The sequence below is a fragment of the Panicum virgatum genome, chromosome 9N (genome assembly GCF_016808335.1).
Source record: "Panicum virgatum strain AP13 chromosome 9N, P.virgatum_v5, whole genome shotgun sequence".
In the NCBI taxonomy this organism is placed as follows: Eukaryota; Viridiplantae; Streptophyta; class Magnoliopsida; order Poales; family Poaceae; genus Panicum; species Panicum virgatum.
The window spans coordinates 15365530-15435002 of record NC_053153.1 but is presented as its reverse complement, the minus strand read 5'-3'; the positions used below and the strand labels follow the sequence as shown (position 1 = coordinate 15435002).

General features: G+C 45.8%; 6 protein-coding genes across 9 annotated transcripts; 1 reads left to right on the top strand and 5 right to left on the bottom strand.

The window, feature by feature from the left end:
- The first annotated feature begins 5559 nt into the window (after positions 1-5559).
- Positions 5560-8289, top strand: LOC120687282. The gene is made up of 3 exons (XM_039969266.1): positions 5560-6205; positions 7790-7846; positions 8232-8289. Exons 1-3 carry the CDS (start codon positions 5654-5656, stop codon positions 8253-8255), a joined length of 633 nt encoding a protein of 210 aa, XP_039825200.1. The 5' UTR covers positions 5560-5653; the 3' UTR covers positions 8256-8289.
- Positions 8290-17854: 9565 nt separating this feature from the next.
- Positions 17855-21480, bottom strand: LOC120692699. Of its 2 annotated transcripts, none has more exons than XM_039976073.1 (5): positions 20737-21480; positions 20460-20645; positions 20085-20344; positions 19838-19894; positions 17855-18420 (listed from the first exon to the last, which is right to left on the bottom strand). In XM_039976073.1, the coding sequence occupies exons 1-4, from the start codon at positions 21316-21318 to the stop codon at positions 19855-19857; spliced, it is 1068 nt and encodes a 355-aa protein (XP_039832007.1). In that variant the 5' UTR covers positions 21319-21480; the 3' UTR covers positions 17855-18420; positions 19838-19854. The 2 variants fall into 2 exon arrangements, with proteins under 2 accessions (XP_039832007.1, XP_039832008.1); XM_039976074.1 differs by having other exon boundaries at positions 20085-20341.
- Positions 21481-23617: 2137 nt separating this feature from the next.
- LOC120691511 (U3 snoRNP-associated protein-like YAOH) lies at positions 23618-31202 on the bottom strand. Its single transcript, XM_039974586.1, has 7 exons — positions 30651-31202; positions 26776-27112; positions 26409-26633; positions 25263-25464; positions 24893-25065; positions 24359-24424; positions 23618-24026 (listed from the first exon to the last, which is right to left on the bottom strand). The coding sequence occupies exons 1-7, from the start codon at positions 31067-31069 to the stop codon at positions 23931-23933; spliced, it is 1518 nt and encodes a 505-aa protein (XP_039830520.1). The 5' UTR covers positions 31070-31202; the 3' UTR covers positions 23618-23930.
- A 6092-nt stretch (positions 31203-37294) lies between these two features.
- On the bottom strand, positions 37295-41836 carry LOC120687972 (cationic amino acid transporter 1-like). Its single transcript, XM_039970087.1, has 2 exons — positions 41334-41836; positions 37295-38869 (listed from the first exon to the last, which is right to left on the bottom strand). Exons 1-2 carry the CDS (start codon positions 41743-41745, stop codon positions 37473-37475), a joined length of 1809 nt encoding a protein of 602 aa, XP_039826021.1. The 5' UTR covers positions 41746-41836; the 3' UTR covers positions 37295-37472.
- A 3908-nt stretch (positions 41837-45744) lies between these two features.
- On the bottom strand, positions 45745-53097 carry LOC120687971 (BTB/POZ domain-containing protein At1g30440-like). The gene is made up of 4 exons (XM_039970086.1): positions 52626-53097; positions 48444-48513; positions 46854-48041; positions 45745-46677 (listed from the first exon to the last, which is right to left on the bottom strand). Exons 1-4 carry the CDS (start codon positions 52682-52684, stop codon positions 46108-46110), a joined length of 1887 nt encoding a protein of 628 aa, XP_039826020.1. The 5' UTR covers positions 52685-53097; the 3' UTR covers positions 45745-46107.
- A 5353-nt stretch (positions 53098-58450) lies between these two features.
- Positions 58451-67039, bottom strand: LOC120690218 (single myb histone 6). 3 transcript variants are annotated; one of them, XM_039972799.1, is made up of 7 exons: positions 66865-67039; positions 64486-64689; positions 64107-64330; positions 63908-63992; positions 62954-63037; positions 62030-62377; positions 58451-58724 (listed from the first exon to the last, which is right to left on the bottom strand). In XM_039972799.1, exons 2-7 carry the CDS (start codon positions 64633-64635, stop codon positions 58710-58712), a joined length of 906 nt encoding a protein of 301 aa, XP_039828733.1. In that variant the 5' UTR covers positions 64636-64689; positions 66865-67039; the 3' UTR covers positions 58451-58709. The 3 variants fall into 3 exon arrangements, with proteins under 3 accessions (XP_039828733.1, XP_039828734.1, XP_039828732.1); XM_039972800.1 differs by lacking the exon at positions 66865-67039 and adding an exon at positions 66676-66695 and having other exon boundaries at positions 58466-58724; XM_039972798.1 differs by lacking the exon at positions 58451-58724 and adding an exon at positions 59029-59582 and having other exon boundaries at positions 66865-67034.
- Between the last annotated feature and the right edge of the window lie 2434 nt (positions 67040-69473).

Here is a 69473-nt window from a genome sequence, read left to right as displayed (position 1 = left end):
GCAATGCATCGATGAATGTGATGCTGCTGGTGGGATTGGAGACATATTAGACGACTATGAAGAGGCACATTTCGGTGAAGGACCATAGGAGGAGGAGCCAGAGGCAAGCACAAAGGCGTTTTACGAGATGATGGAGGCGGCACAGAAACCTCTTCACGGCCAAAAAAAGGTTTCTCAGCTGGGCGGCATTGGACACCTTATGGCCTTGAAGTTCCAGTTTGGCCTAAGCCGAGACGTCTTTGATAGTATGTTGACCGTTTTTGGGAGCATGCTTCCGGAAGATCACATTCTGCCCAAGACAATGTATCAGGCGACGAAAATTCTTAGTGCACTGAAGATGCCATATGAGCATATACACTCTTGTCCTAATGGGTGCATTTTATTTAGGAAAGAGCACGAGACTGAAACTTACTGTCCAAAATAAAAAGCATCAAGGTTCTTGGAGGTGGATGCTGGTGACGGTCAGCCTAAGAGGCAGCTCACGATTCCTGTGAAAATCGTACATTACCTTCCGTTCATTCAGAGGATCCAAAGACTCTATATGACTGAGGAAACCGCGAAACAGATGACATGGCACAAAAAAAGTGTTCGATACAACCCTGATAAGATGGTGCATCCCTCCGACGGTGAGTCATGGTCTCATTTCGATGAGATTCATCGTGAGAAAGCTGAAGAAGCTCGTAATGTACGTGTTGCGCTGGCAACCGATGGGTTCAATCCTTATGGTATGATGGCCGCATCGTACTCATGTTGGCCCGTGTTCGTTATCCCTTTGAATCTCTCCCCCCCCCCCCCGGCGTTCTCTTTCAACTACATACCATATTTGTGTCGTTAATTATTCCTGAGCACCCAGGGAATAAAATGAGTGTTTACATGGAACCTCTAATCGATGAGTTGATCAAAGCATGGGAAGAGGGGTTGTGGACGTACGACCGAGCGACAAAGACAAACTTCAGAATGTATGTGTGGTACCACTACTCCCTGCATGACCTCCCGGCGTATGGCATTTTCTGCGGATGGTGTACTCATGGAAATTTCTCATGCCCAACATGCAAGGCAACTCTGCAGTTTATTTGGTTGATAAAGGGGGGCATGTATTCGTCTTTTGACAAACATGGAAAATTTCTTCCTGCTGACCTTCCATTTAGAAGAGACATTAAGAACTTCACGAAAGGTGTCGTAGTTACAGAATCAATGGGCTGAAGAGTCATGACTACCACATATGGATTGAACGGCTTCTTCCGGTGATGGTTCGAGGCTATCTCCCTGATAAAATATGGCAAGTGTTGGTAGAGTTGAGCAATTTCTTCCATCAACTGTGTGCTAAGGAGTTGTCCCGGGCCGTCATTTCAGACATGGAAAAAGTGGCCCCTGTGTTGCTATGTAAGCTGGAGAAGATCTTTCCACCTGCCTTCTTCAATCTGATGCAGCTTAGGGCACGTACCACCGACTCGACCCCGCCCATACGCCCACGGGCTGAGACTTCTATGGCCAGCGTGCACCAGAGACATGTTAGTTTAGATGTAGTTGTCGTTCTATGATATTCACACAATTTTGCTTCGTATTGTAACATGGATGTTAAATTCTTGTAGTCCGAGATGGAGGAAAAGTGGGCTGAGGAAAGGAGGTGCCGATTGGAGATGGAGCGGAAGCTGGAGGAGGAGCGAAAGCTGAGGGAGGAGCAGTCAGCGATGATGCAGAGCATGGTCACCTGGATGCAAGGACTTGACGCATCGTTGAACTATGCGATGCCGCCTCCTCCCTTCGCCCTTCCAGCTCAGCCTTATCTTTCCTAGGGACCTTCTAGCACTCCCGTGAGTATGCAGAATCAGTTCGTGTGTTTCTATTTATATCTTTGTTATTCTTACTCAATTTATGTGTTTCTATTTGCAGAATCAGTTGTGGAACGCATCGAACGACCTTCCTCCGGACCAGAACTTGCCGGCGGCCCCGTGGCAAACTTGGCCCACCCCACCTAATTGTGAGTGACACCTGCTCGTAGCTTGTACACTAGTGGACTTGGAGCGTCGATGGACTCTTAGCTTGTGACATTATCTTGTGGACATATTTTATATATTGGACTCGTTCTATGTGATGTATTGTCTATCAGACTTGTGATATATGTGATGGACTCGTTATTTGTATCAATGCTATTCTCGTATTTGTCAATTATATATTTGTTGTTATAACTGCCTGTAATGACCCTGCATTTATATATATTCTTGTTTTATTTATATCGAAAAACAGAGAAAAAAACAAAAAAAGAAAGAAAAAAGGCCACTTTGCCGAGTGCATTGACCAACACACTCGGCAAAGTGGCCTGAACAGGTCACCTGATAAAGTACTTTGCCGAGTGCTAAAGTCCAGGCACTCGGCACAGCCTTGCCATTTTGCCGAGTGCCAGGTATCTAGCACTTGGCAAAGCGGCCACATGGTGGGACCCTGGGCGGGCACTTTGCCGAGTGCCAGAAGCCAACACTCGGCAAAGTTTCGTACTTTGCCGAGTGTCTGCTGTTAGTCACTCGGCAAAGTGTCCTCCCACGGTGCCGCCACGTGGCCGCCTATGCCGAGTGCTAGGGCTCTCGGCAAAACCTTTGCCGTGTGCCCGATATCCTTTGCCGAGTGGCGTTTGCCGAGTGTTACACTCGGCAAAGCCTTTGCCGAGTGCAAACAAGCCTTTGCCGACTGTTACCGGCACTCGGCAAAGCTAGTGAATCCGGTAGTGTGTATGTGTCTATATATATACATGGAGGTATGATGTAAAATAAAATCTGTTGCATCTAAGTAATGATAAATATGTATTTTAGAGTATGTCTTAGAATATTTAGAAGATGAAAGAGGACGTGAAATAGATAATTACAATTATTAGCTATAAGTCTTATTTTTATACTAATTCTAATTACTAGCCCGTGCGGGATCATGGGTTGGTAGGCTAGTATATATAAATGAGTTTCAACATGTATATGTGCTGAATTCAATACATGTCATTCGCGTGGTCTTTACTCTCTTTACAATTTTGATGCTACTCGCTGGATCTTTACTTGTATCAGCAATGATGTAAGAAATCAAATTAAACTATTGAAAGGCTAAAAAACTACCATCTTTTCAGTCAGATTTCTTCGCCAATAAAGAAAGACTTGCAACACATACATCATTCCTTCAACTTTCGACGACATTCTTCAAAAGTTGTTGGCGCTGATCAAGAGCTCCTCCAAATGTTGGTGGCGAACCAGCACGCAGCATTTTTCTACTAGCGATCGTCAGTTGCTGCATCGCTATCACCCAGACACAACACAAGGAGAAGATCTCCGTGAACAGAAACACAAACGGTACATCATATCAAAGCCGTAATAATTGAAGGGAAAGCGCATCGTTGCATTCATGCCCGTGTCCTGTGGCTCCAGAACGGCAGGGCAGGGCGATGAACACGCGAAAGCTGACTGCAGGGCTCGAGATCTTGCACTGGATTAGCAACTGGGGAATGAATGAATGCTTACAGAGTAGTGTATGGCGCAATCGAGTGCTCGTGCCGGGTCATGAAATGGCAATGCTCGTTTGATCAGCTAGCTGCTGCTAGTAGCTAGTAGTGGTGGCCGATCTGACAGGCCTCAGTTATTCCGAGCATGGATTCAGTTAGTTGGCCTGCAGCTGAGCTCTGGCTACTTTCGTTGGTTCTCATTGCTGAGGCATTGTTTAAACCATGGAGTACTACAATTAGCAGTTAATCAGGCCGATACACCGAAGCTAGCTAATTTGATGGTCCTGACCCCTCTGAGTATCCGAAAAGCTTGGACTTGAGTAATTCATGACCCTGCAGACATACATGTACATGTACATGCCCTTGCTGTCTGTAGAATTCAGTTCAGTTGCATGCTTACCCACTTATTGCTAGTCAAAAGGCGATCAATCAATCGTATAGCCTAATGGAGTAGTTAAGAATTTAGGTGTAGAACATTAGTGTATGAGGTAGCCAATCACTGACTGTCTACATGATCAAGGAAAAACATGTGGTGTTCTGGTGGTCAGCACTACTGCTATAATATGTACGCAGATGACTAAATGACAGTGATAGAGATCATGGTTGAAATTTGAGTATCATTTGTGAGAAAAGCACTACTTGAGGTTGAGAGATGTTTGTGGGAAAGGATATATATATATAGCTACATATTGATCAGAAACCCAAAAAACTGAAGTGTAGGACTGCATGCTCTTGATTATTTCTCAAAGTAAGAAAAAAAATGTAACACCTCCTCACAATTGCAAATGAATGATGTTTGCAAGCCGAAAACCTAATGTCATTCAGTCCAAAATCAAACATGCACATGGATCATGGAGTACTATGTGTTTTGTCAACTCCTGTCTCCTGTGGTATACATGCTACATAGGCCCCGGTTAGTTCCCACCCCGTAAACGCAAAAACGCAAAATTTTGCGAAGGAATCTTGCTAATTTGAAGTACTAAATGAAGTCTATTTACAAAACTTTTTGCATAGATGGGCTGTAAATCGCGAGACGAATCTAATGAGCCTAATTAATCCATAATTTGCAACAGTGATGCTACAGTAACCATCCGCTAATTATTAATAGCATCATTAGATTCGTCTCGCGATTTACAACACATCTGTGCAAAAAAAATTTATAAATAGACTTCATTTAGTACTTCAAATTAGCAAGATTCCGTCGAAAAAAATTTTGTGTTTACACGGCAGGGAACTAAACACGGCCATAATATGATGTCTATGATTGTTCATGGATACTTCGTAGTTATTACTCAATCGAGCTAAGATAACGACCCTAGGTGTGCGTAGGAGTCCACGGTTAGAACTATGCTCTCTCGTTATCGATCGGTTGCTTTTTGGTGGCCGGCTTTTGTTAGAGGCAGCAGAGGCTAGCTAACAAAAAGGGAAGAGGCAGAGGCCGGGCACACAACAAGCTGATCGAGTAGTGGCCTCAAAGTAAGAGAAGCAAAAGGCACTCCTGCCCCTTTGCATGCATCCTTACAAACATAGCCTTTCAAATCCACTGCAAAAGAGATTTGTCAAGATCGTGTAGCCAAATGGCCACACATTTCAGTGTGCTCATCAGGCTCAGTCAGTGCATGTTGTGCTAGCTCTTTCTTTGTTTCACCCACCCACACACAGCTTAACCCCTATAAACCCTAGCAAGCATGCTCGAGCTGGACCCTCTCTCAGGACCCTTTTGCCCTAGAAAACAGCTTTCTTGGCATGAGGAGGCACCAACCATCACTTCCCAATAAAACCCCTTTTGCTCCTCTCTTTTTCTCCCTTGCATGGGTGACAAGTGTGAGTGTTGGCCTGCTGGCCCCTACCTCACTCTGTCACTCATCTCCCTTGGCTCCCAAGCTTGTCGATCACTGGCTTTATGCACTCAAAAGGAGGGGAGAGGCGTGCTTTTTAGTATTTCTAAGGTTTGACAAGCAGACCACCACGCACCATGGCAGCATGCATCCATGGCTTTTTGTGCTTTTCATACATATATACCCCCCCCCCCCCCCCCCCCGCGGCCATCCCTACCCTAAACTCCCAACGCCTTCGTTTCGTTTCGTTCTTTTTTTTTATTTCAAAGTCGCATCGGGAAGAGCAATCATAGGTGCCGGCGGCCTTGGGTGTACGAGCGAGACATACTCGTATGTCATGTCACCTTTAGAGCAGCCGCAATGTATAATATCACAATTGGGAGTAGTGTGGGTCCAAGAGACAGATGATAGTAGTGATCCACCCGGTTCACAATGTCGACCCTGCATAAGGTGGGGCCCGCATAGAAAAAAATCTGATTCCCCAACCTCCTCGACCCTTCCCGCGAGGCCGCGGCTGCGAGACGGAATCCCCAATCTTGTTCCGCCACTGTCTTCAGAATCGACCGCCGGCGCCGCTGCCTCGTCGTCTCCTCCTACGGCGCCGCCGCCTCCTCATCTGCGTATCCTCGTACGGCGCCAGCACCGTACCCGTTCCCGGTCATCCTCGTCTTCCACGGCGGCAGCTTCCCCCACTCGTCGTCGATCTGGCACGGCCATCTACGACAGCCTGTGCCGCTGGTTCGTGAACCTAAGCCAGAGCGTCGTGGTTTCCGTCAACCACCAGCGACCGGCGCGCCTCGAGCACCAGTACACATGCGCTCCTCCTACCGGGCCAGATCTGCAGGCAGGTGAACTCTCCAACAAGCTGGAATGTTCATCGGCAACCATCGTAAGCACCGCTTGCCCATTTGCTATTCCTTGTGCTCGGTCATAGAGTACTAGTACGTGCATGACAATCTACAAGTATTGGTACTAATCTTGTTGGTGACAAATTAATACATTGAATTACAAATACAAGTACTCTGAAATAAGCACGTACATTCTTAGTTGGATCGGTGACAACAAATAATGGGGACTGGTCCAATACATTAATATCATTGTTTGAACCAGCAGCCCCAAAAAATGCATGCCAAAACCACAGGTCCAATGATGCAACTGCTTCAAGCATGATTGTGGGTACTCCATAATCACCGCGTGTAAATTGCCCCTTCCATGCAACCGGGCAATTTTGCCATTCCCAATGCATGCAATCAACACTACCCAACATTTCAGGAAATCCATGCACCTCACCGAAATGAAGTAAACGCTGAATATCTTCTTCAGTAGGCCTACGTAGATATTGATGACCAAATAAGTGCCTGACACCTTGAACAAAGTTGATCATGCACTCCATTGCTGTGCTTTCTGCTACCCCAAATGACTCATCCATAAGATCAGCCGGGGTACCGTATGCCAACATTCGGATGGCAGCGGTGCATTTCTGCAAGGGTGATAGACCCACCTTGCCAAATGCATCTTGCCTAAGACGAAAATATGGTGACCAAACCCCAAGAGCATCTACAATGCGCAAAAATAGATGCTTCCTCATGCGAAATCTTCTACGAAACTGGTCATCGTTGTATAAAGGATTGCTTGAGAAATACTTAGCAAACAATCTCTTGTAGTGGGATGCTTTGTTGTGTGCAAGCTGAAGCTAGTGTGCGTTGCTGCCTTCAACTACTGCTTGTATTTATAAGCTAGTGTATATTCTACTTTCATCTTCAGTGTCCTTTGGCTTGGCTTTGGCTTTCTTCTGCCCCTCAGGATGCTTCTACTTTCATTTTTTTGCTGCCTTTTAGCTTGGCTTTGGCTTTCTTCTGCCCCTCAGGACGCTTCTCATTGTGTCTACTTTCATCTTCAGTGTCTTGATTGGATGACGATGTGTATTCACCTGATTCTGAAATCTTAGTCCTCTTGTTGTTAGTGTTCTCCTCCTCAACTATCATTTGCCATTTTGGTAGACCCTTTAGGTCTTTCCACATATATTCTAATGTGAATGGTTTCTCGTTGTTTTGTGATTTAAACCAAGCATGAGCCCTCTGTAATATCATATCATCAGACTCTCCACTCCTCCAAGTGCTTTTAACTTGAGAATAGACTCCACACCATTTTGTAACCTCCTTTTTGACACCTTTCCAATGTGACTTGCATTGCATAAGTGTCCTTTTGCGGTCATTGTTTGGTGTCTTGCTGTTAAACTCTGCAGTTACAGCTCTCCAGTAGTGTTCTAATTTCTTGTCATTTCCATCTACGGGATCCACTGAGTTGTTTAGCCAAGCACTAATGAGCCTTATGTTCTCATCTTCTGTCCAGTTGAGCCGTACACCTCTCCTCCCTCCCTCTTCTCTCCCCTCGGCCTCTTCTATCCTCTTTTCCTCTTCGCCTCCGCTTGAATCTTCGACACTAACAAAGTTTTTCTCTTGATGTGTTGCAGCGCATGGAGAGGCTGATTCAGATCCATGAGAAGAAGCATATCCACCAGCTTGATTTGGTGAGTACCCCAAACTTTCTTGCTGCTGAAAACCTTGAGAACGAAAACCTTGGTAGCTCATTGGTGTAGATTGTGGCCAATTTCCTTGGTGCTGAAAACCAAGAAAGCCTGGAGGAGAATTGCCATATACTGGATAGTTGGCTGGATGCCCAAATGGGTGAAAATTGTGGAAATTAGGTGATAGGGATTGAGAGGAATGGGTAGGATGTGCTTGGGGAAATGTCGAGGGGATTTGAGGAGGGGAGTCTTGTCTACTACTCCCTGAATGCTGGCTAGAGGAGCCTGGGTTCAAAATGTTCATGTAACGCCTCTATAGGCAGGATCCATCTCGTGTAGAGAAGTTTGGTGGTGTGGTGATGTCCTGAGATTGCCTCTGTTTTTGTAGATGAAGCAGCACCAACAACGGTAGGAAACCGTACATGGAGCAGGAGGAGAAACGGCAGGAAAATGGATTCGAAGTGGCTGCTACAGGAGGACCAACGGCTAGAATAAACGGCCAGAATCAGCCAACCGCCCTTCATTTTTTTAATGTAAGCACTGTACACATAATATACTTTATTTTCTTGCTATCGGGAGTAGTACTACTCCCTGACATTTGTTACTCCCACTTCTCACAATGTATCCACCCAGTAACAAGAGTGCATTAAATGCTTCCTACCCCCTTCTACCCCCCATTGCGGGTGCCCTTACGCACGCAATGCAATGGTGTGCATGCAACAAGCAGGTAGGGAACAAAAGCCCAAGCCCACAACAACACCGGAGAAGAGAGGAGAATATTTGGCGTGTCTCATAATTAAAGGGTGATAAGACTTGGAGATCCACGTCGTCCTACGTTGACACCGGCACATAGCGCTACTACACTTTCTGCATGCTACTAATTGCCAGTACTAGATGCAGTGTGTTTTTCTTTTTAATAGAGGTACTTGAATCATGCATGCATGTTTGGAATTAAGAAATAAAAAGTAATGCAAATACATATATATATATATGTATAAAATAAGTAGTAGCAGCATGCAGTGTCAAAAACATCATCATGGTCATGTAGAGGAGCTGTTAAGTTTGGCAGGGCGTTTGTGATGTAGGCCAGCGCAAGAGGAGAGCTACTATATATACTGTGCAAGAACGTGGCGAGCACCAGAGGGAACGGAAGCATTATTTGTGTGCTGCTGCAGGGTAGGCCCTGGTCCTTTTAACTCGTGCAGGGACGGCACTGCTAGCTGCTGCGGCCGGCGAGAAAAGAACAAGGATGGCAACCACTGGGAGCACCAAGCACAAGCACCAACCGAGCAACACGCCGCGTAACAGCACAATTAGTGGCGCATGATGGGTGGATCTGCCGGAGAGGGACTGAGAGAAAGAGAGAGAGAGCTTGACAAGATGGCGAGAGGTCAATGCCGGATCGATCGCTAGCGGCTAGGGTTTGTGCATGCGCAAAGGGAGTTCATTTGTATGAGCCAATGCAGTGCATAGTCGTCGAAGAGAGAGCATGGTGTGTGTGGCCTACAACCGTACCCTTGGCCCTGGCATGGCATGATGAGGGATCGTGCCACTTTTCCCATGCCTTCTCGCCCTTTCCCTCAAAAGAAAGCCCAGGCGCCTGCACGCTGGGGCGCGGCCCCTTTGTGGCGCGTTCCCAGGCCGCCTCTAGTGGCACCGGCTGGCCCCTTTATGGCCTTGCCTAGTGAAAAAATGGCATGCAGGCCTGTATGCCGGTGTAGTGCAAGCAAAGCATGCTGGACAGTACTGTGGGCGTCCGGTCCATGCATACACGCATGCCACTACTGTGTCTACGATCCACACAATGTGTTAGGTTTCTTCTTCTCATCAGCATATATGATATATATGTAGAAAATGGGAGACGATTGGACGAAAGAATATATGCTTCTCTAGCTAGCTTAATTTATCTGAAACATGCTTGTATGCGTACGTGCACCAACGACGAAGGCACGCAATGTCTCTTACTCCTCCTCCTCCTCCTCCTCCTCCTCCGGCGGCGGCCGCGGCGGCGGCGAGCAAGCGAGGAGTGCGCCCAAAAGAGGAAAGGGGCCGGGAGGGGAGTAGTAGGGCCGGGCCGGACCAGACGGCGAGCGAAAGATGAAAGGCGCCGCTCTTTTGCGAGCATCGCGCGTGTCACGCCGAGCTAGTGCGCTCCCATGCGCGCGCGTGACGGCGCGGCACCGCCACTGTGGGTGGACGGGACTAACCAACCAACCGACCCAGTAGGTAGATGTTTAGATATGAGGCGAAGGCGACCATGCATAGCTCGCTCCAACTGTACTGTCGCACGTCGTCTTAGCTTGCATGGGCCAAACTCCAAAGACATCATCTCTCATGCATACATGGACCCTCTCCTCTCGAGTCTTGGCTCTCAAGCATCCAAGGAATTAATTTGGTGTCAATGGCGGTGTACAAAATCGGTAACGCGGCAGCCAACAAGATCGTTCACACATCACGCACTGAAGCTACTAGCTACCTGCTACTCAATTTTTCATTAGCATTTGGATCCAAACAGGGCTATATATGTGACTGTGATTAGAATTAGAGAGTTCAGGGATCATTGGCGGCATCAGTTTAATTTGTTCCCTACAAGTGATGTGCTGATTAGTGATGACGACGAATTGAAATGCATCATAAACATGGTTAAATGTCAACATCTTACTATTACTAATTGGAGGCTCGTTTGGAGCCTTCACATGAAGCCACCTATGATCCTAGGTGGACACTCTGAAAAATAGAGAAATCCTATAAAATCTCACAAAAATCAGAAACATCCAGCCATGAATCCAACAACTCTAATTATAATAACCATCGGATCTCTTATCTTTTCTAATAAATTACCCACCTCTGCCATTATGAAAATAGACAAAAGTAACCCTCTAAACATGTATCTAAATTACCCACCTATGCCATTATAAAAATAATATAAATACCCCCCTAAATTTGAATATAAATTATCCAATTATGTCAATATTATTATAAGTTAAATTACTCATAAATCTGAATCTAAATTATATAATTACAATAATATCTTAAAGTGCACCAATATAAAATTCTAAAATTACTATTCTACCATTATTAATATATTATTTATATAAAAATACTATCCACGATATGTCATCATATATTCATGTATGATGGAAGAGATAAGAACACCAATTCACAAACAAATAGTTAAACTAAACATATATTGAATACATATGGAGGTGCACAAAATGAAATCTATTGTAACTACATAATGAAAATATATATTTTAGAGTATGTGTTAGAATATTTAATAGATGAAAAGAGCATGAGATGGATAATTACAATTATTGATCTTATTTTTATATTAACAACAGACTAGTTGTACCACAATTAAGATCCAACCAGTCTATCAACTCGTGCTCCCGCACGGTTAATTAAAGTTATTTTAAAAATAAATCATACAACTCATAACTATAATTGTCTATCTCATGCACCCCCATCAATTAAATATTCTAACACATACTATAAAATATATTGATCATAATATAGTTGCAATAGATTTCATTTGCGCCACACCTTCATATGTGTTTGATATATATTTAATTGAAGTTCTTATCTTTTTCATCGTACATGAATACACAGTGACACTTATCACGAGTATTATTGTTATACAAATAATAATAGAAATAGTAATTTAGAATTTTATATTGATATACTTTAACATTTTTTGCAATTATATAATTTAGATTCAGATTCAGGGGTTATTTTAACTTTTAATAATGATACAATTGGATAATTTATATACAAATTTAGAGGCCATTTTGCATTATTATTTTAATGGCATAGGTGGGTAATTTACATAGAGATTAGGGGGTTACTTTATTTTTTATAATGGCAGAGGTGGATAATTTATTAGAAACGATAATAGATCCAGTGACTATTATGATTAGAGTAGTCAGATGGATGGCACACGAAGATTAGAGGGTTACTTTAGATTTTTTATATAATGTCAGAGGTGGGTAATTTATTAGAAAAGATAGTAGATTCAATAACTACTATGATTAGAGTAGTTAGATGGATGGCCAAATGTTTCTTATTTTTGTGAGAATTTCTAGAACTTCTCTATTATTTTAGAGTGTCCACTTAGTATCCTTAGGTGGCTTCACGTGGAGGCTTCAAAGGAGCCTCTAATTAGTAATAGTAAGATGAGCAAATCATCCATCAATGGATCATCTATCACTCAGATTATCTTCCTGCATGGAGAGTGGTCATTCCATGCATGCAAACATAATCGACACGAACCGCTAGCTCATCCCCTTAACAATTTGTTAATTCGAGCCATGCAAACATGCTCCATCGTACGAGTGCATGATTAGGCAGTGCCGGTACGCGAAGGGCGCCTCTCGCAATCGATGACGATGATCTGGCGATCAAGACACTTAATGGTTATAAGAGTGTCAGTAGAATAGGTCATGAGCTTGACTCCACATGGAAGCGAAAATTCTAGGATTTAATAGCATTGTGCTTTCAGTTGTAGGCACATTGGTAGTGAGATTCATGTAGTGATTTCGTCAATCTCAAGGATTTGACGTCTCAGTCTTCAAATATGCTCATAGAGTATAGTTTGCGTAAGTGAAATCATAGAGGTGAGCGCGCATGCATTGTGTGAGCGTCTGAGTTGTACTGTGTAATCTAAAAAATACATATAAGGAAGAAAAAATATCAAAACTCCATAGTTAGAAAGAAACAAGGTTTAATAAAGAGAGAGCTTATATATATAGCTTGCGTGCTACGTGGGGAGGCATGCTTCATTCATAATTCAGGGGAGGGCCCCAATTATACACGATATATATTTAGTCATAATTTCAGTAAGCTGCTGCACAAACATTAAACAAATAAACACATGAATAATTATTGCTCTGATAAAGCAAAGGCAATGCTTGGCACAAAAAAGTCTGTATGATATGTCGTCGATGAGGACATAGATGATGTGACTGACAAGCAGCTGCTAGCTGCTAAACCTAGCTATATATGCTTCCATGCATATGTGTTCAACGTTCTTACTAGTCCCTTCCTTTCCTTGCTCCTTTCTGCACGCCTATAACCCGGCTCGCGGTCCTATGTGAGTTGTTTAACTAATCGTACCATCTATGCTAAAAAATATATAATATATATTGGGCTATCATCATCTCATCTGCATGGGATTCTATAGTCGCTTATGACGGGAAAGAGTAGTATAATTGCTTGTTATGCATAATTCTGTGCGTAGCAAGTGGCCTTCCAATGGTATCGTTTCACCTTCTCTCTTTCTTTTTCAAAAAAAAAAATCAAACTCGTTGAGACTATCTAGTAAGGCAAAAAAAAAATACTGCAATTATCTTACTATTACTAATTGGCGGCTCCTTTTGAAGCCTCATGTGAAGCCATCTAGGATCCTAGGTGGACACTCCAAAAATAGAAAAATTCTAGAAATTTTTATAAAAATTATAAGCATCTGGCCCTCAATGCAACAATTCTAATCATAATAGTCATTAAATCTGTTATCTTTTCTAATAAATTACTCAGCTATGCTATTATCAAAATAAACTAAAGTAATCTCCTAAATATATATCTAAATTACCCACCTCTGCCATTATAAAAAAATCTAAAGTAACTCCCTAATCTTTGTGTAAATTACCCACGCATGCCATATAAAAACAAAAAAGTTATCAAAGTGCACCAATATAAAATTTTAAATTATTATTTCTATCATTATTATTATATTATTTATGTTATTGTTTGTATAAAACACTACCCACGATATGTTTCACTATGTACTCATGTATGATAGAAGGAACAAGAATAATGATTCACAAACAAGTAGTTCAATTAAATATATATCAAACACACATAGAGGTGTGATGCAAAATAAAACATATTGCAACTATGACTTTCAAAAAATAAATTGCAACTAGATAATGATTAATATGTATTTTAGATCATGTGTTAGAATATTTAGTAGATGAAAGAGAGTGTGAAATAGATAATTATAATTATTAGATGTCTTATTTTTATATTAATTCCAATTAGCCTGTGCAGGAGCATGGGTTTATAGGCTAGTTGGCATAATTAACTGTCAAATGAGTATGTAAACACTAGAATAAATTTCACCGCCGGTCCTTAAACTTGTCCCGAGTTCTCATCCTGGTCCTGATACTCCTAAAATGCACATGATAATCCTTAAACTTGTCCAACGCTCTTATCCCGGTTCTCATACTCTTAAAATGCACAAATGGTTTGTAAACTTATCCACACTCTGAACAAATCCATATACTTCTAAAATATATTAGAACAAAAAAATTTATACATTGTTTCAAACTTTTAGAATTTCAAATCAAGTTCTAATCTCACTCAAAATTGATAAAATTCATGAGGCAAACATCTTGGATACAATATTTTATAATTTCTAGAGTAGTTATTTTAATATATTTATTTAATAGTTGATTTCATTTTGAGATTAACATAATATCAAAATTATTTGTCCTTTGCTCTAAATAATCCTAAGAAGATCATAAGGTTATCTAGAGATTTTGATATTTCACGTTTAACTCATGGTAATTTATCCATAAATTTTGGATCCACTTTGAATGGAAATCAAACTTGATTTGAAATCCAAAAAAAAAGGAACAATTCGCATAATGGCTTTCCTAAATAAATAATACATTTAGAAGTATATGGATCTTAGGATCCAGATGAGAGTGTAGTACAAGTTTAAGAACTGGGATAAAAATGTGGGATAAGTTTGCGAACCATTATGTGCATTTGGGAGTACGAGGATTGGGATGAGAACTTGGAACAAGTTTAAGGACCACCGATGAAATTTACTCTAAACACACTAACATGGCTATTCAAAAATCGCTTTGTTCGGCTGGCTGTGGTTGCTAGCTCGTGCTGATTTGTTGTTTAAAAAAAAGTACTGCTGGCTGGTGGCTGATGCTGATTTGGTGTGAGAGAAAAATATTACTGGCTGGCTGGCTGATAAGCCAGCTGAATAGAGCGATTAATGAAGGGATTTGTTTGGTTCAGCCGGAGTCTCCCAAACTATGCTTTTAGACTTAATTGTATTACGTTTATCATTGTAATAATAAAATTATTATCTTGTTAAAGTACTACTTTCAAACATGAATCCAAGTAAACAAATTTTGTGTAACAAATTCATACACTATTAGACTAACTTTTTGAATGTGTGCCGATTTTTTTTAAAAAAAAAAGTGATAGAGGGAGTACCTGTTTGCAGGATTGGGCATGAAAGATTCTTTAACTCGAAGATGAGTACATTAAATTTCTTCCTCGAATAAACTGCTTTCCGAAATTCACTCTTGCGAAACTGTTGGAGAAGATCATGACCTCTGGACATTGCTATAGCTAGGGATTGAAAGGCTGGGCTTGAGTCACTTTCATTCCCAGGGGGAAAAGTTTAATCATTCGCCGATTGCCTATATGCGGACTGTCCAAATGGCAAATGCACTATGCCACCTAAAAGGTCCATTTCTATAATAGAAAAAAGGAAATCATAAGCTCATTTTGACTCCTGGGCTGACACTGAGAAGCCTAGCTAGCTGCAATCAACGATCCAGAGCTAATCGGCCGGGGAGGACTGTCCCTTTCGGATCACCCAACAGCTGAACTCGGCCACATTTGTCTCGAACGCCTGCATGGGCAAAGTTGGTCGTAGTCTGAAGACGCATGAGACCTGCAGTCCTGCTGGTTGCCGCGTTTGCAGTGCAGATCCAAAGGTCATAATCGTAATTCGTAAAACTACCAGTCCGGATAATTAATTACCGTGTTCAGTTTGCGGCGATTTGGCTATGAATGACTATATATGAGAGATGAGATTATTACGGTCGCATAGGCAGGTAGCTTGATGAGCCGGTAGATGTAGATAAGCACGCATGCTTTGGCTTCGCTTTTCAGTAGGAGTAAGCAACTTGCTTGTGAGCTAAGGGAGGAGGTTAAAGAAAGCCAAGGGAACGAAGCAGACAGGGCAGGGTACGTCACATGTGTCTCGCCTTTGGTAAACACGCGACATTATCATCGCCGGTCGCAGCAGCCTGAAGGTGGATTAACAAGATAACAGGCTAGCAGACTACTCGCCAGTAGTGTTGGTCATTATCGATCCCCGGCTTAAGTAACCTCGACCCGTCAGTGTTTTATTTTATTCTATTAATCGCTGCTGGTCATGCTTTCCTGGGGAATCCTAAGCTCTGACAGAGCCTCCTCCTCCTCCTCCTCCTTGTGGTTTGCGTGTGACGACAAAAACAATACAAAACGAACCCGGCTCTGAACAGCGACGCTTGCCGCCATGCATCCGCGGCAGGAGATTTCGATCGATTTGGCGTCACGGGAAGAATCGCGTTGCGGCAAGTGTAGCTGCAAGTGTTTGCTTCAGCCGTTCTGCGTCTTTTTTTTTCTCCTTGTTCATCAGCTGTCACTACCGGAATCGAGTAGTTTGCCGTGTGCCTGGGGCACACGGCAAAATCTTTGCCGTGTGCAACACTCGGCAACGTGCACACGACATACTTCGGCCGGTAAATTGGTCATGACACACAGCATAGTTTTCGACACACGGCAAAATAAATAAACAGTAAATAAAAAAATTGGCCCGGCCACTGCCCCACCGCCGGCCGCACCCCGCCACTGCTCCCTGCTGGCCGCCGCACGCCGCCGCCACCAACAAACCGCCACCACTGTAAGCCGCCGCTGCCGGAGCCATCTCCCCCTCCACCGTCGACGACGAGCACCGAAGGAGGAGGTGACCGGATCCGGCCTCGCCGCCACACCTAACGGTGATGGTGCGGCCACCCGCCGGGGAAGGAGGGTCTGGGGCCGTGCGCCGGATCCAAGGAAGGAGAGGGAGGAGCCGCGCGCTGGATCCAGGGAAGGAGAGGGAGGGGCCTCGCGCCGGATCCGGGGAAGGAGAGGGAGGGGGCCGCGCGCCGGATTTGGAGGAGGAGCAGGGGCCGCCACGCTGTGCCGGAGGAGGAGGAGCAGGGGCCGCCGCTGCCGGACCTCGCGCAGCGCCGTCCGCGGCCGTTGCCGGAGCTCGCGCCGCGCCGTCCACCACCGCTGCCTGAGCTCGAGCCGAAGTTCACGCGGCGCCCTGCGGGCGGTCCCGGTAAGCCGCCGCCACTCCTCGCCCCGCTGCTGCTCCTCACTACCGGTGAGGGCGAGCTGAGGGGGGAAGGGAGGGAAGGCATGGGAGGGAGACGGCGAACAGGCAGGAGAGTAGGGGGCAGCGGCGGATCTGAGGGAGGAGGTGGCTTATCGATCTGAGGGAGGAGGCGGTGTTGGTTAATAATTGTGGGTAAGTGGGGGTGGGGGGAGTTGTTTGCCGTGTGCCTCAAATCTAGGCACACAGCAAATATTTTACCGAGTGTTTTTGATTTGACACACGGGAAAGGTTAAGTTTGCCGTGTGCTTGAAAATTTACACACGGCAAAAGTCCAGACACGGCAAACTGACCGTTTCCATAGTGTGTAGAAGGATCTTGCCATTCTTTGCATCCTTGGCGCACAGGTTCAGAATTTTCCGACAACACGAGGCGCTCTTCTCCGTGCACCCAAATTCCCTGGATGGTGAAATGGGCCAAAACGGCACTGTTCGATACGGTAGGCCCAGATGACCTTTTTATGGGCCCAAGACTGTATCTGATGACGATGTCAAGTCCACATCATTCGAGATGCGCCCATTTCTTCCCCTCGTTTTGGGCCGCACAATCCCACCAGGCTGAACTACCGGCTAAACGTCAAGCAGTCGTTTTGTAAAAGAAAACCACATGCTCTAGTCGTACACATCTTCCAAGTAGGAACACCAGATAATGAAGTTATGCCAGATTTAGTATCGAAAATCCTTTTCATCGTTTAGACTATTAAGTTAAACGCACACCAAATCTTCTATCCAGAAATACAAGGCACATGTTCAACTTTTGACAATATAAACAGCAGCATAATGCGTTCCGACAAATATTTCAGAAAGACCAATGACCCCAAGCAGAACAAATTAGAATTAAAACTGCAAAGAAAGATCTATACTGATTCCACGATAAGAGAATAAGCACAGTTATGAGACAACCCATCTTAACCAAATAAGAAGGCTGCTTTTGGGATCATGCAGCAATGAGACATTTCAACACCAGCATCCTATTACATCAGCCCAGACACACTCAAGGAACTAGAACTTGACTGGGTTTTTATCAGCTCATTGGGTAAACCTCCATAGACCATAGTTGACGTATATACAACTTGGGAAAAGGAGCAGAAAATGATCTATGGACCAGACTCCCTTTCTTCCCAGGGTTTGTATTATGCAACACCTTGTTCTGGCCATACTGCACTATCTATCATCGTCAGATGAAACTGAGAATTTTTTCTCTCTCTCTCGTCTTAGGTTTCTGACCACATCTGAAGATTTTGCGATTGTACGCTAAATCAACTACAGCGGATCCTGATAAACTGGAAAACAGATTCCACCAGTGTGAAAGTATCTTGCAGAATTGATTAAGCCTCACATGCCACAACCAAAGAAGCAACCTTTAGTAAGCATGCTATCAAAAGAAATCTGGCAGCACATACCTGAAAAATGCAGCTGTATGAGTCAAGGTGAAAACGAACTTTAAGAAAAAAAAATATTCTTGTATGGTGAAACAGTCACTAGAGCAAGGACAGCCATTGATCTTAAACTAGCTGAGCAAATAAAACCAGCACAAGTATTTATTAAAAAAATCACCGAAAGAATCTACTAGGATGCAGTAGGAATTATGGCTGGAAGAAAACAAGGCAGTAAACATACATTATCATAGGACTGCATAACAATTATTTTCATATTGATTGCTTTATAAAAGGATCTAAAGGTCTAAACTATATCTCAGTTCTGAGTGCTACTGTGATTACACAGTACCACCAACATCCTGATTTGATCACTGCAAAGAGAGATTTCCTAGATCATTTCAACAGATTGTAAAGTCAATAAAAGCACACCTAGAAGATGACTCTCACCGCACAACTGTTTTCTAATACCATATTGCTGTGATAAAATTTAATAGCATAGCTGTATATGTCATCGCATAAGAACCATGGCTTCATCGCAGATCATCTTCCACAAAGAAACTTCAGCATACAAACCATGTGGAAGAACAACATTAACATTTTAAAGTCTAGAACAAAGCAATACGGAACATTCTAATATATGCAGTGGCCAATCATGCAGCAGTATACCAGATGCATACTGAATTCCTGATTGATTGAACCATTGTCAACATGAAGTTGGGGATTGCAGAAAATGTTATTTTGCTTGCAAAGTACAGATATCTAGGTTATATCATCTTCACATGTTAAGAGGTTCAAGGAAGCTATGTGCCAGAAAATGAGTTCGTTCAAGATGTTAGTATAGAAATTCTTGTGTCAATTACTCCATGATGTTATGGAAAATCGTCTATTCAGAAATACAAGGCAACTTCACTGACCCCCTTTTGTTCCATTTAAATGTAAGAAAAGAACTGTTCAATATCTGATAATACAAAGAATAGGATGTCCCGGCAGCAGACTTCATCCCTAGAAACATTTTAGCTACATGTACCTCCAAGCCTCCACGAACTGGACAAACTAGAATCAAAATTGTAAAGGCATCAAAACTTGAACAGAAGTGCTAAAGTTATTCCTCCATATGTGGGTAGCACAATTAGGATTTAGGAGGTTGCTCAACATTTAAAAAAACGAAATGAAGGAAGAAGATGCTGATTCTGTAGTGGATAAGGTCTGGACACAAGCATTAGGCTAGAATGGGCAATACAGCACACGAAACCCTCATGGTATCACAGTTTAGCAATTACACAATACAGCAACCATCACTGCACTGTAAAATCAGCACCAGCAACATTCAAAGAAGTAATAGAAACTTAATTCAGCAACAAACAGGGAGAACTATCAATTATGATAAAGCTCAAGTTTTAGTTTCAGTGAGATTAGTCTAAAGCATACTATATTTCGTTACCTCTAGGAGCATCTTAATCATCCAAATAAAACCTGATCACCACGGTAAATTTTGAATTTTACTGAAGGATAAAAAAAGGGCGTACCCAGTGCCGTAGGCTTCCCGCACTGTGCGGGGTCTGGGGAAGGGTTGTTTTTAAGCCCCAAGCCTTACCCACACAAATGTGCAGAGGCTGTGGCTCGAACCCGGGACCTTCCGGTTACAGACGGTAGGCTCTACCGCTGCACCAGGCCCGCCCTTCTTGAATTTTACTGAAGGATGTGCCTTTAAAATGCTAGGGAGTTCCATGTAGGCAGTGCAACTTCGTGGAACATTTCTAGGGAAGTTGATGGTCACTCTTTCAAGCATCACAGCACATCGCGGCAGTACTTTCAGTAGACCAACTTCATGCTCTTCTCCTTTGAAGCCTTCGATAGAGACTTCTTTAAGATCAGTCAAGGATATAATTTGACTCCTCCAGTTGTAAGGCTGGTGGCAAGGACAGTTTACGGAGCATGCTTTGACCTTCTACACGAAAATGGAGTACATTGTATTATTAATGTTTTGTAATCTCCAGCATAAGACTATAGTAATTCGATCAAAACAAAATATATCAATAAACAAAAGGAATAAGAATAATAACCTTATCATATCGATTTATTGTCACCTGAAGCCTTTGGATAGAGGAATATAGCCCAATAAGATCCAGCAACATTGCTCCATAAACATGCCCTTTTGTTGCCAGTTGCAGCACTAAACAAGAGATATTTCTCACTGGAATTCGGGATATCTCTTGCTCAAAGCTCCGGGAAACATTGCCCAAATTATCCTGCAACAGTTCAACATCATGCCTTTTAAAATTTAAATAAGAAATCAATAATACTAGAACAGCAAGGAATTAAGCAGGAGAGTATACGCACTCTGGTCCCTATGTTCAACCAGAGAATGTTATCCGGAAGGCCGTGCACGTGCCCAAGGGACTTTGGCGTCAATAAGGTCAGGCTCCACATGAACCAGATCACACCAAACCTCTCACTTGTTGAGTGACAGACATACCGCCATGTGAGATTGTCAACCAGTGGTGCTGAGAATTTCAAGGTAAACTCATTGTCGAAACTATGAATGACAAAAAGCCTAAGTGTCTTGAGCACAGTGGCTGAGATGTCGATTCGCCGAAGCAGCACAGGGGCACTCAGATCTAGCTCCTCAAGCGATGGCGAGTGGACTGTGAGAGAGTCGAGCTGCCAGCTGTCAATCTGAAGCTTTCGCAGGCGCGGGCAGCATGGGAGCAGGTAGCCAAGGTCAATGTTACAGTCACGGAGCGAGAGCGAGAGACTCTCAAGCGCCCGTGAAACCTTCATCAGGCACCAACAGCGGCGACCATCGCGGTCGCGGGAACCATGGGCCGAAACAGAGTGTGATGGAGGTGGTGCGTTCAAAGCGCGGCAACTCGATGGCATCCGCGTCGCCCCTGGCGCATACGTCTTCCCAAATGTCGGCATCGAGAACCACCAGCGCAAGCGATGCGATGGCGCGGAGCAGCTCCGTGATGCCGGCCGACGAGAGCCGATGGTGGTCGGGGAAGCGGATTATGAGAGAACCCGCAGGGCGGGCGACCTGGGCGAGCGCGGAGCGGAGCGGCTCGGGCCCCATGTTGTGGAAGGTGAGCTGGCCGCGCCACCGGCGGGAGAGCAGGCTGGTGTGAGCGGCGGCGCGGGCGAGGACCTGGAGGAGCACGTCGTCGGGGAGGGTGCTGATGCGGTCGGCGCCGTCGCCGCGGCGCCGGATCCGGGTGCCGCGAGGAAGGATCCCCGCGCGGCAGCATGTTGAACCCAACCGGAGCCGATGGCATTCCTTGCAAGCACCCCGGGCAGCCATCTCCTTCCCTCTCGCGCAACCCGGCGGAGGGCGGCGAACAGGCGGATGATCGGGCGCCTCAAAGGGGGTTTATGGGCCGTGTCGTGTCGGCTCCTCCTTTGCGCTTTATGGGCCGCACGGACTCCGTTTGGGTTGATCGGCAACAAGCGGTTTTTTTATTTTTATATTTTTCATTTTCGTTTTTTACAAAAATATATTTTTATATTCGAAATTTACAGAAATATACCCGGCCGCCCAGCTGCCGGGCGGCCGGCACCTGGTCGCCCCGCTGCCGGACGGTAGGGACTTATTTGTAAAAATTTTCGTAAAAAAATTGCGTTCCGGCCCCTGAAGGATCGGTCGCCCGGCAGCCGGGCGGCCGGCCCCCAGGCCACCCGGCAGCTTGGCGGCCGGTCCAGGCTAGCTGGTTCTTCAATATTTTGAGAGGATGGGAAGAGCTCGTGTTTCATCTGCCTGCTGGTCTGATTGGGACAGACTCACTGCTCTCTCTCCACCGAGCAAATCAGCACCTGCTCTCCTTTTTCCACGCCAAGCACAGCAGAGCAATCAATTAGCAGCAGCAGCTCTCTCTCTTCTCTCTCATGCATGCATGAACACTCACGCACTGGCACATAGCACAAGCAGCAGCCAGAGCTCCTCTTTAATGCCCCCAGTTATTTCTTTTTCCCCAACCACACCACCGCCAGCAGCCTGTGCTCCTGCTCCTCACGCCATGTGCCTCCTCTCAAGCCGCCGCCACCTCTGTTCCTCACTGTCACGATCAAACTAGCAGGCAGATGAAACACGAGCTCTTCCTAGACGGGAGAGAAGAGTGTGCATGAGTGTGCATGAGTGAGAGAGAAGAGAGAGCTTTTGTCGGTGCGTGAGTGTGCATGCATGAGAGAGAAGAGAGAGCTGTTGCTAATTGATTGCTCTACTGTGCTTGGCGTGGAAAAAGGAGAGCAGGTGCTGATTTGTTCGGTGGAGAGAGAGCAGTGAGCCTGTCACGATCAGACCAGCAGGCAGATGAAACACGAGTTCTTTCTGTCCTCTGAAAATATTGGAGAACCAGCTAGGCTGGACCGGCCGCCCAGCTGTCGGGCGGCCTGAGGGGCCGGCCGCCCCGCTGCCGGGCGACCGGTCCTTCAGGGACCGGAACGCAATTTTTTTACAAAAAATTTTACAAATAAGCCCGCTGCCGCCCGGCAGTGGGGCGACCAGGTGTCGGCCGCCCGGCAGCTGGGCGGCCGGGGTATATTCTTGTAAATTTCGAAAACGAAAATATATTTTTTTGTAAAAAATGAAAATAAAAAATAAAAAACCCGCTCGGCAACAAAGATGGCGCCCTTCCCCATGCAAGCACTTCGAAGTGTGGTGAAATCAGAAATGGACCGAAAACGTGGACTGCTGGCGGCAACAGCGAGCCTGGCTAGACTAAAACAAAAAGCAGTACAGCCACGATGTTCTACCAGAGCAAGTTGGTCACTAGCACCTCAAGCTATTTCCTCCGTCAAAAAAATATAGGATTTATACCGGGCAAATTAGTTCAAATTTAGAATATAGTATTAGTGCTTACCTCTCTAAATAAATTTATTTTGAAAATATATTTTATAAATAATCTCATGATACTACTTTTTTTTTATATAACTTCAGTCAACGTTTGACTTATTGAAAAGCTGAGAATTGCATCAGCCTCGGTAAGAATTGTCAGATCAGCACAGCTAGATTAAAAGCTGCACGGTTGGACCAATCAGCCAGCCTTGGACCCTCAGAAAATGAAAGCATCAAAGCCATATTTTTTTTTCTCTCTTGAAAACAATACTGGGCTCGATTTTTTTTTTAGACCTGGGCTCGAATCGTGTTCCATGCGATCAAGGAAAAGCCCAGCGACCCGAGCAGATCTGCACTAGGATAATAAATAGCAAGAAGAGCTTGGAGAACCAATAGGCAGGCAGGCCGGATCACACTTGTTTGACAAATTAATCTGTTACTCTTTAAAAGGCATAAGAGTTACAAAATTGCCTCAAGTTACTAGTTGGGGCATCCGGCAGGATGGTTACCAACGAACATACATATCTTTCTGAGCTCAAACAATCTGTTCACACCTCTAAATTCCCGTTGCTTGCTGTTGACCTTCTAACATCGAATTCCTCCTGCAGGTACTATGCATGCTGAACTGTGTAATGCAAGAGGTGTCGCTTGTGATGTCATCTTCTACAACACTGAAAGTGTTCCTTGACAATGCCAATCAGCTACCCTACAACTTGTCTTTCTCCTCCTTTAGTTGGATCGGATGGATGGCAACCCCGTTCTGCGCCGACCGAACGCGGCCCCATCTTCCAAGGCGAGGCTCCTGATGAAACAAAGATTTAGGTACTGAGATTCAGCTTTGAAAATTAGTAATCAAATTTGACATTGCAAGAGTTCCACAGCATAAAGAATGAACATAAATGGATCTTCGCACATTATTTACCCTGTTGAAGCATAGAAAAACCAATAACTTTAAAACAAAGGGAAGCTAGTCTACCGGCTCTTATGACAAGAGTTAACACTATGCAGGAAGCTTTCCTGAACATTTTTTAACCCACATTTCAAGATAATAAAAGAAAGAGTTGCATTGAAACCAATGAACCTGGAGAATCAAGCATATGAACTGTCGACAAAGAGGGAGCATGATTTACTGACCTGGCCAACACCAGCAACAATAAAGCGTCCAGATTTGGCAATGTCCAGAGAATTGACAAATCCATCCTGGCCATGAGAGAAAATATATGAACAGTGGTTTGCAATCCACAGAAAGGCACATCTTAAACTTTCATCTGTATATTTAGCATGATGAGTTGAATCGAGCAAAAAATAATAAACGAAGGGAAAGATACGACTAAATGTCTGAGATAAAATAGTTGATGATGCATTTCACACATTCTTAAGAATGCCAGGTTTCAGAAGTGTGCCCTACAGACTGTAATTGCCGACTAATCAACATTGAGCACCCTCAAATGACATATATCTGCACAGCTAGTTGAGCATATGCCCCTGGAGGATTATTATGACCCACTCAAAGCTCCCAGAACCTATAGACTCGACTTAAGAAATTCCAGTACTGTTGAGTCTCAACAATATATTTAACGAGAATCATGCACATTGGTCGCTGGTCTGCAGTAGATAAGATATTATTTTTAGAACATTGGTATTCAGTGAGTAGCAAGAGTACCATACCAATTTAAATTTGAACAATGGCCGAATTCCCTTAGAATCAGGTTCAATAGCCCAAAGACGAACTAAACCATTTCCTGCTCCTGATGCAGCAAGATCAGAACCTTTTCTTGCGGCAACAGCACTAACCCATGACTGGGCCATTGAGACATTTTCAGGTTTATGAATTCCATTTTCTGCACAGTGAAGAGAGGTAAGTTATATGGAGTCCATGAATATAAGGAACACAAAGTATTACAGGCATGACGAAATTGATGTTTCTGTTGATGGCCATCTTGAAGAGAAAGTTGTTAAGGTAATAAAACAGAGACCCAGATATCGCAATAGGAAATTCTTGCATTAAGCGAAAGGACTATTCCCACATGGTGTTTACCTTTAGGTAACTCTTGATTATCACTGTCGTGGGAAGGGTGAGCATTTCTAACTATGAAAGTAGGTTTTTTCCTCATTATGCTCCAAAGCTCGATGCTTCCATCATCAGATCCAGATAAAAATTCCTTGTCATCAATAAAGCTGCAGCACTCTAAAGACGCAGCAACAGGAGCACGGAACACTAACTGCGATTCTTCCGGAATCTGTCCATAAAGAGAGTCTACATCTATTAGGGTACATCACATTATATGACATGTGACTCGCACAAAAAAAAAAGTGAACAATTAATTGATGCTCCTAAGAAAGCGTAGCGAATCCTGGTTAAATCTTTGAGGTATGCATAATGTATACCCAACATTGCTATGTTGTGCTGCGAAAGATACACGATGCAGTATAAGTTGTACAGAATCTTTACCAATTCTGTTGCACTATGCATTCTATAGCTTCTTTTTAAAATAAAAAGGTACCATACCAAGATAATGAAAACAAAAACACTTCAGTCACCACAAGAGTTGTAAAGATCCCATGCTCTACAGAAACCCACTCTCACATCCCAATCCCATTCCCACTTCTCACTATGCAAACAACACCTTTCACCCAGCGCAGCTGCAACCTCCATCCTAGGCACAAACCAGTCTTTTAGCCGTTTCTATTGCTATAATGTCTCTCTTTCCCTCCAATGTCACTATTACTCCTCAGCCAGAGTCACTATTGCTCCTCAGCCGGAGGCTTGCTTCATCAGTGAGAATTTAAGAAAACAATAAACATCTCAGTAAACTGAAGCATTTATGCCGACATTCAATTGGGCTAGGATATGTAATCTTTGCTCTACCGGAGAAATAGGTTGCTTGGGATGGCATAAAACAGGATCAGATGGGGTCAATATGGTTCATGCTGCTGTAGGTTTGGATTAGTCTGTGTGCAATCAGACCAACATAGGTTTTTCTATGGGTGGTTTTTTGTGCTACTTTGATATCTTCACACAAGTGGAGGTATTTTCTCTATGTGCAAATTTCTAGTTATAAAGAAACAAAATTATGGAAAATGTTAATTTAACTACATAACTCTTCCAATTCATCTGAAGAAATGTTCTGTTTAATGAGACAAATGTGTACCGAACACATAGATGCATTAAAACTATTAGTACCTTCCAAAGATGCATTGTCCGGTCCCGTGCTACAGTCAGAAGCCTATCTTTATTAAGCGCATCCATGGTCAAGATTTCATTCTGATGGCCATATAGACAGTTCATGTATGTTCTGTCTTCAGCATTCCACTGCATTATTAAACGGTCAAAAGAACCAGAGAATAACTCTGATGAATCCGGCCCAAATGCAAGGCATGATATTGGCCCGCGATGACCGCTAAAAGCCTGCCAAAAACAAACAAATCAATATATAGTCACAATGTTTGAAAAAGGGGGTTAGGTAGATATAATTTATGAAATCTCTTGACTAGTCCAACCAAATCGGATTTCCAAACATATTTCAGAAATTGCTTAAGATGCTAATTACCTGTATGTGCTCCCGGGAACGAACATCCCATAAATGGATATGACGGTCCATACCACCACTCGCCAAGTAGTGACCATCTGAACTGACAGCTAAAGCTAGTATCTGCTTACTTCGTTTAGCTGATAGAGGTGGTTTAGCATGATGAGAAATCAATACATTTTCACTTGGCCATAAATACTTCTCACTTTTGCCAGTTTCAACATCCCAATGCGCAATGACTCCATCTTTTGATGCTGAAAACCCCTGATCACCATCGTTGGATAAAGCAACAGCAGTTACAGGTTGTCGATGCTTCACAATAAACTTAAAGCCATCCGTCGGTTCTGGTGGTAAAACCCTGCAATAGTTTTTGCAAAGTTTAATTATATGTACAAGTTCACGTTCAAAGATTATCAACTGTACAAATAGGAGTCCAGAGTAAAGGATTTCAGAATGGAAGCCGGATTCAACTAAAAGGCCATCATAGCTATAAATAAAATGGAGACATTACCAAACTCAGTTTCGCATGATTGATTAATAGTGGTTATACATACCAACAACTATCAAATGCATCTCCAAACTCAAGACATAAATATCCTTTTAACCACCTACTATTATATCTTCAACAATGCTACCCAGAAAAGATTCCATTTTGATTAAAGTATGATACGGGCTGGGCCTTGGGTCAGTCCAGCGGCTCATCAGCCATGCATACAGCGAGGCAGCAGGACATGCATAGCAGTTTAGTTGTTGCAATTAGTTTGTTAGCTTGTTAGCAACATCTGCTGGTTAGTTAGCTACATACTCCCTCCATCCCAAAACAAGTCATTCTAGGATTCAAAAAATTTCCCAAAAAACAAGTCATCTTACCCTATTTAGAAAGTGCATATGCATGTAAGAATCAATTAGTGCCAAATATGGTTAATAAATAGGGGCAAACATTGTCATTTTACTTTCTTGTAAATTTGTCCTACAGTTCCTAGGATGACTTGTGTTTTGGGACAGAGGGAGTAGCTAGCTACTCATTAGTTAGCCTTATCTCATAGAGGCGAGTTTTTTTAGATCTTGTGAGATACCATGGCCATTAAAGGATGAACTGTACCCTATAGTCGGCAAGTAAAAAGAACCTAAAAGAGGCAGTCCTAACCTCCATAGGGAGGGTGAGTAGCCTGTTTTTCCTGTTATCTCATCTAACACCAAACACATATAATTAAGGGCATCAAATACTTCTTGTGCGCACGATCAATAAGCTGTGTAGTGCCAGGTTGCAGTTGTGTGCAGGTCGTCGCAGTTTGTGCTGCAGCACTGGCCCATTATTGGCCATGGCCACCCTCCTCTGCATCCCCCTACCCAAGCACATAGAGGTGGTTTTGATGCTGTCCATCCAAAAGTTGTAAAAAGCGGAAGGGTCTGTTTGGTTTGGCTGTGGCTGTGAGAAAAATCGGCTGTGAGCTGTAGCTGTGGAAAAAACAGCTGTGGGAAGTCAGCTGTGAGAAAAGCAGAAAGTCGTTTGGTTAAACTGACTGTGAGCTGTGAGATTTTATTGAAATGTCTGGAATACCCCTAAAGACAATTTTATATGCAATATGATCGTAAATCAATATGTAATACACATATGTACATGCAAATATGTTGTACGCATATGGCAAATAACCACTTAATTTTTTTGAGTTTGCATCAATCATTAATATTTGGTCCACATAATATAATTAATATTTGTTCCACATAATACAAAGACAACATTTTGGATATTATATTACCATGAAGGGGTTTTCTAGAAAACTAAAATTCTATTACCTTGTAGGGATTTTCTGGAAAAATATCAAGACACAAAACTATTATTATTAATCTTAAATCAATCTCCTTCTCCTTGTCTTGTTCTCCTTCCTTTCGTTCTCCTTCCTTCCGGTAGCCATTGCTGAACTTTGGAGCTCAAATCGGCGCAGGAAGAGGGTCCAATAGTGCCTGGAAAATGGGGGAATCAAATCCCCGGGCTATACAACAACCATTTGAGGTGGATTTTGGATCTAATCTGCTTGGATGGGCCGTTCTTCTTGCGCTTGGTCGGGTGTTGTTCTTGCTCGGATGGGGCATTCTTCTTGCGCTTGAGGATGGCGACCTGGATGTGCTTGAGGACGGGCGGCAGTGACCTGAGCGCCGGCAGCCAGCCTGGTTTCAGCACGACGGCAACTTCCTTGCTTGCTTGGAGACGTGTGGGCCGCCTGAGCGCTGCTTTGAGAGGAGACGGGCGGCCCGAGCGCCGGCGGCCTGCCGCATCCAGAGGAGAGGAGAGCGCGACGTGGCTGTGGAGGGGTGTAGCCGCCGAAGCCGACCGAGATCGCAAGCCGCCGGCCAACACTAGGTACCGCCGCCTTCTCTCTGCTTGCGAAGGAGCTCGGAAGGACGACGGGGGACCGAGACTCGGGACAAAAGAAACGAACCGTTATCCTTCGTAACCAGTGGCATGCGGGTAAATACCTCCCAACTTTCGTTTTCACAGTCGAAATAAGCAGGGTTGGACTGGCTATGGGCTTTGGAAGCAAATGAACTAAGAAAAAAGCAGCTTTGAGTGAAAGCACGTTGGAGAAAGCAGGGCATTTGGTTGAGTTTTTGACTTTTTTTGAAAAGCTACAGCCTAAAAAAGTTCAACCAAACACACCCATAAGGCTACCTAGGGGCATCCTGCCCAACATGGTGACTTTGTCCCCCTAGCCGACAGGCAATGCATTGCACTCGGCGACTGGGACATCAGCCGACCAGCGGTATGGTACCAGCTGTCACGGGCAGCATTTCCCTCTTTGTCGTTCTGCGCATCATCAACACCGTGAGGGGTAAAATGGTATGAAATGGGACTTGTAGCAGGTTATTCGTGTTCCAATTATTTTGTTAGCTTGTTAGAATCATTTGTTGGTTAGTTAGCTAGCTAGCAGCTAGCTATTCATTAGTTAGCCTTATCTCATAGTGGTTAGCTTGTTAGATATCATGAGGTGGCATGGCTATTCAAGGATGAACTCTGCAGCTGGCAAGCAAGAACCTAAAAGAAGCAGTCAGACCATCCATAGGGAGGGAGGATAGCAGGTCCTGCTATACCTAACTGAATGATATAAAAATGTCTTAAAATGCATTAGTAAAAACAAAAAAAAGGGAAGATGGATTGAGGGTAAACCCTAAATTCCTTCCCATTGCAAACCAAGTCATGCTAACGGTCATCCTCATTTGTAAATAATTTGTAAAAAAAAACTGTACAAGTTTATGACAACAGCCTATTGTTGAAGGCCTATATAAGAATCCAAAAAACATGTTACAGAAAAAACATACTGAACGGTTACTGGCCGGTTTCCGGTATCTTTCCGAATTCAAATTACTTCAGTTTCCTATTTTATACTTATCCTCAAAGTGTTGTATTTCCTATTCTATAAGCGATATCATAAAAACAATAGTGTAAACAACCAGAATGTAATTCTACATGCTTAGCATTGGAATTTACTGGTCCAAACCAGTAGCGTGTAGACAACCATTTATTTGTCCAATCCCTAGGCGTGTCTGTGATTTGATTTAGATTATGAAACCAAGCAACAATATTACCCCAATCTTACCACCACATATGAATCGCCTCCTCCCACAACTCCACAGCCAGGGTTGCAAAGGGGTTTGCTTTAAGGGGAGCTAATCTATGGTAATAGCTAAATTGCAGTTTCTACTCCAATTACTGTCCGGAACCAAACGAGGCTCCTTTCCTCTCGTTCCAAATTACGAAATGTGGCTAATTGAAAGCAATCCCCATGTATGTTTACACATCATCATGGAGAGCCTCAAAGTGCTAAATATCAACGCAGCGCCGGAGACAACTTAGAAACAAACATTACGGGAGGCCTCAAGGACAAAATGTTGCTGACCTTGCGGCGAGCTCCCTCCGCTTCCTCCCGCTCTCCTCGAGCTGCCTCCTCTGAAGGATGTCCGCCAGACGCCGGCCCCCAGCTTCGTCCTCGTCCTCGTCATCGTCATCGTCCTTCCTCTTCGCAGCGTCCGACAGCTTCTTCAGCAACTCCTTCGCCATCCGCACCTTCTTCTCCCCCGCAGTCTCCTCATCATCCTCCTCCTTAGCCCCCTCGTCCCCATGCTCATCAACGGCTCCGCCGAAACCCACCGCATCGTCGTCGCTGTCCTCGCTCTCGATGTCCTCGTCGCGGCCCCCGCGGCGGCGCTTGGGCTCGGACTGGAAGAAGGGGTCGTCCTCCCCTTCGCCGCCGCCACGGCGGGAGCTCGCGCGGGGCTTGGTGGGGCGCGAGGCCCGTTTGCGGGGGCGCGGCGCCATGGTGGCCGGTGGGGAGAGCGAGAGCGCACGCTTGCGCTAGGATTCCGGCAAGGGCGAGGCTGTGTCTCGCCGCCGCCGCCGGTCGTGCGCTAGAGTTTGGGGGAAGCGAAGGAAGGAAGCGACGGGCGGCGGAAAGCGAGGGTTTAAGAGTGGGAGTTGCGGACGAGACGAGGGCTTTACCGGTCTTGGGCCGATGGGCCTTGACTACGGATGGACGGAGATTTGGGCCGAATTGGTCTCAACTTTTAGACGGACCTTAACTGTTTAAATACATCCCCCGACTTGTCGAGACTTCTTTCCCCATTGCACAGTAACTTGCGGCGACTCAGGGCGATACTCCGATCTGCCGCCGATTTGATCGGTTCTTGCCTCTCCGACGCCCTCGCTGGTGACGGAGGTGGTGGGGGCTGATCAATCGGCGGCGGGCCGTGTAGATACTACATAATAGCAAGTGTTTATCTTGTGATTTATGAGGGTTAGGGTTCTTCATGGTGCTGCTGCGGAGGATGAAGGTGATGGTGTCTTCGAATTCGTCAGCGATGCGTGAAGGATTGTGTCTCCCCATCGGTTAGGTTATCGATGCAAAGGGTTGGATTTCTTCCCGGTTTGGTCTTTTACGGGAATCTTTTGCTACCTCCTGGTTCTTTCTGGTGTCGTTGTTGGTGATTCGAGTTTGGCGATGGTTGTGGGCGTCTTATGCGGGGGGTTCGACACTGGCGATGTATTACTTGATGATTTCTTTTGCGTTGGTGCTCGAATCCTCTGTGAGCTTCACTGTGTCCACTGTGTCGCTGGCCTTGCATCCAAAGACATGACTGCTGGAGACCAGAGGTTTGTTTTGTCCCTCCAAAGTGGTTCTGATGACCACTTTGGGAGGTTAGTTCTCCACCTCCTCGTGCTGGGCTGTTGTACTTGTCACACCCTGAAATTGTTGAATTTCAGGATGTGATTAAAAGTAAAATAAAGCAATAAATTTTCTCATAATTTTAAAATTTTCGCAACATTTATTTTCTTCGCAGGGAACTTTAGTGAAAAAAAAATAATGATTGGTTGTTTTCTAAAACTAAATAAAACTTTTTGTTTGTTTTGCACTCATGCTGCCCTTGCATTGTTTATTGTTTGTTGTTCAATTTGAATTCAAATTCTTTGAATTTGGATTCAAATTGAATTTGTTTGAAAGCTTTTGCAAAAGAAAAGAAAAAGCAAACCGGAACCCCCTCTCTTCAGCCCAGCCAGCAGCCCAGCCCATTTTTTTTCTTTTTCTCTTCCTCTCCACCAGCCCAACCGGCTACTGCGGCCCAGAACCCCGGCCCAGTCGCGCGCTGGCCGTGCTGCGCCCTCTTTCCCGGCGTTGCCGACACGCGGGCCCCTCTTGTCATCCCCCTCCTCGCGCTCGAGCCAGACTCGGGTTGAACTCGAGTCCCGACCGTGCACGCCTCGCCGCGCGGCCGTGGCGCGCACGCCAAGGCGCCTCCGCGCCCCTATAAAAGGGACCCGCGACCCCCCTACTCCCCAAGCCGCAACCGCCGCCTCTCGCCCTGCGCAAAACCCTAGCTTTCCGCCGCCGCCATTGTTGGCAAGCCGAGCTCGAGCCGCGCCGCCGTTCCGTGCAATTTCCGCCATCCCCGAGCCGTCCGAGAGCTTCGCGTCAAGGTTGTAGATCCCGCGGGCCCCTTCTCTCCCTCTCTCTTGCTCTGCTCCGCCCGGTCTTGTTTGTCGTCGCCGCCATCCGCCATGCGCCGCCGCGAGCTTCGCTCTAGCTCTGCGCCGCCGCCCTAGATGAGTTGCCCGCGCCGCGCGCTTGCCCCTAGTGCAAACCGCGCTCGAATCCGAGCTCGGACGGCCGTTTACGGCCAAGTCCGGCGAACCGCCGCCGCCCCTAGCTCGCCGCCAGTCGCCTGCGCCGCCGCCCCCAACCCGTCCTGGCCGTCGGATCTCGCATCACCGACCCAGATTGGATCTAAACCAAAGTCAAACCCCAGGGTACCGGTCAACCATGGCAGATTTGCAAAAGAGCCCCTCAATTTTCTAGAAATCAAGCCGCGGTCCATGACAGTTCAAAAGAATTTATAATCTAGCCCAGTTTCTTTTGTTTTAGCCCCTGTTCTTTTGTAAAATAGAACCCGTCATCCCTGTGTTGTAGTTTAGCTTGCTAGCCCCTGCGATTAAGGTTTAATTATGTTTTAGCCCCTGGTTTCTTCAGATCTAGCCCCTGGAAGCTCTGTTTCTTTACAAATAAGCCCCTAGAACCTTGTTTTAGCCATAATTTCTCCGTTTTAGCCCCGTTTTCATCAATTCTTGCGCTCATGTGATCCTTGCAACGTGTGTGGTAGCTTTATCACTTTGTCATCCTCTATGAGCACACTTTGTTGTGTCTTATAAATCTTTTCTGTTAGTCCTTAACTTTTTAGTTAATCGCGACTAGATCCCTGAAGCACCGTTTAGTCTATAAAATCGCCGTCCTAGCTCTGTTTTCCGTGTTTCTTGCGCTCTCGTAACCATAGTAACGAGCCCTATCCTTTAGTACGTTCTTTTAAAGCCTTTCTTTGTTTTGGTGTATTGTTCTTAGATGTATCTTTTTGATTATTTTGTATGGTTGCTCGTTGATCGCCTCGAGTAGAAGGATCGCCATTCAAAGATTGAAGATCAAGAATTGCAAGTGAGCAAAAGCTGAAGAGCAGTGAAGAGCAGTAAGAGTAGCTTTTTGTTGGAGAAAGGCAAGTGACCCTAACCATCTTTCTATCTATGCTTATATACAAGAGTACTATGATTTAATTGGAGCATGGAGAATCACCCAAGAAAACCGTACAACCACAACACTATATGGATCTGGTCTTGGCTAAATAATTAGATGAACTATATGTTGTGTTGGGGTTGTTCGCTTGGTGGTTATGAGTTTGTGTTGTGGAGCGGGTGAAGGAAGCTGTGTCTTCTGAGAGATTGCAACGGCAGGGACCAACACATACATATAGGGATTCTTTGGAAAAGCCTCGTAGCGTCCCTATGCAATCACACCTCGGAAATGTGGTATTGTGCCTGATCAGCACATATGCGTGGTTGGGTTCAAAGTTCTTCGGAACTTTTACGCGAATTGTGGTGAAAGTGTACAACCTCTGCAGAGTTAAAACTAACCGGTTAGCCGTGCTCACGGTCGAGAGCGGCTTGGACCCTCACATGATTAATAAACTTAAAGATGGATTTAAATCATTTTCTGGTTATTTCTTGTGGCCTTATTGAGTACCAACCATAAGTGTACTCACCCTTACTTACTGCTGCTCAGAAGGAGAAGGTTTATGAAGTTTTCTGAAGATGTTGCTGAGTTCTAGGCGTACGCAACCCCCAGTCGATTGCCTGTGAAGTTTGAAGCCTTCGTTTCCAGGATAAGCTGTAAACTCTGATAGTCTTTTGTTTGTTGTTTTTTTCTTATTCTCTTTTACGTGATACTGTTGCTGATTAATTCACTTATAATGTATCTATATGTATGAAACTTGATTCTGGCATACATATAGATATACATTCAGTTTTGTCCTTAAAACCGGGTGTGACAGTACTTTTGTTCCCCTTGTGGGCATGTTGCTTGTCGACTGGGTTTGGCCGGTGAGGCAACCGGTGTCTGAGCCCGGTGGATGTGAGGACCTCCTGACGCGTTCAACGAACAAACGCCATGCTCTTGGCATGCTACTGAAGGGCATTATAGGCTTGTTCGTCGATTCGGGTTCCGGCCGTGAGCTTCATTTTGGGTTTTTCTTCGTTGCGGGTGATGGAGAAGACTCATTCTGCGGCAACGTTGGTCGGCAGCGGCGACGGATGCTGGATGCTCCTGTAGTGGATTTATATGTAATTTCTCTATTTTTCAGGAGTACCCGGTTCAAGGGTCTGGATGTAAAGTTTATGTATTAATGGAATCCAACCCTTTTCTAAAAAAAGATGTTTAAATATTAACGTTTCCACCCCTTTCCCTCTCAAAAAAATAAAAAAAGTGGAGAGAAAAAAGAGGAAAAGGGAGAAAAATACAACCGCGCAGCACGGGACATTGTTAGGTCCGGCCGGCAAGATGGGGCTCCGAGGGGCGGTTCGGGCGGAAACCGCGCCGCCGGCGCTCGGTCCCACACCTCCAGCCCCTGCCCCTTGTCGTCGCCGGAGCACCTCGCCAGAAGCACGTGCAAGTGCCAGGACGGTGGCGGCGGGGCCTCTCCGCCATCCCCTCGTTTTCCCCCTCAGTCTCCCACGTTGCCTGGCGCTCAGATTCGGCAATGGTCTCCGCTAGCTGTGGGGCCTCGTCGAAATCCAGCAGCAGCGTACAGATCCGTGGCGGACCTCCCCTCCGTGTTGTCCTCTATGGCCGGATCCGGTCTCCCGAGGGCCTGTTCTGCCATCAACGGGGAGGCCCGCAGCGGTAACCGCCTTCCACGCCGTGGCGGCGGCAACGGCTCGGGGCACCAGATCTGGTGCCCTTGAGGGTGGATCCGGCGCCCCCGCAGCTGTGTGGTGGCCCAGCTGCCGGCGTGCTGTCTGTGGCCCGGTCCAGTGCTGGTACGCCGTGTTGCTGCCACCGGAGCTGGTGACCACTACGGCCCCGTGTCGCTGTGGTGCTGTCTTGCCCGATATCTTCTTGGGAGGTACATAATTGTCTTGGAGCTTTCTAGGTGAAAATCCTGCTCGGCTCAATGTCGGCGCTGACGGCAATGGCGCTCTAGTGCGTCATCTTCCTCGTTGAAGGTGTTGTTGTAGAACTCCTTGCAACTATGCTGCGTCTTGATCACTGGGTGAAAACCCAACCCGTTCTGGGTGGGCAATGGCGGCATCTACGATGTCGTTACCTTAATGAAGGCATTGCTTTTCAAGATCCCCTCACAACTTGGAAATCATCTACCTCCCAACCATAACTCACTAACAGTGATTGAGCGCTTTCCCATGATTTTTTCACAAGCTGCTAGCTGATAAATGGTTGCTGCCAAGGTCTTTCCCTCATCACCATCCAGGATCCATGATTCCATCGTCTCACCAAATGCCGGGTTAGCGAGACCATGGTCCCCTCTCTTGGATATCCTCGTTCTCCTATCGCCGGCCCTCCCTCCTTTGAGGCTTCCTCCCCTTAGAGGGCATTGGAGGGCGTCGATTGGACTCTGGATGTGCTTCAAAGATGATGCAATCACAGCTATTGCCTGTCTTCGACTCGATGCTTTACAGTTGCCTGTGGAATGGATATTGTCGAAGTGAAGTCTTTTAGTAGTATCACTTGTCGGTGAACAACAACATGCTTTGTCATAGGTGTTAGGAGTAAAAGATCTGTGGGTTTGTATGTGACTCTTGTAATATCTTCCTCTCCTCTTTTGTACTCCTTTGACCTTCCAACGTCGCACATGTACTTGGTGCCATGCACCTTCCATCACTGGATTACCGGTATCTATGGAAGTTCATTCAAGTGGGGATCTTTCGTCCCCCGGTGTTTCCCTAAAAAAAAAAGAGTGGCGAGCATAACCCATCTATCTAAGTCATCTCTGACTCTAAAGAAGACGTTGTCGCTTGTGGCTTTCTTTCAATAAAAAATCCTCGCATTTCTTTCCTTCCAAATTTCCCAGGAAATTAACATGATTAAGGAGCACATGCCTTTATGCGAATTGGAAGTTGCTCTTGCCATTGCCGTTCACCACTCGTGAAGGTCACCTTCTTGCTGTGTCCACTTCCTCGGGTGCGCTGTTGGGATTGCTAACCATTCCGAGATGGATGACCAGATTTTCCTAGTGAATCTGCAGTCAGCAAGGAGATGCATCGCCGTTTCAGGCTGACATCTGCAGAGAGGGCGTGCTGATTGGTTCGGCCAGCCTCTTCCTGGTAGCCTGGCAGTGCCAGTAGTTGATCAGGCTAAACAATAGTAGTTCGATAGAAGATCAAAGAGTTGGGTATATATAGAAAAGAAAAAATTCAGTGGTCCCTTAGTGTCCAATTGGAATGTGAGTTTTTCCCTAAACTCTACGGGGTTGAACTTTCGTACGAATTTTAGCGTTTCGAACAAGGGCCCATTTGGAATGCAGAATTTTTCTTACAATCTCATGAGCTGAACCCCCCCCCCCCCCCCATACGAGTTTCCTTCATTCCCAACGAGGGACCATTGCTTTTGGCGCTGTGCATCAATACTATCAGGAGTCAGGACATCAGATATCCTGAGGCTTGAGCGCACTTGTGCCATTTCAGAACCTTCTGATCTCCAGGACAAGATTCAAATAGTGTACGAACATGAACTGAACACAATTTACCTGCACAATAAGCTTAGTCTGATGACCGATGAAGATTTGTACAAACTTACTTTTTTTGGACTGTAATCCTGATGAACATTGACATAGGCGACTAGTAGTTTTCTGCCGGGACATCAAGCACTGGTACTAACATTTTATATCCACGACTACATCTCCCTTGAGTACTCGCCGTTGTGGACGGCGTCTTGTGCCGGCTTGCCGTCGCCCTCCTCCACCTTGGCCGTCAAGGCGGACTCGGCGGCGAGAGCCTTGGCCGTGTCGTAGGACGCGTGCAGGCCGACGAAGAGGTAGTAGACGAGCAGCGCGGCCGTCCATATCCCGAACCGCATGAACGACTTGGAGTCGATGGAGCCCAGCAGGAAGACGTTGATGGCGATGGACGCCGACGGCAGCCACGGCACCATCGGCACCCCCCACAGCTTGGGCGCCCTCGCCTGCGGCACGAACGCCCACAGGCACGCCGTGGACGCGAACCACGCGGGCACCGTCACCGCGTACGGCACCCACCCCTTGACGTCCACCCCCCAGCACGTCGCCGTCGCCACCGACGTCGCCAGGATGGCGGCGATGCACGCCACCAGCTTGTTCCGGTTGGCGTCCGTGGTCTCTCCGGAGACGTAGTAGCGGCGGACCAGCAGCGCCACGGCGACGAGCATGAAGATGAAGAGCGTGGAGATGGAGAGCAGGTTGGAGAGGATGTTGAGGTCGGTGAAGAAGGCGATGACGGCGGTGGCGACGAGCATGGCGACGGTGGCGTTCACGGGCGTCCCCGTCCGCGGGTGCACCTGCGCGAGCCACGGCGGCATCATGTGCGTCCGGGCGATGTGCGTGAGGTACCGCGCCTGGCCGACGGCGCTGACCAGCAGCACGGTGGTCATCCCCTTGAGCGCGCCGAAGGCGACGATGTACTTGGCCCAGTCCATGCCCCTGTCCGCGAACGCCACGGAGAAGGGCGCATCCGGGTCGATGGAGCCGTACGGCTGCATGAGGCAGAGCGTGACGGCGAGCACGCAGTAGAGCGCGGTGGTGAGCGTCATGGCGCCCACGAGGCCGATGGGGATGTCGCGCGCGGGGTTCTTGGTCTCCTCGGCCATGGTGCTCACGGCGTCGAAGCCGATGTAGGCGAAGAAGAGCACGGCGGACGCCGAGAAGATGCCGCGGGCGCCGAAGTGCATGAAGTCCCGCATGTTGGCGGCGTCGGCCTTGGTGAGCCCGGCCACGATGATGAAGATGATGACGGCGATGTGGACGATGGAGAGCACGTAGTTGAAGCGGGAGGTGCCCTTGGTGCTGACCACCGCGAATACGCAGACGAGCGCGATGACGCCGACGGCGATGGGGTCGAGCTCGGAGTAGTCGGGGGAGAGCGACGACGCGTGGATGCGGAACTCGCTGGGGTGCCGGTTCAGCAGCGTGGCGAAGTAGGACGTCCACGAGCGCGCCACCGCCGCGCCGCCGATGCAGTACTCCAGCAGGATGTTGCCCGCCGCCACGAACGCCATGAAGTCGCCGAGCTCCACGCGCAGATACGCGAACGATCCGCCTGCAATTCATCGTGAATGAACACACCCATGATTTGCATTTCTCAAACAGAGAATTCGTCATTGCCATTTGCCTGTTCGCATTCGTTCCAATAAACACATCCTACGGCTAGCAAAGCTAGCACTAGCAGCATGGTTTTTCAGATTGCAAACTAAAATGCATAGGCTTGCTGAAGTAGTTTAATATTTTTCATGTAGCAGAAGATCGTTTTTTTTTTAAAAAAAAGCAAGAGTAGAACATGATTTTCAGATATAGACATGCAACTTTTTTTAAAAAAAAAACAGCTTATGCAACATGACAATATGTGAGCTGCAAGAATTGGTCAGCATATATACAGGCGCGAATCCATTTGCGCGCTCGCTCGCTGGAGCCCTTCCTAGCGCACGATTTGGCAGCACTGGTGAGCTGTCTCCCCAGTCCCCACCCACCCTCCCACGGTTTAAAGTATTCCTTAATTTTCTCTTTCCATTTCGAATTTTCCTATTACTTCGCTAGTAGCAGGTGGTATCATTTCCATTTCTTTTCAGATTGTTCCTTTTACTTTCCATATATTTGAAGTTCTCCTGACAACTTTTTTATAAAAATTATACTAAAAAGATATACTACTTAGAAGTTATACGATAAACTTATAAGTAAAAAAATGTGAGAGAAATCTTTCTAACAAAAATAACTTTACAGAAGTTATGCTAAAAGATTATGCTCCACAATTTTTTGATTATATGTATATTAATTAAAATTGTATGTATCATAAAAGTTGTGCTAAAATTCTTCAAGAAGTTGTAGGAAAGACTTATACTTAAAAGTTGTATGTACCGTAAAAGTTATGATGACAATATTTCTTTCAGAAAGCATGTGCAAAAATTATGTGCAAATATTGTGTTTGCAAGTTATGACTTTCCAAAGAAAAAAATTAGAAGAAAAAACTTTTCCAAAAAAGGAATGGAATCTGCTGTCGGAAGATCGCGCGCTAGTTGGGCTTCTGGGGCGCGCGCGCGGAATAGCATGGCCCATATACAGGCCGGCCGGGCAAAGCATTTGCATAAATATGCCCGTTTTTTTTCTCAATGCGACAAACAAGCAATGCTTTGCTTTCTCGTTCTGAAAAGGCTAAACTAATGAATTTTCTAATTGTTTGAAATAATCCAACCTAATGACACACCCAGTCGAAATGACATGTACATCGGTACACATATCAGTAAATTGCAAAGAATCTCAATGCTACTGATGAAGTGATGAGTGATGCAGTCGCCCTGGGCGTGTTTAGTTCGCAAAATTTTTTGGGTTCGGCTACTGTAGCACTTTCGTTTTTATTTAGTAATTAGTGTTCAATTATAGACTAATTAAGCTTAAAAGATTCATCTTATTATTTACAGCTAAACTGTGCAGTTAGTTATTTTTTTAAAACTATATTTAATGCTTCATGCATATGTCCAAAAATTTGATGTGACGGAAAATCTTGAAAATTTTTGGAAACTAACATGGCCTTTCCCGCTTCAAGAAGCACAGTGTCTGGTCAAAGTAGAGAACTTTCGTGGCCAAACGGTCAGAAAGGTTGACCAAATTACACTGGTTGCTTGTGATTTATTTATGAGACTGTGACCTGCTGATGTGAAGAGTGAATTACGATCTGCCTCAAGTCATACTATGATATTTTTCTATTTCATTGCTAAAGTATTTTTTCAGCGCACAAAAAGAATTAAAATGTCGTTATTACGTTTAAAAAGATTCACAGGGTTTCAAAGCTGCCCATGTGCGGGGAGTCTCAGTCTGAACCTGATCAACTGGATAGGATCACCAAGATACTATTGAAAGCTACAGTGCTCGCTGACCATTGAGCGAGCCCAATAAAAAACAAACAAGTCGTAAACGCTCCCACACTGTACTGGCACTCTGGCAGTGACATGTTGTATTGATCCAGAGAAATTAGGACTCCAGCTACCGGTGTTATACCGTGTACTGTTCAGTAATTATATATAGTGAGCTTATTATGCGCTCCGTCAATTTAGTTGTTCATACAAATTTGACTAATTGGATGGATGATGAGTCAGATCCCAGATGCCCAGATGGGATGGTCACAATCACACCCCGCCTGAACAATATTTAGAAAGTTTCCCATTAGTTTCTTACAAGTTGGAATCTTTCCATTTGATGGACGTTTTAAAAAATTGACAAGCCTATAACAAACCGAATCTTTATTTTTTTTTTAGATGCACGAGAATCTTTGTACTTCATAGCAGATGTTTATCCATCGATCTAATACTCTCTCAACATGTTTTTCTTAAGAAAAAACTATTAGGCTGAGACTGAGACTGTATGAGACTTGAGACCTGTTTGATCTCGAGGCGATGGAGAAAATGAACCAACTATAAGCAGGCCATGGCATGCGAACATGATAAACGATTAAACTGTGTAATCTTGTAAGCCTGCCGGGCGCACGCGATCGAGATTCGAGAGTGCGTCGTTACCAGCGACGGGGATCTCGACGGCGAACTCGGTGTAGCAGAAGACGGAGAGCATGGCGGAGAAGCCGGAGACGACGTAGGAGACGACGACGGCGGGGCCGACGGTGTCGCGGGCCTCCTGGCCCGTGAGCACGAAGATGCCGGCGCCGATGACGGCGCCCACGCCGAACCAGACGAGGTCCCACCACGTGAGGTCCCGCTTCATGTCGGCGCCGCTGCGGGCGCGCACCTCGTGCAGCTCCGTCGACTCCAGCGACCGCGACGTCAGCCGGTCCGCCAGCCGGGCGCCCGTGCTCCGCAGCGCGCGCCCGTACGCCGACCAGCTCGAGAACGACTCCTCCGGGAAGAAGTCCGCCTTGGCGCACGAGCACCCGCGCTGGCGCTGCCGCACGCCGCCGCCGCCGCCGACCGCCATGGCTGCGTCTGCCGGCCGGCCTCCTCTTGGTTTTTGTGATGTCTAGCTAGTTTGGCTCGCTGCGTGATGTGCGTTTATATAGAAAGGGAGAGGAGGAAAATGGGGGAATTTAAGGAGCGGTCAAGGGAGTTGATTTGCGCGACGAGGTTCTTATTGGAGAGGGTTAACGAGGAAATTCCAAGCTGGCCATGAGATGGCAAGAGAAGCCCAGCTCTGTTCTGTCTGTCCTGCCGTAGATGGTGACCGCCCCCAACTTTACAAAGTTATTCTCCCCGTCCTGAAATGTAAGTTATTTGAGGGTTCAAAATTTATATTCAAATATAAGGCATTTTAGAGTACTTTGAACAAACATACATACTAATCTTCTTGATTTTGATGCTAGTTTTATAAAAAAAAATCAATTGTAGTGGGCCGGGGAATAAAGAAGTCATGCTAATCTCCTTGATTTTAATGCGGGCACAGAGCAATTGATTAATTGTATAATGTACTAATGAGGGGTATATACGTCCTTTCTCCACCTCCATAATTTACCTCCAAAAATCTAGAATGCCCTACATTTGAGGACGGATGGAGTATGTATGATCTTCTGCAAACCAACTCTAACCCTTACATCACTGGTGTGTATAGGAGCAATCCCCAAACTACTCTCTATCTAGCCCTAGGGGTTCGGGTAATTCGGGTATTTTGGGTCGGGTAATTCGGGTAATGAAAAATTCGGGTATCTAAAAATGATACCCGGAATTTCGGGTATTACTTTTTTCGGGTTAATTTTAGGTACCCGAAATATCGGGTTAGGGTTCGGGTTTCCCGAAATACCCGATCAATTGACAAATCATTGTCTCTCTCATTAGGCAACAAGTAAAAAGATGATGAAATACAAAAGTAATATCAACATATCACTATTATTACACAAATCAAACAAACAAGCAATCAATAAATAAAAGAATTAAATTTCTTATTGGGTTGTTGGAGAGTGGATTAAGCCATAATCTATTAGATTTTAAAAGAGTTTAGGTAATTCGGGTTTCTCACCTTCCTACCTGAATTAGTGATCGCATAATTCGGTTTGGAGTTCGGATTCGAGAAATTGTGCCCACTCCTATGTCTATTCCAAATAATTAGTCGCTTTATCTCTTTTAGATGTATAGATCTTGCTTTTCACCTAGGCATATACTATGTCTAGATATATAACACAATTTATGTATCTAGGAAAAAAAACTGTCTCCAAACCAAAGGGATTGCTTGGTTCAATGAATGTGATCGTCCGTCCCCTTCCAACGAAGCGAGCTGAACCAACGCAAGTCAATGTGAGCGCTTGCGTTGGCTGGCGGCGACCAATCCCGTCCTGCGCGCATGTGCGTGACTTCATCATGGTCATGGAGCTGCTAAACTTGGGGGTCAATTCCAGCGCTGACTTCATGGGGAGTTTCGGGCCGTGCCACGTATAGCTTCCGTTATCACTAAAAAAAAAGGCCGCGATCCGGACAGCCGCCGGCATGATGCTGCTTCAACCTCTCCGACACCACCGCAGGGTTGTTTGGATTCAGAAGTTAAATTTTAGATTATATCAAATCAAAGAGAATCTTAATATTTATTAATATCAAATAAAATCTTATTACAAAACTAATGGCAGAACTTTAGGGCTAAACTGTGAGATGAATCTAATGAGGTTTATTAATTCATAATTAGTAAATGATTACTACAACATCACTGTAGCAAATTATGGATTAATTAGTCTCATTAGATTCGTCTCACAAATTAGCATCCATTTGTCAAAAAAATTTCATAAACAAATTTTATTTGATACTACTAAATGGTAAGAGCATCTCCAAGAGTTTGGTATTTTTAACTTTACCAACTCTTAAAAAATTTACCAAGCTGAAAAAAATACTCTTTCCAAAAATTTGCTATTTTTAACTTGCCAAATTAAAAAAAGAGGCCCACAAGGCCTTTTTCCCCACGGACGATCTGTTGGGCGCATGGTTCACAAAACCGGACGGGAACCGACGCGGTTTCTGCGGTTCCCGTTTCTCGTTCCGATTCAAAAACGAAAACCCAGTCGGAAAACGCCGGAAACCGCACGGAAACGCCGGAAACCGTCCGGTTTCCCGTTCCCGGACTTCACCGGGAAATAACTTCCCGACGGGAAGTTAAACCCTGGTTGGGCGTCGCGCGTGTTCCCCGCCGCCGCGTCGCATGTCATCTCTGCCTCCCTGCCGGCCATCTCTTCCAAGCAGCATATATAGTTGTTCATGCATGCATCATGAAATTGTTGCCGCGCGTGCCCCCCGTATCATCATCCGCCATCATCATGCATATGGCGGGTGTCAGCGCAGGGGTGTCAGCGCCGGATTCAAGAGGTGAGCTGAGCTGCTGCTGCCGCCTCCACATGCATGCATGGCGGCGACCCGGCAGATGCTGATTTTTCCGCGCGGGGAGAAGACGCGCCAACGCTACGCGCGGCGGAGAAGAGGCGGCGGCGCGGCAAAAATCGCGATACCAAGCGGAGTAGGCGCGCGTATATTTGCGCGTGCGGAGGGGAGATATGCCAAGTTGCTATTTTTGCCAAGTTTGTTTGCTAAACTGTTGGAGTCTTTTTTTTTCTTATTTTTCTAAAAGTAGATGGATGTCAAGTTGAGATAGTAAATTCTTGGAGATGCTCTAAGATTCTTTTTATGTGATAGGGAAAAAAACTGATCAAAACACGGATGAGAACAAGAACAGATGCGGCCATCAACTGCGTGCGTCCATGTGCTCCCGTCTCAGTACGCAATGAACCAAGCATTGGTTATTCGTCCAATTGCTGCTAGAATAGCCTGTCAGCTGTTGCCTGCAAAACTCCAAACGATCGGAGAACAAGTCGCCGGTAATTGTTGTAGTGGAGTCTTGGAGAGAGACGAAGGGCCGGCTTTCCTTGCCAGGATGTGTGTGAACGGAGGACGCAGGAACCGAGCGAAACCTTTGGAAGAGTGTTTGGATATGACGCCAGGCCTGGCACAATCAGTCGACAGGGAAAGCAAGAATCCAGCATCATTTCTGTATGCATCTGCGTCAGTAGCTGGTAATAACAACTTCCAAAATAAGACACCGAGACGGTGTCACTTTCACAGTAGAGAAATAAGGTCATGTTTAGTTCCTAAAAATTTTCAAGATTCTCTATCACATCGAATTTTTGGACACATGCATGAAGTATTAAATGTAGTTTAAAAATTAACCAATTGTAAAGTTTAGCTGTAAATGATGATATGAATCTTTTGAGCCTAATTAGTCTATAATTGGATACTAATTACTAAATAAAAACGAAAATGCTACAGTAGTCAAACCCAAAAAAAAAATTACGAACTAAACACGCCCTAAGAAAAGTGGAGATATCAAGATATCCCAGCATTCACTCTACGTTTCTGTAACCAGAATCCTTATAAAAAAACAAAAATAAAATATGTATGGACTGACGACGACTTGGACGACTGACGACGGCGACCTGAAGTTGTGCCTGAAATAAGGTTCCAAAATTATGCGTCTTTTGTGTGGGGTTCATGAACTGCTTGAGATGCACAAATATTAGAGAGTGACTTCCAGCCGCGCTTCAACTATTTGATTCACTTGCAATAAAAAAACTATTTCATTCACTTCGCTTGGAAAAAGAAGAAACTAATGGCATTTGATTCACTGCCAGCTCCAAGAGAACCCCCGTTTTTTGTATTCAATATAACCCATTTGGTCTGTCCAGACTGCTAAGCAACCAAATGCTTAGCAGTTAGCACTTAGCACTTAGCAGGTCAAAGATTGTTTCTCTGCAGTTTGATGTCACTTTCAGTTAAACCGAAGACTTCTAGATTCCATGCCCATTTGCACATCAACTCAGATCAGAGAGAGACAGACACCGGCTTCACTAGTCAAAGTAAGCAGCCGAATTGCAGTGTCGTTAGCTCCCTCTTTCTCCAGTTCACACATCGTACTAGCCGATCAGTCATGATAAGAACACTGGACTTCTGTGTCTGAACATTCTGCAAAACAATCAAACTGTCCAGCCATTTGAAGCTGGCACATCAAAATACAGGCTAACAATTCAAAGTGGCCAGTGCTCTGCGCATAAACATATAGCACTAACAACTGATATGTCACAGATCACGGTTGCCAAGTAAGCAGACGAAGTCCTTACAGTTACAGCTACTGATCACAGCTGCTACTTCAGTCAAAACACGGGAGCACTTGCACTTCGGATTCTCACCACGGACTTAACCACTGCACTTCAGACGTTTCGCCTAGCAACTACAGGCACCAAAAAGATGGAAAAGAGATTAACACCGGGCTAAATTACAAGGTCAGGCCGTGTAAAGCCGGGGTCTCCAGGACTTCACTTCAGGGATCCGCAGCCAGCTGCTTCTTATGCTTCGTCACCTTGGCCTGCAGCTTGTCGAGCTTGGCGCTCATGCTCCTCTGCTGCTCGCTGACAGAGCCCTCCTGCGCGCTGCACATCTGCGACCTCACCTTCAGGCTGAGCCGCCGGGGCACGACTCGGGAGGCCCACCCGCCGCCACCACCCTTGCTGCTGCGCCCACCCAGCTTCTCAATCTCCTGCCGCATGCTCGAACACTCCTTCTCCAGCTCAGCCAATCGCATCCGCATGTTGTCCATACCCACCTTCAAAACCTGGTTCTCCCGGACTGCCGTGGCCCAGCCCCCAGCCTCGCCGGATGTTGCAATGCCGCTCCTAAGGGGTCTGGACCCCTCAAGGTTGTCGGAGACCAGCAGGCACCCTGCGATTGAGGTTCGTAGCTGGAGCTGCTCGAAGAAGAGGACTTGCACCACCACACGCAGCGGCAGCCTCTCATTCTGGGCCGCGTGGGTGCATGCTTCCAGGGAGAGCTTCTGGCAGTCCAACAACCGGCAGAGCTGCTCCCTTTCAGCTTCTGATAGCCAGGAGTGGGCCTGTGAAAAGGAAAGATATAACATTTAACACTTCCAAGCATGCAAAGATATACTGTTCTACTAGACAAGTCATGCAGAAATTTCAGTAGCATTCTGTCCACATTTTATGATGAGGCAAATGAAGAATACAGCAGTGCAACTACAGTTTGTGAAATACAGTAGCCTATAGAATGTACCTTCAAGTATATATCAATGGCACGATAAAGCCCATCATCCAATGGCCGAGCATACTCAGGGACAGCAGACGCCAAAGCCTGGAATTTAGGAAGCTTCAAATTGATATCTGGTGCAATCTCTGCAAGATAGCCATCAATTAGCTTGGCAACACTTGTGATCGGTGTCAAGGATGGGGATGCCATCACATCATCCAAGCATGGGGACTCGCCACCATTAGCCTGGTCCATTGCCAAGAAATGATCAAGAATCCTGTGAACACACTCAACATTGTACAGAGTTTCCATTGTGTAGGAGAAATTTGGCAGCAGTAGATCCTCCAGAGTGGCCTGGTCCAGTTGCATGCCAATTCGTTTCTCTAAGTTGGAGATGCACGTGGAGCTGGCTTTCAGAATCATGGCTGTGCGAAGGAGCCCAAGCAGAACATTGGTTGATGCTATACCCTTTTGAACGGGCAATAGCCTATCAATTTCCTCAAGTAAGTTTTTCTGTTCAACCTCAGATAGAGCAGCAGTAAGAGGCACAGTGCCCATGCTATGACGCCTATTGATTCCTGGGAGATACTTCTTGGCGTAGTACGTCAAAGAACCAGCAATTATCTCAGGCCGGATGCCTCGGGACTCCATGGTGGAAATTAATCTCTTGTACATGGGGAAGCTCAATGATGAAGCATCATCATACCACCAGTCTGCATTGAAGTTTCTGGGCCTTGCACCTGTACTGATCCCATTCCATAATACACTGCCACCAGGGCTTTGCATGATGCCATGTTCCCTTATCGGCCATCCAAAGAGGTTTGGATCAGTAGTAGCTTTGGATGCTAACGACTCGATGCATCTCTTCACAATCTGAAGGTCTTCAGCATGAGGGAGTAGGTCATCACATGTATCCAATGCTGTCAAGGAATCTTTCCAGTTGCGGAGAACCACTTGGTTGAGGAACATTTCTGACTGCGCAATCAAGTTGTCCTCAGCTACTTCTTCAGTCATTTCTAGATGCTCAGATGCACATCGTAGGTATACAACATTTGCAGGAGAAAGCTCTATTTTCACACCATAGCAGAACCTTGCAATTAGCTCAAATGACTTGGCACCCCCAGGAATGTCATTTAGTTTTATGACACACTCTTCTTGGTCTGCATTCTCTTCTATCGAACGCGCAAGAAAGGCACTTTTTGAAAGCAAAGGGAACTGCAATAAGATCGATATCATTAGGAAGAATACAGTCAACATATAGAGAAGTCCAGTCAAGGCATATGAACTAAGCAAGTTCAGGAGAAAAAAAAAGCATAGGACAGATAGAAAAAAAGCTTACAACCATTTTCACATTCTTTTTTAAATGCCACTAGAAGCTAATTTACCTAGAAAACACAGCAGTCAAACATAGTATGATGTGAGTTTCATTCAAATCAAGTAACCATTTATTGTTCAAACAGGATTCAGCAAGTTAACAAGTTTTAGTATTCCTCCATGTACAGTTTTTCATAGGTATCAACTCAAGCAAATAAAGTTCTAAGCAATTTCAATTCTAGGATTCAGTAATAGGATGGTCATACTTAATGGGTTATAGAGATTCACGGAAAACCACAATACCTTGTGAAGGTGAAAGGACATATCTCCAACCTCAACAGTAACATCGCTAGGAAGTCCTGTTGTGCAGAACCTAGAGGTTCACAAGAAGAAGAACAATCAGACTTCAGAAAATTTAAAGCACATAATTCTAGTGAAAAGAACTGAAAGATATCTTTGACGAGGCTCGTTGAGGTCACAAAAAACAATGATGTGCACACCACCATTGTTAATGTCAAATTCAAATCATACGTACATTTTTCCTACAAAGAACTCTAGGGGATAATGTCATACCTATTGCAGAGTCAAGCGTAAACACATAGAGGTATATTTGGAACACCTTTCTGAACCAAAAAAAATATACTATACTAGCCAACAAATTAAGATACAAGGCATATATTCTGTAAATGTATATTATCCACAAATACAACGCTGTGATCCATCTAAGTACAGGCACATCAATATAGCTGCGAGCAATCTGACAGGAGATTGATGGGTTTGAGATTTAGACCTGTTCCATGAAACAAAGTCCAAATATGCTCCGAGTTAAATAATCCCCTGATGGTTACATCTGTCTCCATTATTAGGTACAATAACATCTCACTACCAACTAATGTCATGTGGATCCATTAGGCCCACCCCATAAACTATTGAAAGAAGCAGTCAACTCTAATTACTAGAATTCCTGTCGATATAACATGTGACTGACTGCACCCACCATGCTTAAATGCATTTAGTATGCGCAATAAGGCACTCATGCAGGGCGTGTAACCACCAAAATGTATGAACCCATTTTATTGTGCTTGTAAAGAATAACATCACCGCTACCCATTTTATTAGTCCATGAAAAGAGCTCTGGGAGCCCAACATTTTGCAGTTGGAAATTGTAACACCCTGCCCGGATACTCCGGCCGTAGGCCCGGATACTCCGGACATGGAGTTCCTAGTTCATATAATTTTTGTCCTCTGGGCCCCACAATTATTTAAATAGAAAATATCACTCTCTCTCCCTCACTCTCACTCTCTCCCGTTACCTCTCTCTCCCTCAGCTCTCTCGCGAGCTCTCCCTCTCCTCCCTCTCCCCTAAACTCTAGATTCCGAAATCTTTCATTTCAACTTGATTCCAAGACCAAGGGAGCTTCACTCGGCGTGGGGGATCATCTTCTACAAGTATTCCACCTTGGGGCGACATCGTTTTCGAATTTTCTTGCAAGAGGAGATAGCTCAAGGTACTAGAAGCTAGGGCTCGCCGATTTGGTTGTTTTAGGATGTTTTAGGTGATTTCCTTTGGTCAATCATATCTATATGCATCCTTCAACTAGGATTCAAGAGGGTTTCAAATTTGGTGGGGTGGTTTTGCCAAAGATTAAGATTTCAGTTTTTGGGGCGAAAATGCTGTCAAGCCCGGAGACTCTGGGTATAAGCCCGGAAACTCCGGGTTTTGAAAACTCCGGGCGAAACTCCGGGTATAGGCCCGGATACTCCGGGTTTGGGACACTCCGGGCGAAACTCCGGGTATAGGCCCGGAAACTCCGGATTTCGGAATCCGGATACTCCGGGTATGAATCCGGATATTCCGGGTTTTAATAGAACTGTTGGGTGTAGAATTGGGTAAATTTGGGGTAAATTTGTAGTGTTTCTACTTGAGCATTTCAAGGATTGTTGTTGCATATCGTATTTGCATGCATTCTCATATCATTGCATACGTGTAGACGTTGCCGCCGAGGGAGCCGTATACGCAGTGGTTGCGGAGCCACAGGAGCCGCAGGGGCCAGCCCCGCAGGAGGAGGTTCGCGGGGAGTCGGCCCAAGGCCCCACTCACCCCAGTTTTGAGCAGCAGACGCAAGGCAAGCCCTGGTGCATGTCCTATTACTTTTAAATTTATGACACCTACTTATATTTCTAATACTTGTGCAGTAGGTTCAGGAATTGGTTGGAACCCTAGTTGCATGATTCTTAGGTTCCCCTGAGTTATACTAGCATGTATAGGACGATAGCAGTGCTATGCTTAATGGTTCCCGATAGAAGACGAGTGATCTCTTGTCACTCGCGAGATATAGGATGTTAGAAGTCGAGTAATTTCCGGTTACTCGCGAGATGTAAGATATATATATTTATATTCCAGTACATGAGTTATTGATTCTTGATATGGAAATTGAGACCAGACGGGGAATGATGAGAATGTTAGGGATGGCAGCAGGACAGGGTTTCTGGGTGCCTTAGCCCCGTCTGAGTCGTTTAAGGACCGGTCGCTGTGGCAGTGCTGATCGGGGATTGAATTGTACTAACCGCATGCCGGGAGTAGGAGGTCGTCGAAACCGGTAAGCCTAGTACTGCCTTGCTTCGAAAGTACAGGACTCCATCTCACCTCCTGGGGTAGTCGAGTAGTCGCAGAGAATTGGGAATGCATGTATTATTTTGGTGGTCTCATGTTGAGCTCGGCTGACCATATGATGGTGGGGCGGTCCTGTAGTTCGAGGCGGGGAGGGGAAGGGTTGGTGCGTGTGGTCCGACGGGGCTTATACGCACCGTGTTGGTTAGGTCCACCTTGCAAGGTTAAATCGGGTCGATTCGCCGTGTCTCGCGGATATGAGGGCCTTGATCTCTTTGTCACACCGTAGCGAATGAGTTAGGGTATTAGAGATATAAAAATGGATATAAATTCTGAATCTTGTTTGGATGCTCCACATGTGTGTAGTCATGCAAACTTTAGTGAGAGTCTAGCTTTATAAAATATGTGGCTAAAATGTTGAAAGTAAGGATATACCTCTAGATGCTATTTCTGCAAAATAACCACCAGCCAAATGCCGTGCATGTCTAGGTAGGTGGGCTATGTTATACCCACTGGTCGGGTAAGCCTTACTGAGTATTAGAATACTCAGGGTTTGTTGCCACATTTATTATTACAGAACACCCGGACGTCGATTTCTGCCCCTGTTGTGTCAAGTTCATCCGCCGAGATGCAGAGGCGTGGCAGGTCGAGGAGCGGGACCCTTAGGTTAGGGCGCTATCGAGTTGTGCGCTTTTTCTGTTTTGCGTAGACCGGTCCGACCGGCGAAGTAGGATCAGAACTGAGGGAAGCTAAAGTAGTTGTAGGAACTTTTAATTTCCGAACTTCAGTCGCATCTATTGTAAAGTTTTGTAAATTATCTTGGTAAGTGAACCTGGTTGTAAAACTTATTGTTTCGTTTTTCTTTAAGTTATATTTTCAAAGTTTCATGCCGTGCTTGTACCATCTGCGCCCACCTTCGCGTGGGACTACCGGTGATGTTTCGATCGGGCCGTGAGTTGAGAAAGGATCGCCAAATTAAGCCGTTAAGCTAATGCGCCCGATGTGTTCAAATGACCGCCATTACGCTTAATTAGAGTTTTAATTTGACGGTTCTGTCACAGCTGGTATTAATCAAATCAAAACATTTTGCAAGTGGACTATAAGCGAACCGTACAAATCAAATCAGAGCGCAGCCAAACTTTGGATCCTGAATTCTGACACTTTGAGGGCCCGGCTTGGGTAGGGAGGGTGGTCTAGGAAGTAGGAATGTTTGGGTTGTAGTTCAAATTTTGAACTGAACCTCAGGGATTCGGATATCCAAAAAGGACCACTGGCAGAGCTCTTGTACTCTACCTCTACTACGACCAATTTAAACAACCAATTTGAACAAAAGGATAGTCCTTGCTACCAGATTTCTTCTGCTTCGATGCATGCTTGGGCGAGCAAGAGAACAAGGGGAAACAAGACAAGCAAAGCCCAGTAATTTTTTACTGCAAAAATCAAATGCGGAACACTAGAGGCATCTCGGGATGCACAGACACAGAAGAACAGAACAGAAGGCAACAACCTCACAAGGCCTCAGAACGCCCTCGCAATCTGAAGGTAGCATCAGCCATCAAGTAGGTTCGGACCCATCCCCTGGAGGAGCGGCGCTGCAAGCGCGACCGCCGTGTGGTACGGCCAAACTGGTTTGACTCGTGACATTTTCGGACGGGACCGTACGAAATTAGGAACCCACCCGGAATCCCCCGAATTCGGAGCCATCGGCCGGTACCAGAAGAAGAAGGGACTAGGGAGGAAACGAGGCGAAGGAGCCAACCCAATTATCTACCCCGGCCGCGCACAAGCGCGAAAAACCACAAACAAACACAGGGAAACTTGGGGAGGGTGGATGGTAAGGAAAGCGTTGAAGGTGGAGAATCTGAGGAGCTTACCATGCCTGGCCTTGCCTCTTGAAGGCGTCAGGCTTGGAGCCGAGCTTCATGGACGCCATCCCGGCCGGAGAGCTTCCACCTCCTCCCGCAGCGCCGAGCTAATACGTGGCCAGGAGCGAAGCGGAGCGCCACAGACAGGGAAGCTGACGCGCAACCACCGCCAACCCGGAAGAGCTGAGGCAGTCAGGCCATGGCCGTGCTCCCCGTCTCCGTCTCCCCTCTCCGAAACCAAAAGAGCTGCGCGTTGCAAGTTGCAACCCTGCTTTGGGGCAGGGTCAGCAACCTAATCCAACCACCCCGGGAAACCACCAATGCGGGCAGTTAATGCCGGGGTGGTCACACGGCCGGGGGGTGGAGGCGGAGGCGCCCTGCAGGCAGGCGATGGGGGGTAGGGATGGGGAGAGTGGAGTAGTGGTAGCAGGCGGATTCTTGAAGGAGGCGAGGCAGGGCAGTTTCTATTCTGTCTCCACCCTCGTCCCCTCTTCATGTGGGTTTGAGCGCGCTTGATTAAGATAATTAAGAATCTTTTTTGAAGTAATAAGATAATTAGAATCACGCCGGGCCACTCTCACTAAGGCTGACCACAGCGGAGGGAGCAAGAGCAAATTTGCTCCCTCCTCGTTTCCCATGCCCTCTCTGTCTACAGTGCCAAACAGTACATCTACAGTGTCAAACAGTGTATTTGCTCCGTTATTTCCTCCTTCCACTGTGGACGGTCTAAGAATCATCATCAAGGAGCTGGAGGTGCTTCGTTTTTGTCTCTTTTTTTGTGAGGAGTACTCGTACTTGTTTGGGGGCAAAAGAAGATAAAAGGGAGTGGCAACAGGCCACTGTGCCAGACAAGCTGGGGAGTGGAGGAGGGCGGGAGAGTCTTTGATATATATACCATTAAGAAAATTGAGTGTGTCATATATACTATTAAAAAATTAGATAAATCGTCTATGACATCGCGCCAACTTTTTGCGACACATATCACTTCGGATCGAAAGAGGCCTAAGAGACACTATCGGAGATGGAGAAAGACTGATTTGCCCTTTCTGGCTCCTGGAGAGAGGATTCGATGTCTGCACCGTGCGTGGTTCCTGAGAGGATTCGTGAGGCTGAACTCACCGGCCTACCCATCCCACTTCCCATCTCACCTCCATTTCAAATTCTACACTGCAAACAGTACATGCTACAATGTAAAACAGTAAAAAGAACATCCACGTCAGCACCCACGTCAGCGCCCACGTCCCTCTCACTCCCACCCACTGGTGAGTTCAGCCTGACGCGCGACGGGGGCAGATCAGCGCGCCCTAGCGGCGGCGGCGCGCCCTAGCGGCGGCGGCGGCGGCGGCGCGCCCAGGCGTCGACCATCGCAGCACCCGCCCCCATCGCGCGCTGCCTTCGCGCTCGCCGCCGGCTCCTTGGTGCCTGCCTCCTTGGCGCTCGCCGCCGGCTCCTTGGTGCCTGCCTCCGCGACGACCGCCGGCAACCTCGACGGCAGCTCGCTTCCGCCCGCAGCTCCCAGGCGGCGGCAACGGGAGGAGCACGGGCGGGACACTGGAGGTGCGCCGCACCCCGCCTCCGCCCGCAGCTCCCAAGCACAGCGGGCCTGCGCGTCGAGCCTGCGCGGCGGGCCTGCGCGCGGGCTGCCGGCGCTGCCGCCATGGCCAAGCACGCGCGCCAGTTCTCCTGCTCCTCCCCGGCAGATGCGGCGCGGCGGGCGGACGCCTCGGCTCTGCTCCTCGGGCGGCCGGAGCTCCCTCCTCTCGGCGGCCGGAGCTCCCTCCCCTCGGCGGCGCCTCCTTCCTTCCGAGCTCGACGGCGACCTCCAAGCGGCGGCGAGCGCGGAGCTCGAGCGGCGCCCTCCTCCCTCCTCGGGCGCGGTGGCCGCCTCCGGCCGCGGCAGAGCTGGCTCGCTCGCCGGAGCCGGGCCGAGCGCCGGAGCCAGCCAGGCTCCAGCAGATCGGGCGCCGGCGGGCGTCGAGCTCGGAGCAGGGGCCCCGCCCGGCTCGAGCAGCGGCGGAGTCAAGGATGCGGCGGCGGAGTTGGGCGGGGTCAAGGAGGCGGCCCTCCTCCCACCCCGTGCCTGCTCCTCCCTGCCCAGGCGGGCGCGAGGTGAGACGGCGCTGCACAGCAAGGCGAGGCGGAACTGCGGGACGGCGGAGGAGCGAGGCGCACGAACCTCCGATGGTGGCGCGCAGGGGAGGCCTCGAGCTCGTGTTGCGTGTGTGCGGACACCCTAAGGGGCATAATGGACAATTTCATTGGTGGGTCCCACATGTAAGGGCTGTGAAACTGTTAATTCCTACATGAATGGAATAGTATGTGTGTCAAAGAAAATTTGCGCGATGGCAAATGTGACCTGCTGAATGTCATGTATGTCAAAGACTCACAGGGGCATGGAGAAGAATCGTGCAAGAGAAAAAGGCCGAGCTGCAACGGAGGAAGAAGACAAGGCAACTAGGCAAGGCGCAGTCCGTCCCGAAAGCTGAGAGCCTGCGATGGTCAGCAGGCTCCTTCCTGCTCCTGCCATAAAGCGGCAAAAGGGAGACAGACGGTGCAAAAAGGACGGCGATGATTAGCAATTAGCCACGAGGATGAGGATTTCCTTAACTATTATGACCGAAAATGAAAAGAAAATATATACGAGAGTCGAGAGAGAGAGAGAAAAATCAGAAAAATTCTCTGACATACGAGAGAGATAGAGAATAGGGGGGAACAAATCTTAATCTTTTTTTTAAATAAAACAAATTTTTATCTGCTCCACGGGACACGGCGGATGCGTGTGCGTGCTTGGTATTTGGGGGCTGGGGTGCATGGGCGTGCCGTGCGTGGGACTGTGGGCGCACGCAGCAGGGTGGAGTAATTGAGGCGGGGCATTAAAAGTTCTGGAAATCTGGGGCCGCGCGCGCAGAGATTCGCTGTAGCCCTCGCCGTCGCAGCTTTTGGCTGTGATAGGAAACTAGCACGCACATATTCCGAAAAAAGAATCTCGTATGCATGAAGCACTAAATGAAGTTTATTTGTAAAAATTTTTTAGGGATGGGTGTAACTTTTCGCGATGAATCTAACGGCGGTAATTAATCGATGATTTGCTACAGTGATGCTACAGTAATCATCCTCTAATCGCGCGGTCAAATGCCTCGTTAGATTCTTTATAGTCACTAGCGCCGGGTTCTGAAGTTGGTTTTGTAAACTGACTTTATTAGACACTGTAATTAGCGGTCAAAACTTTTAACTATTCACTAGCGCTAGAAATCTAGCACCAACCAAACAACGCCAAGTTCACTCTTCTGCACTTGGAGTCGGCCCGGGTTTGCGCTGCGTGGATTAACGACCGCGTCGTCTGTCTCCCTCCTCGGCTCTTCGCACGTCGCCGTCGGATTAGTCATTTCCACGGGTATTAACAATTAATCTAGACGTTGCTCAACTGCCTACTGTCAAATTGGTCGCTACTAACTATGCCCATGTGGCTGGTACCGGCCGGGTGCCTAATCTGAGTTTTTTTTTCTCCACAAAGATTCCAGTGAAACAAAAATGTAAGAACTATATTACTATATTAAACGTATCGGCAGATCCGGCACATATATGGTTGACCTGGTCCATCATATTTCAGCACGTACATATCTGTAGTGGCATGCACGCATGGAGTTTGCTAGCCGGCCACATTTGGCTTTTCACAGTAACACCATTTGGACCCTCGGTAATTACGTAGGTCGTGCAAATAATAAGTAGTCACAATGGTGTGGAACTCCTTTCTCCTGATTTTTTTTTGATGGATGTCTCCTGGAAATTTTAATTTCAGGTCTGTCTCCATTTTTTCCCAATTGCCCTACACTACGCATGATGAAATAAAAGTTTGTTTCAAATTTGGTGAAGTGCATAGGGTGGCCCCCGTAGTTGGTTCTCTTTGTAAAAGGGAAAAAAAATGACAACCTACATGTGCAGCAGCAACTTACAAGATGACAGCAATCACATTATTAATACCTCTGTTTTTCAAACATAGAGTAAGTCCATTACTATTATACGTAAAGAACAAGCATCTAATATATGACCGCACATGCTCCTGTGTTCCGTTTACGCAAAGACCACTTAAACTCTAACAAAGAAGGAAACTCCAACTTTTTGCACCACTAAGTTATGGTTAGAATTTCACCAAAACTATTATAGTTAGAATTATATGATGAAAAAATATAATAACTACACTCTTAATTTTAATAGGGAGACCAGCTCCGAGCAATAAGATTTATGAAGTAATTGCACTGCCATTTATCTCATTGTTACCGGAAAGAAGAAAAGACATGCTTATTTTTTTACGGGAGGAGTGCTTAGAGGAAACGAAAACACTGGAGGAGTGGGAATTTGGGATCCTTTGCAAAACAATGCCTCATTTTTTGTCTATCCGTCCACCGTGCGGGCTATTAACACAAAATGCGTGGAAACCACCTCAAGCCTTTCACAATCACTTACGTTGCTGCAATGTTAACATAATCAATCATCAATGTACCACTTTGACCGGTAACAACTAGCACCCGTAAAAAATCTAACAAAGCTCTAACGTTGCGAAGCCACATTTATGTGAAGGTAAATACGCATGGCAATGCCATTTCAACGTAAAAGTTAATTAAGTACTGATAGTCAAAGTTCAAATATGTATCGATACTTCGTAATCTACACGCTATCTCTTGTCAACGATATTCTTCTGCGTGTGAGCCGATGAAATTGTGTGATGACCTGGTCATCAAAGAAAAAAAAAAGATTCAGTTCTTCCCATCCACTAGTTCATGATGCATGTCCTCGAGATGCCGTTTCAGATCATATTCTACGCACAGGAACCAAAACCTGTAGCTTCCATTGCAGTACCGGCGATTCCCAAGAACAAATCAAGGCCCTCAGCGCAAGCAAATGTTTGTCCACCACCCCGACATGTTTAGGCGCTGGCATCGTACCGCACCACATGTCCACATGGACCTGGGACGGGGAACCGTGCCCAGCCCTAGCGTAGGCCGGCGTACGTGGCCGCCGCCGCGCGCTCGCTTGTGCGTGCCGGAGCCGGAGCCGGAGCCCCTCGGCCCTCGCCGGCCGCCGCGCGCGCACGTGCTCGAGGTCAGCGCTGCGTGGCTAGCTGAGCCCGCGGCCCGCCGCCGTGCACGGGGGCGCTCGAGGAATGGCAAGCAGGTCAGCCACCAGCGTGCCCCTCGGAACACCGAGGCCGAGCACTGGCGCGGTTGCTTGCCGTTGGGTCCACGCGGGCGACGGCTCGCGCGCTCCCATGCGCTCGCGGCGCCGACGGGCACGGCGGCCGGCGCCACGAGTTCCGGGTAGGGTAGTCCTGTCGCGGTCATTGGGGGGACGCAGCAATCTGAAGAAAAACAGGGAGAGATCACCTGGACGTCCGGAACGTACACATTCTGTTCCAGATAACGCCGGCACGAAACGGGAACTTCCACAACCTTTCCACGGCGATCATTTGGTACCAGAAAGAGGAGCAATCACATGCCGGGGCAGGTACTGTCTCCCAAAGCTGTCCGAGACCACAGAGAAAGCGTGCCCCACTACTGCTACGTCCAGCTGAAAGGAGCGTGGAAGGTGGATGGGGACGTGTGATCCCCATCCCAGCCTGTATCTGTATGAATCCACCACTTGGCCCCGGACCAACCAAGTGTTAGGTCAATTTTTGGTGGAGTGGAGATGCAGGGATCCTCGTCGCTGGGCGAACGTTTTCAGTGCCGGTCCGGCTGTTGGCAGGCAGCATTGCAGCAAAGCAATCCGGAGGCTGTTGACGCACACTGCGATCCTGCAATTCGTCAGCAATACATTTTGACATTGGCAAGAGTTTAGCGTGTTCAGGGCAATGGAGGGCCAGGGAATGCCACTGGGTTTTCTGAAATGGTGTTGCAGCCTTGCAGGCTGGTATTGTTGCCGGTGGCCATGGGTTGGAGCTCACATGGCTCTCCCAGTAACATAAACGTGATGCAAAGTATACAACCACCGGGACAGCTGCTTTTAACCGAACAGCAGTGACAACAGTAAACATGTACAATTGAATAGTAGCTGGCTTCTTCGGCAGCACTGGTCTGGAATAGCTCCTGAGTGGCATCAAGCTTGGGCCATCTGCGAGTGAACACCAAAGTGTCAGAATCTGATGGAGCAGCATACCACAGCATCAGTTTCTTTCTTATTTGTTAGATCAGCATATCACAGTAGAATTTCTTTCTTATTTGTTAGATCAACAGGTCTGTCACAGCGGAGGAACAGCCCTATTTGTGTAGTTTTACCTTTTTATGTAGAAGTGCATATTTGGGCCAGTTCTTATCATTTTGTTCCTGTTAGTATAGCTGTCCAATATCAATCACATATTCACATGCTTAAAATAATGTAGCACATTAAAAAAGAGAAGTTCACAAAAGCTAAAAGATTGACACTCTACAAATACAAAGGGTTTGATTTCTCCAAAGGGATCAGTGTATTTTATCCTTAAATCTAAACATGGCTCACAAAACTGCACACAAGAATTACATGCCATATATATTGATGATACAACATCATAGCCTTTTTTCCCGAGCAAGTTGGGGCAGACTAGAGATGAAACCCAAACAAAGGTCATGGTTCAGTCACATTGATAGCTAGTTTCCAAGCACTCCTATCCAAAGCTATCTCTTTAGAGATATTCCAAACCTTAAGGTCTCTCTTAACCAACTCATCCCAAGTCAGTTTAGGTCTACCTCTATCCCTCTTTACATTATCAACCCGCTCTAGAACCCCACTACGCACCGTCGCATCAGGAGGCCTCCGTTGGGCGTGTCCAAACCATCTCAACCGATGTTGGGTAAGTTTCTCCTCAATTGGTGCAACCCCGACCCTATCCCGAATAGCTTCGTTCAGAACTCTATCTGATTATCCCTCCTTGTGTGCCCGCAAAACCACCGCAACATCCGCATCTCTGCTACACACAGTTGCTGGACATGTCGCCTTTTTGCAGGCCAACATTCCACACCGTATAACAGGATATACACCGAAAAAGCAATAAACTTTCTGACTGAATACATTTTCAATATTATTTATCTTTTGCAGGTGGATCACAGTATCAGAGTAATGCAGACATTGTGCAGTGGAATAGTTGGCCTACAAACTAGCAGACATAAAAAACAGTAAAACAAAGCAAGTTCCTTTGAAAAATGTCGGAATCTGTAGTTTTATCCTTATGTACACATAGGTGAACGGTGATAACTTCCAAATGGAGCAGCAGCGCACAAATTTCACAACTACGAAAGCCAATTACAAATGGTGGTTGATCATATTTATCTCATGAGGGGTTTCGGAATTGGACATCTTAACCCTAAAGAAAATGAAAATTAAATAGGGATGCAATGGGAGCTACCATGCAATTTATACGTGAGGAAATACTACAGCAGTTACACTCACTAACCAAACTCTATAGAGCAGACTTCACTTTTTGCTCTACCCCCCACAAAACCTTTTGGAGAAATTCCTTGCATGGCCCTAGAGAAAATAGCACTTCCTTGTATGGCCCTGACAAAATGAAACTTTCTTGTATAGCCTTCGTTTTATTTTCTATCCCTTGTATGGCCTTCCCGTCACCTTCCGTTAGAAAATTCTGTCAACATCAGACGGAGCCCAACCCGGTCGTCCGCTCCCTCTGCTTCGCTGCCAATGCCACCGAGAACGCTTCACATCCCCGTGGCAGCCGCCTCCGCCGACGCCGCCCGCTACGCAGGCGCCGCTGCCGACGCCGCCCGCTACGCCGCGCGGCTCCCCTCCGACTACGCCGCCGTCATCGCCACCATCGGGGAGATCTCCGCCATGACGCCCGACCCCACGCGCCGCAGCGAACGCGTCACGCAGGACGACCCGGCCACGCTGCTCTACTCCTCAGGGACCACGGGGCCCAGCAAGGGCGTCGTCGCCACGCACCGGAGCCTCATCTCCATGGTGCAGATCATCATGACGCGATTCCGCCTCGAGAGCTCCGACAGGACCGAGGCCTTCCTCTGCACCGTGCCCATGTTCCACGTCTACGGCCTCGTCGCCTCACCACGGGGCTGCTCGGATGCGGCGCCACCATCGTCATGCTCTCCAAGTACGAGCTCCCCGAGATGCTGCGCGCCATCAACGAGTACGGGGTCACCTACCTGCCGCTCATGCCGCCCATCCTGGTCGCCATGGTGGCGCACCCTAAGCCGCTGCCGCTCGGCCAGCTGCGCAAGGTGCTCTCTGGCGGGGCGCTGCTGAGCAAGGAGCTCATCGAGGGGTTCAAGGACAAGTACCCGCAGGTGGAGATCTTGCAGGGGTACGGGCTCACGGAGAGCACGGCCATCGGCGCGTCCACGGACTCCGCAGAGAGCCGCTGCTACGCCGCGCGGTTGACGCAGGCGGTGCTCGCGGACGGCACGCTGCGGCGGTTCCTGTGTAGCGTGGGGATGGGCTCTGGGCCGCGCTCGCCATCCGCGCCAGCACCGCGCTCGTGGGCGACCACGACGGCCCCGCTCGTGTTCCTAGAGGACGCCGCCACCGGGGGAGGCGCCGGCGGCGCGCAGCGCGCGCAGCGGCAAGGCGTGCTGGAGGTCCAGGAGGGGCGCGCGGCAAGGGAGAGCGGCGCGGCCGCGGCCGCGGCGACGAGCAAGGCATCCATGGCGCGTGCGACGGGGGCGGCCAGGTGGGTGGGAGGGCGCAGGGCATCGTTGCCTTCACTGGCGCCTTCACTAGCGGCGGCGACGCCTCCAGCGGCAGGTCAACGGGGGCGCGGGGCGGTGGACGGCATGGGGGCCTCCAGCGCGGGGATCCATGGCGCGCGCGACGGGGCGAGCTGAGGGCGTCAGTGCCTTCACCAGCAGCGGCGGCGGCGGCACCTCCAGCAGGTCAATGGGGCTTGGTGCAGCGAACGGCGCTGGGCCTACATCGCGGGGGTGAGGGGATGTGGAGCGGACGGCCGGCGGGGCTCCGTGTGAAATTGATGGAATTTTCTAACGGGAGGTGACGGAAGGCCATACAAAGGATAGAAAATAAAAAGAAGGCTATACAAGGAAGTTTCATTTTGTTAGAGCCATACAAGGAAGTGCTATTTTCTCTAGGGCCATGCAAGGAATTTTCTCAAACCTTTTCCCTTTGTTTTCCAAATGTTAGTCTTAACTCATAAGTACCAAGCATAATTTAGTGCAAGAACAGCAAAAACATAAGTTAGAATGAATATTTTTCACATTTTGTTGCAAGTGCCTTTACTATTTACAACTGCAACTGCTATCATGGGAATAGATTTATGAGAACTTGATGATTTCAGGATTTTCTTTTAAGTAAACAGAAGTAATTAATCAGTTGCAGAAGGGGTTATGAAACCTGATTCTACATGTGAAAGGACAATAGGACATATAACAAAGGGATCTGTGGACTAGAACTATTACCAATTTTGCAGCATTTCTGTTCTTCAATGTCAAAAATGCTGCTTCAGCAAAGGCTTGAGCAGCTTGGGCGTCTGCTTCTGCGGCCTCTGCTTCTCTCGCTGCTGCTTCAGCTTCTGCCATGATAGCCTCTGCTTCAGCAACTGCACGAGCAGCAGCCCCTGAAGCTTCCTCAGCAGTCATGGTTGCCATACATGCCAATTCAGAATCAACTTGAGATCTCGTAAGGGTTTTACTATCATTGCTCCCTATTTTGATGGGCTCTCTCTGCACGTCTTCTAACAGAAGCATTTTGGGGCTTCGGCCCTCTGAATTAGGCGAGCTCGGTGCTATCCTGTACTTCCGATTCACCTGTAATCATCAAGGTTCACATTCTGAAATACTCTAGATTCTTAGCATGGGCAGTAACTATTGCCTGGATAGCCTGTTTTCAGTGTAACAAATAGCCCATTCTGATTAGCTCGAAGCAGGAACATTAAGCATTCAAAGTTGCGTCATGAGCACGATAGAAACATGGCATTTTGCTAAGTACAAGAAAAATAGCAAGCATGCAGTTTGACAAGGATTTGACATGAAACTGAACAATAAATAGTATGCAAAATTGTTTGTTGAAACTCACAGATCACAAACATTGATGGTGTATGCCTGAACAACTGCATGCACCTTTAAGTAAATATGGTATGTAAACACAAACATGTATCCCCTATGAGGGATATCTTGGGAAACCTTCATATATACTGTTTTCACAAATATGGCATGTCAACTATTCCAATTGCATGAAAAATTGGATTACGAAGACTTCACACAAAGGGTATATGTAATAACGCCACATAATTAACTGAATGGCCTTCACTTGGTATCGCGTAGTAGTTTCACCTATGGACTATGGAATTAGTACCCCCCCCCCTCCTTTCCTAAAAGACGTACCTTTATCAATTTGCCACTGGTGGCTAAGTCCTTCAGTTTTGCAGATAGTAAGGGATCAAAATCACTAGGCGGCCAATATTGCTCCTACACAAAACCAGGGTAAAAATATAAGAAGCTGATTCTACATGTGGCACATAATAGCAAGCATGGCTCATTTTAAGAAAAACTTGCAAAAAAATCAAGTGTAAACATGATAATTACAAATGACACCAGAACTCTGCAAGAAGATACAACGCTTGCCTCTCACAAAGCAGTAAGAGGGTGAACACAAAATTGGTTGCAGTTGTTGCACAAAAAGACACAGGAAACCTTATGTAAACAGTTTTTCCTAACTATTGGGTCTACTAATTTCTTTTGGTACAATACAGTCAGGTTAGGTGTAGTGCGGTTTTAGTTTCTGGTAATCTAGTATGGAACTGTGTTTGCAATTTTGCTTATATTTTCAGGCGTAATGAATTTCAAACAAATATGAATCGTATGGTACCATCACCTAATCAGGTAGCCGGTCAATTTGGGAAAAGTTGTGGCAAATGGGTAGATCTGCCTAATCTGATTTGTGTAACTATATCAAAGATAAATGTTGAATCCATCTATAACAATCTGTCTGCAATGTAAAATGTTAAGCTCCCCAAACTCAAACATATACAGAAAATGCAAAAAATGAACATTTTTTTGCTGAAACACACAGGGGAACCACACATCATTATATTAAGAAGAAAAGGAATCTAAGAAGACTTGTACCATGGAAAGCGTCCACCAGGGCCACACTAGTTATGTTAGAAGCAAAAATAAAGGCTAATAATAGAAGTATATAATTGTGGATGAAGAAGCACGAGGCAACAGTGTTAGACATAATCCTTACAGAAGACACAACATTAGGAATGCTCATTTGTAAGCATACCATTGAACATATAGATATAGTACTGGAAAGGAACAAAAGAAGCACACCCGTACCTCTATGTAATTAGCAATAGTAGTTCTGTGAGACCCTGTAGGCTCATTTAAGCTCTTTATAGCCTCCATTATAATATTATCCAGTCTGCAGGAAAGCTAATAACTAAGATGAAGCATCCAAAGTACCTAGTTTTTCTACTGACATCAAAAGCAAAAAAGAAATAAATGCTAGATTTTTGCATTACACTTATACATATACCTTGAGTGAGCTTTCTTTGGATTCGGTGCATTCTGTGCTTCACTAGGCACTGATGCTAAAGGCTTGTCATCAACAATCTCATCATCAATATCAGAAGTAACTGTGCTGATTGCCGTGGTGTGTTCATTATTCTTGGGAATCGTTCGTGTTTTCTTCACTGCAGTCTTTCCCTTGTCACGAGAACTCGATGTACTGACAATTACATTCATGTTGCGCCATTTGTCCTAAGCAGTAATTAGTACAATTGAAGGATGCAAACTGAGACTGAAGACAACATGCGGAAATTTATAAATAACTCATAATTTCAACAAACAGAGAATTTGGAATGCTGTTCATTAAAACAAGCTTAGGTAAGAAGAATAAAGCGAAAACACCGAACCTTGAGGTCAACATTTGAGCGGTAGCACAAGGTGGAACTAAATTCTGGGTCTTTCAATATTGTGCGCCATTTTCCAACTCCATGCCTCGCTATTCCAGCTCTAAGCGCAGCTTCTTCCTCAGATGTCCACCTCTGTTTTGGAACCCCCATGCTTAAGTCCTAATCTCCTCTGGCCAGTACAATGTCAACCCGACTGTGCACCTTCTGAGATGAATTCAATACATTAGGACAGTGTAAATGCTGGTTAAATAAACCTACAAGGATTGTGACCAGTGCTGAACTACATTTGGTCAATGCCCATGGCAAGCATTGGGTATTCTGAAAATGTCTATTGCACAAATATTTAGACAAAAAAAAATCCAACATAAGCAAGAAACACTACACAGAAATGAATGATTCTTTATATATGCACAACTTCAAACCATTCTTGCAGAAGCAAAACCAGGTTCATACTACAACTTGAGTATACCAAATAATAGGGGGAAACTATGAGGTAACATGCAAATCTGTACAAACCTAGAAGTTAATGAAGAAAACATTTTCCATACTGTAACTCAGAGGCTGCATCATATCCATTATAGTAATACATACTACATGCTAGTCTAAATGGTACTAAGCTCAAGAATGGCCTATGCAATTTGACCGACCAGTGACCAGTCAAGGCTACATAGGCCTTCCAAGGTAACTTCAGCTTTTTTTTTCCTCAGAAATAATTGGACCTAAAAACAAGAAAAAGTGGCGAGTATTGGATCTAACAGTCTTCCTGAAAGCTTTGTGCATTTATACTTGATAAATGAGAAATCCATTGCTATGTCAAAAGCATCATGTCATAACCATCTAAAATATTCAGAAGAATAATAGTACAAAACATAAATTCTTTGTTGGTGTTGACAAAGTGCCGAGTAAACAGGGGAAATTTAGCATAATTCGCAAAAAGAGAGAGAAGTATAACATAAACAGTAAAGGAAATAACACACAAGCACATTTCATAAAGCAGGAACTTGCTTAGCAATGCCTTCTTTTTTTCCCTGAAGCTCTACATTACACCGCTGTTAAAAAAAATCCTATTATCTACAAAATATGCATGAAAATAAATTTGTTCCAAGTAGCTAAAGCTTTTGTTAGGCAGCGGCTGTGACAAACTCAATGAACTATCAAAGCACAAGATGATGAACATCTAACCTATTCTGCTCATTCATCATCAAAAACTGGAAATATGGTTCAGGCATCCAAATGGCTTGTTGAGTAAAGATCACAAACTGAACCACATATACGCCAACGTGACTGGTCCTGCCAAGTAGACCACTAGACCAGTACCACTAAACCATGTTTAATCCTGCCAAGTAGACCACTAGACCAGTACCACTAAACCATGTTTAATCCATGCCCTAGACTTTCAATCAAATTAATACATGAAGCGGGGATGCTGAAACAAAAAAAGGAGAAATGGTGGACAGTGGACACTGACACTCGATGCCTATGGTGCCATAGAGGCATTGCAATGCTTTCCCCAGAAACCAGGATACTGTTTCAGAGCAAAGAACTTAAAATACTTTGGCACTTTTTTAAGAAACAACAGATTTCAGCACTTAATCCAGCGTAAAAACCGAGAAGGAGAATTGTGACACTGTAATGGCACAACATATATATCAGTGACTAGTAAACATCAAGCAGAGGGACCATCTTTGGAGCCCATTTGGAAGGGCTTTTACCGGCTTCAGCTTCACCTGTTTTGCACAAATCGAGATTTCTGTAGCATGAAGATGTTTTGTAACCCGGGGTAAAAATGAACTATAAGCCGGGTGAAGCCACTCTCTTTGGCTCCACCAACTTTGGCTTCACCGGTCAAGCCATTTTGAGAGATGCCCTCCCAAACGACCCCTTAGGCCAGTCTCAATGGGAGTGAAGGTTTCATAAATATCATCAATTTTGCTGACATGGCAAATGAGATGTGATGAGAGTTTCATCACCATGAAACCCATCTGGCACACTTACCTAGTTTTCAGTCTAGGTAACTGTGCTCGTGAAACCCCCACTGAGACTGGCCAAAGTGCCAGACCACAGTGGAATTTTCAAACAAAAGCCATTCGAAATGGTTTGCTTTTCCATTTTCATCTAAAACAATTCCGTATAATAAGACACACAAAAGCTGCATATCAAACTTAGCAGCACAGGACAGAGGCTGCTCGCCTACTCCCAGATCCAGGGCGGGACTTGGCGTGGAGCAGGGGCGGACCCAGCATAGGGGGTGCAAACGAAATCAAAGTTAGTAGGTAATATATTGTAACTGGAGTCAGATCCGAATACAAATAGTTAGGGTTTGAGGTGCTCCGTGCCTCCGTTTCGCATAGCAGAAGGAAAGAGAGGGGGCGGTCGTACCTGGAGGGTGCTTGTCGTCGGCAAAGGGCTGGGTGACGACGTGACAGATGGCGCCGCCGCTCGCCCGGTCGTCGCCGCCAGGCAAGGAAGAGCCGAACAGCAAGGAGGAGAGAGAGTCCGAGAGATGGCCAGATGGGAGGAGTGAACCTGAGGCAGCCGAGCTCGAGGCTCGAGCGAGCCTGCCACGCTGCGTCGCTGCCACCTCAAGCTGGAACGTCCCGAGCCGAGGCTCGAGGCTCGAGCGAGCCTGCCGCGCTGCGTCCCTGCGCATGTGTGCACTCCTCATCCTCTATATCCATTCTCTAAACAGAATATTTTATTTTAGTCATCAAAATTCTCTACTCTATATTAATTTTTTCCGCATTCATCATATTCTATACTCATCCTCTAGCACGCTGTTCGGAGGGCTGCTGTTGCTGGCTTCTGGGCTGCTTCCGACTGCTTCTGGCTGCTGCTGTTCGGATTGCTCCTGTTGCTGGGCTGCCGCTCGGCTTCTGCTGTCTACTGCTCCAGCCAAAAGCAGCTCACAGCAGCCCTCCGAACACGGTGTATATACCAATCTCAATCTACCCACCCCTTTTATAGCCACTGATGAGTGAGACTCACCCTGTACCTCAACTGTTTAGCGGCATCCATGATAGAAGAGTTTTTTTTTGGCCAAATCCATGATAGAGGAGTTGATGTACATATAAGACTAGTCTCAATGATGTTATTCATTATATTTACGTGTTCACGTAGTAATAATAGATATAGATCTTTTTAAACTAAGTGTTATGTGGTAAATTATTTTTTCGATTGTATTACTAAATGCCCTTATAGTGTTAGCACGGGTAATTACACTATAACTCTATGTTACATATCTTTTTGTGAACATATATTTCTCATTTTGGACTATAGACTATGTGTCATTTTTTTATATCTTAAAATGCATCCGTAGCATTAGTGTGGATATGCATACTAGTGTACAAATAAGACTAGTGTCAATGAGAGAGTGCCAAAAAAACCACCACACTCATCGAGATGATTAAGAAATTCCCACATTATTAATAATCTAAAAGGAGAAGTATTTGCGCTGTCAGATTCTATGAAAATCAAAAAGTATAAACTAAGGTAAAGTGTTCATATCAAATACGATTAATAATTAAGAGTCAATTAAGAATCCTTGCCAAATATGATTACTAACTAACTAAATTCAGAATTTAAGAAATAGAAAAAAAATAGTTTAACCAGAGAGTCCAATACGATTCGGAATTAGAAAATAAAATAACAATTAGCAATTCACATGGAGTACAAATCAAATATAATTAGTAAATAGCAAAAATAAAAATAAAAATAAAACTCAATCATTTGACTGAAGAGTAAATACTGAATACTGCTCATTCATAGATAAGAATTTAAAATAAAAATATCCGTAGGAGATTTGTGAGGCGATTAAGAAGCAATTAGGAAGAAAATATTGTATATGTTAAATACAATTAACAAATAATAAAATTAGAAGTTAAAATAAACTAGAAGTTTACTAAATATTTCATGTCAAATATAATTTATAAATAGTTAAACATAGAATTAAAATGTGCAATTAATTTGTATTTGATTTATAAAAAGTAGTTAAATAAAATTATGTAACTTATTTAAGCTACAGTCAAACATATGAGTTGAATCAGGAAGCTAATAGAAAAATATTTATAACATAATATTTTGTAATTATCTAATGGTTTAGGTAATAAAAAAGTTTATTCAATATTATAATTATATGTTAACTTGAAAATAAATACTAAAATTTGTACTATTCTACACAAATTTGGAGAAAACTAAGAAATAAATATTCCATATAGATAACATATAAATAAATAACTAAATTATTAAAAAAATATTTTTGTTTCTATTCATATTTAGAATCAAATTATTTAAATAAAGAGCACATTTACTTAATTTTTTCATGCTATCACCACCATTGGAACTACTTTATTTTCTGCTTTTATAACCAATTAATCATTTTCTTGATTTGGTTCAGCAATTATCTGATACTGCAAAGTATATCAACTAAATCACGGTAACGGCCACCTTCTAACCTCCAGTTTTACTTCAGTATGGGTTTGGAAACATTAGAAAGATGCATGCTTCTCTTACTAATAAATAAATAAATAAATAATAAGTGTTATACATTAGTCAGCATGGATCGGTAGCCAACTAGCGGCTTGACCATAGCATTCGTCGAGCCTTGATAGGCCCTTCGTCGAATTATGAGTATCTTAAACACCAATACCATTAACAATACTATAAGTGATCCTAACCATTGCTGGGGTGTATTTTAATAGGGCTTCTCTAACATATTTTGGTGAATCCTGCAAAATAGGTAAAAAAAAATAAAACGGCTTCACACAGTAAGCCCCAATGAACTAGAACAGTTTACAATAGAGATGAGGAGCAAAAAAAAAAGTGGCTTCACCGACTTCTCCTCCTTCCTAGCTCTAAAGTGATGATGACCATAGAGGGTGGTGAGGGTATAGTAGAAGATTGTACACTGCCAGCTAAAAAGATGTGCTAGTCGTATGTATGGAGCTTTGGAATTAAGCATTTTAAGCATAAAAAGAAAAGAATCTTGTCGG

What these genes read in the sequence shown, in the direction of transcription:
- LOC120690218 (XM_039972798.1), bottom strand. Translation starts at nt 64,635, where the DNA reads ATGGGGGTTCCAAAACAGAGGTGGACATCTGAGGAAGAAGCTGCGCTT. An exon ending in CCAGTGGCAAATTGATAAAG is followed by an intron (nt 62,378 to 62,953) that starts GTACGTCTTTTA and finishes TGATGATTACAG; the next exon opens with GTGAATCGGAAGTACAGGAT. An exon ending in ACAGAAATGCTGCAAAATTG is followed by an intron (nt 59,583 to 62,029) that starts GTAATAGTTCTA and finishes GCCTGCAAAAAG; the next exon opens with GCGACATGTCCAGCAACTGT.
- LOC120687972 (XM_039970087.1), bottom strand. Translation starts at nt 41,745, where the DNA reads ATGGCGGTCGGCGGCGGCGGCGGCGTGCGGCAGCGCCAGCGCGGGTGC. An exon ending in CGTCGAGATCCCCGTCGCTG is followed by an intron (nt 38,870 to 41,333) that starts GTAACGACGCAC and finishes GATGAATTGCAG; the next exon opens with GCGGATCGTTCGCGTATCTG.
- LOC120691511 (XM_039974586.1), bottom strand. Translation starts at nt 31,069, where the DNA reads ATGGCGCCGCGCCCCCGCAAACGGGCCTCGCGCCCCACCAAGCCCCGC. An exon ending in GTTCCCGGGAGCACATACAG is followed by an intron (nt 26,634 to 26,775) that starts GTAATTAGCATC and finishes TGTTTTTGGCAG; the next exon opens with GCTTTTAGCGGTCATCGCGG. An exon ending in CATTGTTCAAATTTAAATTG is followed by an intron (nt 24,425 to 24,892) that starts GTATGGTACTCT and finishes TCTCATGGCCAG; the next exon opens with GATGGATTTGTCAATTCTCT.
- LOC120687971 (XM_039970086.1), bottom strand. Translation starts at nt 52,684, where the DNA reads ATGGCGTCCATGAAGCTCGGCTCCAAGCCTGACGCCTTCAAGAGGCAA. An exon ending in AAGAGGCAAGGCCAGGCATG is followed by an intron (nt 48,514 to 52,625) that starts GTAAGCTCCTCA and finishes GTGAACCTCTAG; the next exon opens with GTTCTGCACAACAGGACTTC. An exon ending in CCATTGATATATACTTGAAG is followed by an intron (nt 46,678 to 46,853) that starts GTACATTCTATA and finishes TCCTTTTCACAG; the next exon opens with GCCCACTCCTGGCTATCAGA.
- LOC120692699 (XM_039976073.1), bottom strand. Translation starts at nt 21,318, where the DNA reads ATGCCGACATTTGGGAAGACGTATGCGCCAGGGGCGACGCGGATGCCA. An exon ending in GGTTGAACATAGGGACCAGA is followed by an intron (nt 20,646 to 20,736) that starts GTGCGTATACTC and finishes GAACTGTTGCAG; the next exon opens with GATAATTTGGGCAATGTTTC. An exon ending in CAATAAATCGATATGATAAG is followed by an intron (nt 20,345 to 20,459) that starts GTTATTATTCTT and finishes ATTTTCGTGTAG; the next exon opens with AAGGTCAAAGCATGCTCCGT.
- LOC120687282 (XM_039969266.1), top strand. Translation starts at nt 5,654, where the DNA reads ATGTCACCTTTAGAGCAGCCGCAATGTATAATATCACAATTGGGAGTA. An exon ending in AATGTTCATCGGCAACCATC is followed by an intron (nt 6,206 to 7,789) that starts GTAAGCACCGCT and finishes GATGTGTTGCAG; the next exon opens with CGCATGGAGAGGCTGATTCA. An exon ending in ATATCCACCAGCTTGATTTG is followed by an intron (nt 7,847 to 8,231) that starts GTGAGTACCCCA and finishes CTGTTTTTGTAG; the next exon opens with ATGAAGCAGCACCAACAACG.